This window comes from Ovis canadensis, chromosome 1 (genome assembly GCF_042477335.2).
Source record: "Ovis canadensis isolate MfBH-ARS-UI-01 breed Bighorn chromosome 1, ARS-UI_OviCan_v2, whole genome shotgun sequence".
NCBI lineage: Eukaryota > Metazoa > Chordata > Mammalia > Artiodactyla > Bovidae > Ovis > Ovis canadensis.
This window is the reverse complement of record NC_091245.1, coordinates 214,264,723-214,336,811: the sequence shown is the minus strand read 5'-3', so window position 1 is coordinate 214,336,811 and position 72,089 is coordinate 214,264,723. Positions and strand designations below refer to the sequence as shown.

Sequence of the window (72,089 nt, the reverse complement as noted above, 5' to 3'; positions counted from 1 at the left end):
GGGCTGATCTTCTTCAGAATGGACTGGTTGGATCTCCTTGCAGTCCAATATATAGTACGGAATATTTCTCAACCACTAAAAAGAAATAAATAATATCATCTTCAACAACATAGAAGGACCTGGAGATTATCATACTAAGTGATGTAAGTCAGACAGAGAAAGACAAAAATGATATACTTTTATGCAGAATCTAAAAAAAAATTATATAAATGAACTTATTTACAAAACAGAAAGTCTCACAGACTTTGAAAATGAACTTGTGGTTACCAGTGGGGAAAAGTCGAGGTGAGGAATAGATTGGGAGTTTTCAACTGACATGTACAAATTGCTATATTTAAAATAGATAACCAACAAAAGTCTACTGTAGAGCACAAGGAACTCTGCTCAATGTTATGTAATAACCCAAATGGGAAAAGAATTTGAAAAAGAATAGATAAATATATATGTATAACTGAATGAATTCCTATACATCTGAAACCAACATAACATTGTCAATCAACAATGTTCCAATATAAAATAAAATTAAAAACATGCAAATAAACTGAAGGAATTCCTAATAAGGGCAATAAAAAACAAATAGGTTTATGAAGAGTCCATTGAGTTAATTTTCAAAGAATCTGTACCTTCAAAATAATGGAAACTATTCATTAAAGGCATAGTCTTCATGAAAGTGGTAAAAACTGAGGAAAGAACAGACAGAAATGAGTTATACTTTATAGCATGTCTTATAAGATGTTGTACTGTAATAGTTGGATGAAGAAAAGTTTTGTAACTTTTTAAATTTTTTGGAGTCTCATTTAGGAAGCAGAAATTTAGCTTCCTTAATAATAATGAACCATTTCATTAGAAAAACTGTTAATTTGTCAAACAGAAGGTAGGATTTACAACTCATTTGCTTTAAGAATCAAGAAATGGATGATTCACTTTGTATCATCTTAAAATTAACTTAATCATGGTAGTGATTATTAGCACTGTGATACTACTTATCATTTTTAGTATCAAATAATTACTTTGAGAATTCTAAAATTACCTGTGTAGAGCATTTTTGATATTAATCATATTTTTGTATTATGGATACAAAAAGGATCTGAGTTTTTCATCAGGGTTGGTTCACACTTTTGTTTAGCATGCAATCTGAGTTAAGAATAATGAGCACAACTGTAAATCAACTGTAATAAATAATTTTTTTTAAAAAAAGAAGGAAAGCAAGTAGAACAAAACTCACCAAAAAATGCTAAATAAAAAGCCCCAAATTGATGATAGGAATAAAGCATATATACTTAAAATCACAATAAATATAAAGAGATAAAAACTACAAGTAGAGATGAAAATTGTCAAAAAGGATTTAAAATAGTGCTACATCCTGTTTATAAGTGTGATACCTAATTCGCAGGGGTAAAAAAATTATGTAAGAAACTGACATAAGTGGGAAATATGCAAAGTAGAGTTAACCAAATGACAGTTGTCGCCATGTTAATATCAGGCAAAATGAATTTTATGGGTAAAACATTGTATGACATTAAAGGCATAAATATATAATGATAAAAGCTTTGGATCAGAATGATATATAAGCAGAAATAAACTTTTTGTAGTCTAAGGAAAAATTAACAAGACTGTAAGGAAATAATCAGAAATTTACCATCATATTAACAGATTTAATTTAATGAAAATATGAAAATATAAAAGATATAAATCTATATCTATGTATATATAAACATACACATATATATTATACATGTACATTTATAAATATACATACAATATGTGATATATATGGTGATAAACATATACAATATATAGTTGTAAGTATATAGTTATAAAATGTCTCATTAAACTTTAAAAAATTTGTTACATAAAAATTTCATTTGATTAGCATATAATTAGGTTAAAAATGAATAATGAAAAGAAAACAAGAAAAAATCATCCACTTAGGGGAAAAACACTTTTAGATAATTTATGGGTCAAACAAGAAATAATAATCAAGATTAGAAAAATATTTAGAACTGGAGACCATAACAAAATTGCTATACTGAAAAGTATCTGATTTATGCCTTCAGCTATCGTTTTTTCCAGCTTCATTTCACACAGTAGTCAGTTCTTTCAGACTACATTGTTGTCAGAGTATTCCCCTAAACCCCAAATTCCTACATGTACAGTGCTTTGCTTTCTCTACCATTTTATTAAACACTTCAAGTAGCCATGAAAAATGTATATACAAACACACACATACACCAACCCATATAGAGTATCCTCTAGTGGAGAGAGATACCATACTGTACATATATATTATGCTATAGTTGAATACGTTTGTAGGGCTTCCCAGGTGCCTCTAGTGGTAAAGAATCTGCCTGCAAATGCGGGACATGTAAGAGATGCTGATTCAATCCCTGGGTTAGGAAGATCCCCTGGAAGAGGAAATGGCAACCCACTCCAGTGCTCTTGCCTAGAAAATCCCATGGACAGAGGAGCCTGGTGGGCTACAGTCCACAAGACATCAGGCTTGACTGAAGCGATTTAGCACACACACACATATATGTATTATATATTATAGCTTATATATTACCATGTATTATGATCATATATTATTTATTGTATATTATACACAACTATACATTGTATACATGTGTACATGTTCAGTTATATAAGTATGTTACATTTTCTGTATTTTACATCATATACATATATCATGTATCAGATATTTTTCAATTAAACAACATTTCAAATAAACAACATTTTAATAATAAGAACTACTTTGTTTAGTTGTTTAGTCACTAAGTTGTGTCCAACTGTTTTGCAACCCCATGGACTGCCATGTACCAGGCTTCTCTGTCCATGAGATTTCCCAGGCAAGAATGCTGGAGTGGATTGCTGTTTCCTTCAATGGGGGATCTTCCTGACCCAAGGATTGAACCTGTGTCTCCTGCTTGGCAGATGAATTCTTTATCACTGAGCTACCTGGGAATCCCCGTAAGAACTTTTTTTTATGTGTCATTAATAAGTAAGGTATATTTGTAATTCCTTAGAACTTCTTCTCACCTCAATTACTATAATAGTAATTAAGTTTTCATTGGTGGTCTGCAATCATGGTTATCATCTCTCTTTCACTCCCTGTTTTCTATCTTCCATAAAAGTTATGTCATTATTTATAAAAAATAAGTGTAATACTAAAGGATAAACTAAATTAAAAAAAAAGGATCTGAGTAATGGATGGAACATAGATAAGCCATGGGCAAACAATGTGCGAAAATGTTTTCATAATGCTTAACAGTAGAATGCCCGAGTTTGATCACAAATTCCTATCTTTTCTTTGCTTACACATTGCAAAAGCAAACAGAGGAAACCAGTGTTCATAAGATAGAAACAAATTCGTTCAGGGAAAGCACAGGTATCCCCTAATTTTAAGAACAGAAAAAAAAAATCTACTAATTCTATTATGATATGCTCACAATACAATAATTATATTCACAGCTCAGTCTAATGTGACAGCTAATCAACTATGTTTGTGTTTTATGCAGAGGATAGGCTATAAGAGTGGCTCCCATAAAATCATGGCTATTTCTAAGAGTGATATTCCCGGGTACTTAAGGCTGTGATACAGGAAGAAAGCACAGTCCACCTTCTCCCCAAGTGCTTTGCAGATTATTGGCCCACACAGTGTGATGGATAAAATTCAGGAGGACAATATTATTTATGTAGAAATCTAAAAATTCTAAATTTAGGTAAATGTTAGACTTTGCTAATGTTTAGGATAAGGACTATCAGTGACCCTCTAACACTAATCATATTTTATGTGGATATGCTGCTAAGTCACTTCAGTCGTGTCCGACCCTGTGCGACCCCATAAGACAGCAGCCTACCAGGCTCCCCCATCCCTGGGATTCTCCAGGCATGAACACTGGAGTGGGTTGCCATTTCCTTCTCCAATGCATGAAAGTGAAAAGTGAAAGTGAAGTCACTGATATATATATATACATATATACATATATACTTATGGACTATAGCCTGCCAGGCTCCTCTGTTTATGGAACTTTCCAGGTAAGAATACTGGAGTTCAGTCCAGTTCAGTCACTCAGTTGTGTCCGACTCTTTGCAAATCCATGAACCGCAGCACACCAGGCCTCCCTGTCCATCATCAACTCCTGGAGTCCACCCAAACCCATGTCCATTGAGTTGCTGATGCCATCCAACCATCTCATCCTCTGTCGTCCCCTTCTCCTCTTACCCTTAATCTTTCCCAGCATCAGGGTCTTTTCTAATGAGTCAGATCTTCACATCAGGTGGCCAAAAGTATTGGAGTTTCAGCTTCAGCATCAGTCCTTCCAATGAACACCCAGGACTGGTCTCCTTTAGGATGGACTGGTTGGATCTCCTTGAAGTCCAGGGGACTCTCAAGAGTCTTCTCCAACACCACAGTTCAAAAGCATCTCAATACTGTCAGCTAAAACATAAACTATCTTTCTCAGCTTTGTGATATCTGAAATATCTACTAGCAAGGTTATTATCCAAGTTGGAAATATATATTGATAGGTCAAAACTGAGGACATATTGTATAGTGCACAGTGAAAGTCACTTTCTAGTCAGCCATCTGTCCATTATTTAGCACTACTTGAATGCAGGCATTAGGCAATTACAAATTTACCTAATAACATGCTCATTCTACCACATTTACCCATGTTATTCAGAAGTATGAAAGGAGGTAATCTGGTAATTATGTTTCTAGATGCCACATTCAGAAGCTTAAAGACTAGTTACTGTAATTAAGTAGAAGAGGACAACATGATTATATTGTTGGGAAAATTTAGATAATTAACTTGAAAAACTATTGCAGACAATGGTGTGAAGAGTATCATCTTGTATGAAAAGTTCAGATCAGTAATAATGATATAGTATATAGTGTTAAAGAATTAGCTCTCTTATCCTACCTAAAATCTCTGTAATATAATCTTTTCCTATTTATATCTGCATAGTACCTCATATATTTTATTCAACAAACATTTTGTCTCATATGTTCCTTTTATTCCCAATAAAAGAACTGTTTTAGGATGACTGACCTGCACACAAAACTATACTTTCTTTACACTTTTAAGAAGATTGGTCAGTAATCTTTTTGACTCTGTCACATTACAAAATTATTTCTCCATTAGAGAACTTGACTGACAGAAGTTATGTGTGTGTTTCATGGCTCTCCAGTTCTCTCCTCTTCCCAATTTTGTATAGTGAAATTGCAGGCTTTCTTAAGCACTCAACCTCATACCCTTTGAGAATCTTATCCTTGGAATCATAGAAATGTTTCTTTTAAAAATGCCTGTTACTCTAGAGCACACAGATAATATTTTGCAGAGGATCACCAGAAGCAGTGTGCTGTAGTTAAATGCAGCAAGTTCACATCATCTTTCTTACATTATCAAGTATCTCTTCTAGGGTAGTTAATTGCATCTTTCAGCCAAGAGACTAGGTTACAAACATGTTAGTCTATGCCAGAGCAGGAGATAGTGGAATCAATTTGCCTGGTTGAACGTTCTGTTTTTAAAGCTGCTATTTCAGACATCCATAAAATTATTGTTTCCCTACTCATTCTCATTTTAGATCTTGATGCTATTTCAACTTCATCAAAGTGAATGCACTTTTTTTTTTTTTTTCTGTTTGGGAACGCATGTATACCCGTGGTGGATTCATGTCAATATATGGCAAAACCAATACAGTATTGTAAAGTAAAATAAAGTAAAAATAAAAATTAAAAAAAATAAAATAAAATAAAGTTAAAGAAAGTGCATTGTTCATAAAATCTCTGATGTGCTAGAGAAATTGGTATGTTGTATTGTGGGGAATAGATAAAGCTTAAGTAAATGTTCTATGTTTGGCATGCTTTTGGTTTCATTTAAATAAAAGAGAATAAATTCAATAAAGTTATTATCCTCTGCAAATTCAGGATCTCTTAGGAGTGAAGTTTGTTTACACATCACTTTTATTAGGTAGTATGTTTCTTTGTGCTATCTGTATATTTAGTACCAGGAAATACCAGGATGCACAATCATTATTTAAAACCATAAAAATAACAGAGAAGTAAGTATCTTAGTTGTAATGATGAAGGAAAAAATGGTAACTAATCTATATTAATGAGATAAATAATAATTCATCTATGGAAAAGAATGAATTTTCATTGCCAGCAAATGAGGATATACCTACTGAGGAAACAAACAACAAAAATCAAATATCCAATATTGAATGTGAAGAATATTTGTTTTTATCAGATAATGAACTAGATCTTGGTGATAAGAATAATGATGACTCTATTACTGATGTAAGGAAAACAAAAGTAGAGTTGAAAAATGGGCCCATCAAATGACTTCTCTGTGAAAGGAGGAATCTATAAACTCTCAAGGAGAAAAATAAGAAAATCTAAGGGTAAAGTAAATGAATGGAACCTATAAAAATATCCTGAGAAAAAGATTAATATTTTGAAAAGTATTAGCACTATTATTGGTATCAGATATAGAACTAGCATGATTGAGGAATTTCTTTTCAATTTTATTTCAAATCTGTAATACTAATCTCAAATACACACTATAGTAATAAATCATAAGAGTTTCAAAAAAGCTTATTAAGTGAACCAATTGCTAATATTTTTTCTTCAATGCACCTACTAATTTTCTTGAAAAATTTATTGGCTATATGTCTAATTTACCTAAACTGACTATTCTTAAATCTAAGAAAGTATTCTAAGTTAACACATTTTAAAGTGAACATATGGTATCTAAAAAGAAAATACAAATTCTAAACAAGAATGTATGTATAAATATGAACAAAAACAAATGTCAAGTATGTGCAGATATAGAAAAGACACATCAATTTTCCTTGTCTCCTTGAGAAAAATAGGAGAAATGATCTCTATTCATATGCACTGAAATTATTTTTTTGTTTACCTTTTTGTTTATGAAGAATAGCTACTGAGATTTTATTCATTTTTATGGCTGAGTAGATGGGGAAACAGTGGAAACTGTCAGACTTTATTTTGGGGGGCTCCAAAATCACTGCAGATAGTGATTGCAGCTGTAAAATTAAAAGGCACTTACTCCTTGGAAGAAAAGTTATGACCAACCTAGATAGCATATTCAAAAGCAGAGCCATTACTTTGCTGGTCTAAGGTCTGACTAAGGCTATGGTTTTTCCTGTGCTCATGTATGGATGTGAGAGTTGGACTATGAAGAAGGCTGAGCACCAAAGAATTGATGCTTTTGAACTGTGGTGTTGGAGAAGACTCTTGAGAGTCCCCTGGACTGCAAGGAGATCCAACCAGTCCATTCTGAAGGAGATCAACCCTGGGATTTCTTTGGAAGGAATGATGCTAAAACTGAAGCTCCAGTACTTTGGCCACCTCATGCGAAGAGCTGACTCATTGGAAAAGACTCTGATGCTGGGAGGGATTGGGGGCAGGAGGAGAAGGGGATGACAGAGAATGAGACAGCTGAATGGCATCACTGACTCGATGGACGTGAGTCTGAGTGAACTCCGGGAGATGGTGATGGACAGGGAGGCTTGGCGTGCTGCGATTCATGGGGTCGCGAAGAGTCGGACACGACTGAGCGACTGAACTGAACTGAGCTGAGTGTTCCATTACAGATACGAGCCATATCTTCTTTATCCATTTGTCCATTGACAGACACTGAAGTTTCTCCATAACTTTAATACTGTAAAAACTGCTGTAATAAACATACAAGTGTATACATATCTTTTCAAATTATTGTTTTTATTTTATTAGAATAAATTCTTAGAAGTAAAATTGCTGGATCATATGATAGTTCTATTATTATATTTGTTAGGAACTTTCTGTAGTGGCTGCACTAATTTACATCCTACCAGCAGTTCATGAGGGTACCTCTTTATCTGCGTTCTTGCGAGCACTTGTTATTTCTTGTCTCTTTTATTAAAATAAAATAGCCATTCTAAATATATGAAGTGATTTCTTATTGTGGTTTAATTTTGAAATCTTGTCATTTTGAGTACATAAATAGACCTTGAGAATATCATGCAAAGAAAAAGACAAATACCACATGATATCACTTATTTGTGGAATCTAAAAACAAAATCAAAATAAACAAGTAAAACAAAATCAAAATAAACAAGTAAAACAAAATAAAATAAACCCAGAGATTAAGAGAACAAATTGATGGTTGCCAGAGAAGAGGGGGGCTGGTGGACGGGCAAAAGTGGATGAGGGTGGTCAAAGGGTTCAGACTTCAAGTTATTGAATAAATAAATCAAAAAGAGGTATACCATGGTGAATATAGTCAATAACTTTGTACTGCATACTGGAAAGTTGCTAAAACAGTAAATATTAAAAGTTCTCATCACAAGAAAAAATTTTGTAACTTTATATGGTGACAGATGGTATCTAGACTTATTGTGGTGATCATTTCTCAGTGTATACAAACATGGAATGCCTAAATCTAATATAAATGTCAATTATGCCTCTATAAAAAGAGCTACAGAGAAAATAAACCAAACATTGTCCTAAATTTTAAGAAGGTGGATACTAAAAAAGTTCAGCAAAGAGTTAGGTAATATTTAAAGGTTGATGTCATACTCAGAATATTGAAGGGTATATGAAGATCAAAACTAGTCCTACAGGGCTCAATTTTGATTAGTTCTGGAACAGCTTTCAGTCCCAGTGCAACTATTACCCTATTTTAGAAAAGGCAGAGGAAGCAGAGATCAAATTGCCAACATCCGCTGGATCATGGGAAAAGCAAGAGAGTCCCAGAAAAACATCTATTTCTGCTTTATTGACTATGCCAAAGCCTTTGACTGTGTGGATCACAATAAATTATGGAAAATTCTGAAAGAGATGGGAATCCCAGACCACCTGACCTGCCTCTTGAGAAACCTGTATGCAGGTCAGGAAGCAACAGTTAGAACTGGACATGGAACAACAGACTAGTTCCAAATAGGAAAAGGAGTATGTCAAGGCTGTATATTGTTACCCTGGTTATTTAACTTCTATGCAGAGTACATCATGAGAAATGCTGGGCTGGAAGAAGCACAAGCTGCAATCAAGACTGCTGGGAGAAATATCAATAACCTCAGATAAGCAGATGACACCACCCTTATGGCAGAAAGCAAAGAAGAACTAAAGAGCCTCTTGATGAAAGTGAAAGAGGAGAGTGAAAAAGTTGGCTTAAAGCTCAACATTCAAAAAAATTAAGATCATGACGTCTGGTCCCATCACTTCATGGGAAATAGGTGGGGAAACAATAGAAAAAGTGTCAGACTTTATTTTTTGGGCTCCAAAATCACTGCAAATGGTGATTGCAGCCATGAAATTAAAAGAGGCTTACTCCTTGGAAGGAAAGTTACGACCAACCTAGATAGCATATTAAAAAGCAGAGAGATATTACTTTGCCAACAAAGGTCCATCTAGTCAAGGCTGTGGTTTTTCCAGTGGTCACATATGGATGTGAGAATTGGACTATAAATAAAGCTGAGGGCAGAAAAATTGATGCTTTTAAATATTTAAATTAATGTTGTCAGTAAGTTAATTCTTTTAGAAATTAAAAATATTGATGAATTGAAAAACCAAAAAGAAAGCCCGAAAGATGAAATTGAGACAGTCTCCAGATGACAGATTAAAAAGAAAACAAACTAAAAATATAAGAATTAAAGATTCAGAGGCATAGAGGATGTATTCAGAGGGTATTTAAATTTTATGCAAAGTACATCATGAGAAATGCCAGGCTGGATGAAGCACAAACTGGGATTGAGATTGCTGGGAGAAATATCAATAAGGTCAGATATGCAGATGACACCACCCTTATGGCAAAAAGTGAAGAGGAAATAAAGAGCCTCTTGAGGAAAGTGAAAGAGGAGAGTGAAAGAGTTGGCTTAAATCTCAACATTCAAAAGCCTAAGAACATGGCACCTGGTCTCGTCACTCATGCAAATAGACAGGGAAACAATGGAAACACTGAGAGACTTTATCTTCTCGGGCTCCAAAATCATTGAAGATGGTGACTGCAGCCATGAATTACAAGTCGCTTGCACATTTGGAAGAAAAGCTGTGACTAACTTAGATAGCACATTAAAAAACAGAGGCATTACTTTACCAACAAAGGTCTGTCTAGTTAAAGCCACCCAACCCAGGGACTGAGCTAGTGTCTCTTATGTCTCCTGCATTGGAAAGAAGGTTCCTTACCACTAGTGCCACCAAATTCTGGCAAACTTGAGAATGCATGATTGTTGCCTTTGAATCAGGGGAACTTAGAAAGGTGTACATTTCTTTAGTATTTTCTATTTTGCCTTAAAATTTCTTAAACAATGCTTCAACAACAATGTATATTTCTTGTTCCTTTCTGTTTCTCACTTGACTAATGACAAGATTCTTTATTCCTGAAGTTCAGTTTAATTTCATTAAGATACATCTTATATTTGGTTACTATGTGAATCTTTTTGCCCCTCAAATTTAAGTATTTCAGGAAATGTTTCATTTATTCCATTTAAGTATAGATTTTATTGTCATTTAAGTATAGATTTTGTTGTTTAATTTTTCTATTTTCTTTTTCAGGAACATAATTGTGCATGTGTTAGAATCCAGTTGCCTATCTTTCACAGTTATCATTGTCTGCTTTTAAAAAAATCTGTGTCTTTGTCTTTTAATACTTTGATGATTTCCTCAGGCTGATTCTTCATTTCTCTAATATTTGCATTATTTTGTGTAGTTTTGTTGCTTTTATTATTATCATTATATTTTGGGGGGCTGCACCTCTCAGCTTGGAGGATCATAGTTTCCCAAACAGGGATTGAACCTGGGCCTCAGCATTGAATGCTGTCTTAACCACTGGACCTCCAGAGAATTGCCATAGTTATTTTTTCATTCCTTGTTCGAACTACTGAGCCCTACCAGCTTATTTTCCACCTTTTTTATCTTTTATGTCTTATTCAGCTGTTTTTTTTCTATTCTTTTAGTATCTCTGATATTTTGAAGAATTTTTTGTATTTCTTTTCTATTTTTTACCACTGTTGTTCAGTCACTAAGTCATGTCCACTCTTTGTGACCATATGAACTGCAATACGCCAGGCTTCCCTGTCCTTCATCTCCCTGAGTTTGCTCAAACTCATGTCCATTGAGCCAGTGATGTCATCCAACCATCTCATCCTCTGCCATCCCCGTCTCCTCCTGCCTTCGATATTTCCCAGCATCAGGGTCTTTTCCAATGAGTCATGTCTTTGCATAAGGTGGCCAAAGTATCGGAGCTTCAGCTTCAGCATCAGTCCTTTCAATGTATATTCAGGACTGATTTCCTTTAGAATTGAGTGGTCTGATCTCCTTGCTGTCCAAGGGACTCACAAGAGTCTTCTCTAGTACCACAGTTCAAATGAATCAATTATTCAATGCTCAGCCTTCTTTATGCTCCAACTCTAACATCCATACATGACTACTGGAAAAACCAAAGCTTTGAGATGGACCTTTGTCCACAAAGTGATGTCACTGCTTTTTAGTATGCTGTCTAATTTTGTCATAGCTTTTCTTCTAAGGAGTAAGCGTCTTTTAATTTTGTAGCTGCAGTCACTGTCTGCATTGATTTTGGAGCCCAAGTATATGAAATTTGGCACTGTTTCCACTTTTCCCCCATCTATTTGCCATGAAGTGATAGGACTGGATGCCATGACATTCGTTTTTGAATGTTGAGTTTTAAGCCAGTTTTTTATTCTCCTCTTTCACCTTCATCAAGAGGCTCTTTAGTTCCTCTTCACTTTCTGCCATTGAAGTGGTATCATTTGCACATCTGAGGTTGTTGATATTTCTCCTGGCAATCTTGATTCCAGCTTGTGAGTCACTCAGCCTAGCACTTCATGTGATGTACTCTGCATATAAGTTAAAGTTGGGTGACAATATACAGCCTTGACATACTCTTTTCCCAATTTTGAACTAGTCTATTGTTCCATGTCCAGTTCTACCTATTGCTTCTTACCCCATATATACATGTTTCTTAGGAGGCAGATAAGGTGATCTGGTATTCCCATATCTTTAAGAATATTCCACAGTTTGCTGTGATACACAAAGTCAAAGGCAAGAATACGTAATGGGCTGCCTTTCTCTTCTCTAAGAGATCTTCCCAACACAGGGATTGAACCCAATGTCCTGTGTTGCAGGCAGATTCTTTACCATCTAAGCCACCAGGGAAGCCTCTCCTATTTTCTATGGTAGTAAATAATTCACATTTATTGAACTCTCATGATGTTCCAGAAACAGTGACGTTCAAATCACTTCATATTCATTTTGTAGTTAATATTCAGAATACACTTATGAAAGTAGATGCTATTATTAACTATTTTTACAGATAAGTAAACAGAAATAGTTCATAGTTTATAGTTATGAAGGCATTTCTATTGAATGAAGCACTTGCTTAAGGACATTAAGGAAAGAAAAGAATAGAGTTAGCATAGGTCAGAGCTTTGATTTAGGCACAGTGACGCAAACATTCTTTCATCAACTATCATTTGCCCTGAAGGTATATCTCTAGTTTTCCTTTTTAGTATCTAAAAGTGAACACATAGAGACTCCCAATGTTCCTGCTTGGTGACTGTTCCTTCTTATTTCTTCATCCCAACTTTGTTGTTTTCATACAACAGTATAAAAATAAAAACAAAGTGTCAACTTGGTTCAAAGATACAAAGCAAAATCAGTAAAACTAAAAGACATGAGGGACAAATTTCACATGAAATCAGACTGAAGCTTCTAAAAGTGCTGTCCCAGTGACTCACATGAGACATGCTTAATTCCTCCAGCAATGAACGTAAGAACATGTGTGGACTATTGTTACCAGAGATGCTAATTAAAGACTAATTGCCTAGGGTTTTTATTGGCAATTGGTCACATAAGCACCCTTGGCCTAGCATATACTGAATTTCCAGCTTCCCGGAAGGAAAGCAGGTGGTCAGCATAAACCATATTTTTTACACAAATGGTTTAAGCACAGTGAACTACTATATAGTTCTAGGAATGGTAGGAGCACTCCCAAAATCCATCTTCCCCGATGCCAGCCACACAAGCAGTTTCCTGAAGTCAGCAGTCTCACCTCTACCCTGTTAACTCTTTCCTTCATGGTGAAAAATAATATGTGTGTGTATTACCTTATTACAATGATCACAATTAATCCAATGATTTGAATTCCATATGTTACCTTCCTTTCTTGAATATAATGTGTTTGAATGCATTGTTGAGTTGTAAACAATTTCTATCATAGTGACATATTTGGTAGAGATCCAATAAGATTTTGTTGAGTAAGTGAATAAATAAATAAGAAAATTAACTGATTAATATTAGTGTTAAGATAGGTTTGCATTTTTGAGTTTTAAAAGGAAGAGTTGATTTTTTTTTTTTAAGAGACTAGACTTGTTCTGTATGGCTACCCTCAAAACATAAGCTCAATTGAAAGGGTCAAACACTTAATATAAATGAAGATTTTCTAAAATTTATAGCTGTCTGCAGACAGAAACCTGTTCTTTGGATACTGTGAGTTCAAATACAGTTATGAGTGATGAAATGTATGTTCTAGTTTATGCATTGGTTAGTTAACTGGTAGGCTGGATTAGTTTGCCCTTTAAGGTTATTCTGATGCTATAAGTCTATGACAACGTCTTGAATTCTCTCCAGTTCATCAGCAGTACAGATGTGTTTGAGGCAGGACAAGCAAATGTCCTATTACCTTATGTATATGCAAGCTAAATCTCCTGCTAGAGAGTTTCTTTATACACAGAATGTAGAAAATAATTCTGAAAAAAAATTCTGGACAAGCATTCGGTCAGCTAATTTATTTATCAAAATTCAGAATAAGTAATTAGAGAATGGTAGAAATCAGTGGAAGGAATGCCTTCTTGAAGATGACATTGTTTATTACTACATGAAAAGTTGCCCATGAGTTTAGCAGTTTAAAACAGTTAACATTTACGATCTCATAGTTAATATGGTTAAAAAATGTGTGAGTGGCTTAGTGAACTGGTTCTTAGCTACAGATCTCTTGCGAAATTGCAGTTAAGATGCCCTTAGGTCGCCGTCATCTGTAGGTTTGACTGAGGCTGGATCATCCACTTGTAGAATGGTTCACTCATGTAGCTGTTAGTGAGAAGCTTCATTTCTCTATTGGCTACTGGCAGGAAGCAGCGGTTCTGTACTATGTGGCTCTCTCCATAGGCCTGATTGAGTATCCTTATGACAATGCACGTGGATCCACTCAGAAGTAACAATCTAAGAGAAAGAGCAATGGGGTAGCCACAGTGCTTTTTAGAACCTGGTCTCAGAAATCACATACTGTCAGTTATGATAGATTAAGTTTATTAGAACTGGGGCACAAAATCCAACCCATTCTTGAGGAAAAGAGACTCTTTTTTAATTCTGATAAAAATTACAATAATTCTATTTACAATTCCTGTGAAAATACCCAGATTTAATAGAAGAAATGTAGTTTAAAACCTAATTATCTACCAGTTTTGAAATAATCTAATTCTTAATTACTTTCAGATTTGAGGAATTTATATCCCTTCAAAGACTTAATAGTATTTATTATTTAAATATTTTCTATATTGAATTCAAATAAAATGTGACAAAATGTACCATTTACCAAGGTAAAATGTATAACAACATTTATTTTTATTTAAAAGGTGCTGTTACTCTAAGAAGCCTCTGGAGTGCAAATCTAAAGTGAAATTGATTCAATTTACCTAAATCCAAATTCGTTATTCTTGACTTTCAAAGGTAGGAATTCATTGAAGGTAACTAGCATAGCCTGACCAAGACCTTTAAAAACAATCCCACAAGGAAAGGAGACTGTAAACCAGTGATTAGGCTAATGTATTACCCTAACATTCTGTTGAGAGAGGCTTGCTGCTGCTGCTGCTGCTAAGTCACTTCAGTTGTGTACGACTCTGTGCGACCCCAGAGACGGCAGCCCACCAGGCTTCCCCACCCCTGGGATTCTCCAGGCAAGAAGGCTGGAGTGGGTTGCCATTTCCTTCTCCAATGCATGGAAGTGAAAAGTGAAAGTGAAGTCGCTCAGTCGTGTTGGACTCCTAGCGACCCCATGGACTGCTTAGGTCTTCCAAACTCCACCTACCTCGCACTGTGTCTGTAAATCATAAACTAAGAGAATTGTGAGTGCAATCCCAAATCTGGGGCACCCTTGAGCTTAGGCACTGAAGTCAATCATCAACAGATTATGAAAATGCTCATCACAGATTATGAAAATGCCCGAAGAATGAGGCTGTTCCAAATTAATACCATCTCACTGTGAGATCATGAGAAAAAAACATAAGCAGTGAACTTTTGCTGGTTTTTAGAAGCAGGATTCTGCCTTCTTGTTTTTTGTTTAAGCTTCAGATTCTTAAACATTCATGGGAGGGGTGGATAACATCAACAATGGACATTTTTCAAATAATGCCAGTGGGCTATTCTAAGAATGAAAGAAATGTGAGCATACATATAATCTAAACTTATATAGTAGATAGCTATAAAATTATATTTTAACAGTTTTGTCAGGTAATGTGATGTGTAAAATCTAGGATGAGTACTGTTTTAAAATGTGTGAAAAACATTTTTTCAAGATAGAAATAAAAATTTACAAAAAACGTATGAGAAAAACAGGGCTTTAGGGAGCACAGCTGATTTTATTTTCTCATGTATTGTCCTTATTTGTATTTTAGGTGAGGAAGAGATTTAACATCTGCTTTCTTCTTTATATTTTCTTCAAGGGCAGCATGAGACCTGTCATGAAGAATTTAAGGAAGGTAGTCAGTTATAATTTAAGACTCAAGTATAATGGAAAGTGGAGAAATTACAATTAAGAAAATCACTTCAAGTTCACTATGGAGCCTGCTCCTAATGACTATATAACTAGTGTAACCTCTGGATTCCCTTATTTATTTTTTTTCCAGGTTATTGTAGGAGATCTACAACATTAGGAAAACCTGCACCTGAGTGAAACTACTGAATCAGTTATGCTGTTTTAATAGAACATCTAGTGAACTGAACAACTGCCAAGACACAGTAGTTCCAAACAAAAACCATAAATATTTATCTTAGACTGAGTCTTTGCACACAGACTAAATTGGAGGATTTAAGTCATTATCTGGTATTTCAGACCAGAGGCAAATTAATTATAATTTTTCATCTGTGATGTCCAGATAGTATAAACCAAAAGATATGTTTTCTCTTGAAATATATTCGTATTTTTTAATAATTTATTTCAAATGCATGTCAGTTCAACAAATATATCTATTGTACAAGGCACTTAACTATATATTGTTGAGATGTGGAAATAAATCATATTCAGTCATTGCACAGGAAAATATAGGGGCAGAGTTGGAATGGAAATGACTACCTTTTCTTGGGCACACACTACACATCTGTTGCTGTATGAGTCATTTTTTAGCCTGTTAACCAATGCCTACTGCTGGCTAAAAGTCCACAAGCATTTATTTTCCTATTGTCAACAGCAGAAATCTGAGAACATGAGAATTTATGTAACTTAACAGGACTGGAAAAGGTCAGTTTTCATTCCAATCCCAAAGAAAGGCACTGCCAAAGAATGTTCAAACTACTGCACAATTGCACTCAGCTCACATGCTAGTAAAGTAATGCTCAAAATTCTCTCCAAGCTAGGCTTCACCAGTATGTGAACTGAGAACTTTCAGATGTTCAGTCTGGATTTAGAAAAGACAGAGGAACCAGAAATCAAATTACCAACACCTGTTGAATCATAGAAAAAGGAGAATAATTCCAGGGAAAAAAATTTAATTCTGCTTCATTGACTCCACTAAAGCCTTTGACTCTGTGGATCACAGTGTGGAATATTTGACTGTGTGGAAAATTCTTAAAGAGATGGGAATACCTGCCTCCTGGCAAGTCTGTATGCAGGTCAAGAAGCAACAGTTAGAACCAGATATGGAACAACAGCCTGGTTCCATGTTGGGAAAGGAGAACATCAAGGCTGTATATTGTCATCCTGCTTATTTAACTTATACACAGAGTACATCATGCAAAACCCCAGGCTGGATGAAGCACAAGCTGAAGTCAAGATTGCCAGGAGAAATATCAATAACCTCAGATATGCAGAAGAAACCATCCTGTGATAGAAAGTGAAGAGGAGCTAAGGAGCCTCTTAATGAAAGTGAAAAGAGGAGAGAGAAAAAGTCAGCTTAAAACTCACCATTCAAAAAACTAAGGTCATGGAATCCAGTTGCTTCACTTCATAGCAAATAGATAGGGAAACAATGGAAAACAGTGAGAAACTTTATAAGGCTCCAAAATCACTGCAGATGGTGACTGCAGCCATGAAATTAAAACATGCTTGCTCCCTGAAATAAAAGTTATGACAAATCTAGACAGCATATTAAAAAGCAGTGATATTACTTTGCTGACGAAGTTCTGTCTAGTCAAAGCTATGGTTTTTCCAGTAGTCATGTAGGGATGAGAGAGCTGGACAATAAAGAAAGCTGAGCACTGAAGAACTGATGCTTTTGAACTGTGGTGTTGTAAAAGACACTTGAGAGTCCCTTCTACCGTAAGGAAATCAAACCAGTTAATCCTAAAGGAAATCATTCCTGAATATTCATTGGAAGGACTGTTGCTAAAGCTGAAGCTCCAATACTTTGGCCACCTGAGGCAAAGACCTGACTCATTTGAAAAGACCCTGATGCTGGTAAAGACTGAAGGCAGGAGGAGAAGGGGGCGGCAGAGGATGAGATGGTTGGATGGCATCACTGACTCAATGAACATGAGTTTAAGCAAGCTCCGGTTGTTGATGATGGACAGGGAAGCCTAGTGTGCTGCAGCCCATGGGGGTTGCATAGAGTCGGACATGACTGAACTGAACTTAACTAAGAAACTCACATAACATATAAGTGACTCAGTTTGGATTCAAATTCAAATCACTCAGATTCCAGAATTTTGAACAGTTAATATCCGTAGATGAACAAGTCAGTCAAACATGAATGCACCTTTAAGAATCAACATTCATTGGACAAATATTTATTTAGAATTCATCATCCCAGATCTAATTTATAAAATCTATGAGCAATGTAGACAATAATCAACCATTTTATGACAGCATTGTTGATACTCTTTATATTTCAAAGATACATCTTCTGTAGAAGTAATGTATAATCCCAGAATTATATAGAATTCCATGATTATGATATGCACTTTGATGTACCCATTTCTCTTGTGTACCGTATGGATATTGAACAATGTAAAAAATAAAATCAGTTATTTTTGATAAGGAAATTTTAGAGAATTTAAAGTAGGGCTTATGGGCCAAATGACAAATTCTGGAGCCTCCTATCTGAGTTATATTTCAAATGTTTGTTCCAGCTGATAAATATATATGAAGGAATGAGTCAAATGGATCTAACTGCATTTTTATCTTCTGCCATTGTGTAACTGTATATAACACAACAAGCAACAGCATTTGTGCTGGAAGTTTTAGATCAATTTGTTACAGTTATAGAAGTCAAATGCAAATAATTGTCTAACTTTGAACTTCTTAATTATAATTATATTTTATTGTAAAATCAAGGCATCATATAGAATCACTGTTACAAAATAATAAAGGTATGACTAAAACAGTCTTCTGATTTTGATTCCTGATGGGTCTTAATCCAGGTGTAGACAACCTACCTCACCACGATTACCACTGAACTTTTTCTTGCAACCATCATGAAAGGATTCCCCATCTTGTAGTCTGTAACTCAAAAACTCTGATGTTACTAAAAGTACAAACACTTGAATACCTTTATTATCTACCTCAATTCAAAAGGCTCTGACTATATAATAAGTATATGTTCTTTGTATGTGTGCACCTTTATTAAGATTAAAAAAGTCAACCACTTCATGTCTGCCTGCCACATCAACTGACTGGAAGTTATAGAACAACTTTGGCAAACACAATATTTTTTATTCTCATAAGTTGCAATAGGAAACAAATAGCACCAGTACAACAACTATATGTAAGTAAGAAAATAGTATTAGACAAACACACTGTAAAACATTAGCATTATATATTTATTCAACGTAAAGTAGTGCAAATGATTTTGGCAGTATAAGTCTTCCATCTACATTTTCTGTGTGACCTGGTGGGACCTGCAGGTGTTCACCAAAGTCCAGCTTCCCTGTTACCATAGTGCCCAAACTGTCCCTAGGGCTGCTCGCATAGAATGCACTCTGTAGTCTCATCTGCAGTCAAGTATGACTCTGATTAACTTACCCACAGACTACGAGTGGCTGCGTCATGTGTCCCTTTGGATCTTGGCTTTTAGGTGTAGAATGCTTCTGCCACTTCTCTTTCCTTTTTCCTGTCGGTAGATGTGCCAAGGCAGTGTCTCGGCCTTTGTCATGCACAATATGAAAATACTATAGGAGAGTTGAGAGCAACAAAGAAAAAAAAGTCTGGCTCTCTGACAAGCAGAGCAGAGATTCCCTGATGATCTCGGCCTTTCACATAAGGGCTTCTACAGAAAAGAGAGAAGAAAAAGTGATGTTTTTATAGTTCCTGTATTTTTGAATCTCTATCACAATAGCTTATCTGTCAGCTTAACCAAGGTACATAGGAAAGACCCCTCTTTAAGCTCTGGTTCATCATTGACAAAGTATATGGGACTGAGAGTCTCTAAACTCTTATCCAAATCCAGTATTCTGTGAAATTGACCATTTTATTCTATGACAAGTTCTTGTTAAGAAGTTAGAAAATAAAACCTAGAATACATTCATATTAATGAAGAAATTGCTATACAAATATAATGAAAAGCAATTACAATTTTAAAAATCCAATTTAGATTAAGATTTGTATGGTGTTGACAGACTCCAGTCTATTTACATTTCTTTAACTGAACAGAAAAAGAAAAAAAAAAAAAAGAACTCTATAGAGATTCCACAGGGAGACAGGCTTCAAATATGGCTAATCACCACCCTTCTCCCTATTGCTATAGGAAACTGAACATGAAACACGTGGTGCTATATGGAACTGACTGGACAGAAGTACAGAAATAAGAATGAAGAGTTCATGCAATAAGAATGTGAAGCTCTGGGGCTGTGAGGAAGAGAGAAGTGCCTTGTGCTTTTGGGCCAGGCAGCCCCTATCGGCCCACCAAAGTCAATGATGTTAATGACACTTACCGGTTGTTACGTAATCTTGAGAAAGTCACTCCACCCTTCCATTTTTCAGTTCCTTCATTGTAAGATAATGTGAAAATAGGATCTATTTCAGAATATTATATGGATTTTAAAAGACAATGAATGTAAAAGTTCTACAGTTGCAAGGATAAGAATTTAATGAATGCTAGCTATTTTTGTTATGATAATAACTACTGCTTCTGTTATTTGTAGGGTACTATTTTAAATAATCAAGGATGTTGTGTGGCCAAACATTGTATAATGCCAACCAGCTAACAGATGGATTATCTTCGAGGGGGTTGCAATTGCCTTGATGAAACAAGACTCACTAAAATAAATGAATTCATGATTAAGTAACAGATTGTATGCCACCACATAGAAATCCAGCAAGTATTCATCAGAAGGAAAGGGCAGTGTAAAAAAGTGTAGACTTTGGTGAAAAGAACAATGAAAGCCTGTACTAAGGGTAATAAAGGCTTGAAGCTTGCTATGTATAAATGCTTTATGTATTAGCTCATGTAATCCTTACAATAATATTATGAGTATATACTTTGCTCATTTCTGTTTTATAGATAAAAAATTGAAGGATAGAAACTCAAGTAACTTACTCAAAGTTACAGGTGGTGCACAATGGAAGCTGTATGCAAACTGACAAACTAAAATCAAACCAGGGCCAGAGCAGAAGCATAATGTGATGAAATTCTTAAAAAGATAAACTGATGAATGAAAATGCAATGTCATTTCAAGTAGGGAAGACAATAAAGGCAATCAAGGAAGCAGAGTTTGAATATGACTTATATCTGAATCAGAGAGGAAACAGATTTTAATTAGAGCAGTGGCTAAAATAATTTTAACTATGTGCTTACTGTGCTCAGTTGCTCAGCTGTGTGTGACTCTTTGCAACCCCATGAGATACTGCTCACCAGGCTCCTCTGTCCATGGGATTTTCCAGGCAAGAATACTGGAATAGTTATTTCCTTCTCCAGGGGATATGCTTATTAAATCCTACGAATTTGCATATAGAAATGTTATTTAAATAAGAAGGAATAGGATTTATATAGAAGGCCTGAAATTATATTGCAGTAATTAGCCATTTTTTTTGTTTAGGTAATTACATAAAGTCTAATCTTTGGCAGACCTTATTAGGAGAGGACTAATGTAGTCCTCTCTTAGAGTTCTGAGACTTTCTGAATGTGTAAAGAATCAGGTCAGGAAACTGATAAGCATCTTTCTATGCCTTAATAGAAATGACATTAAAATATTTCCCTCTTTCAATGCATTTTAAAAGACATTTTCTACACAGATACCATGACTGAAAAATGTAAGAATTTTACCTGAAGCATTGATAAGTGCAAAAAGTATTACACAAGTTTGATGTGAAGTATCTGCTTGTCTAATGAAATTCTGGCAAAAATATGCCTCACTTTTAACTCAATTTAATTTTATAAATCAAACATACTCACAAGAGAAGGGAAATAGCACTGTGTCATTTTCTGGCAATCGTTTTAAAGCTGAATATTTAAACAGTGAATCTTGGCACCCATAAAAGAGTTTAAACATCAACACTATTCTTAAAAAAGCTGACTAAATGGCAGTTGAGCTGTGGAAATTCTGCTGACTTTTCATGTAAGAAACATCCTGAACAGACAGAGATTTACATCCCTTTATGCCCTTTATATGCTCCATTAATAATTGGAAAGATATATCTTATATAAAAATTTTCTGAAAGACTAAGTCTGCTTAGTGGAAAAATGTAAATTAGTATTTGGTAACCAGATTAAAAGTGCAGTCATTTTGAAAGTACTTCTGTAGTATAGTCTGATGACAGGTAGCCTGATTCCTCTAGCTCTGTTCTTTCTCAAGATTGCTTTGGTTATTCGGGGTACATGGAACAACAGACTGGTTTCAAATAGGAAAAGGGGTACATCAAGGCTGTATATTGTCACCCTGCTTAGCTGGACTGGAAGAAATACAAGCTGGAATCAAGATTGCCGGGAGAAATATCAATAACCTCAAATATGCAGATGACACCACCCTTATATCAGAAAGTGAAGAGGAACTAAAAAGCCTCTTGAGGAAAGTGAAAAAGGAGAGTGAAAAAGTTGGCTTAAAGCTCAACATTCAGAAAATGAAGATCATGGCATCCGGTCCCATCACTTCATGGCAAATAGATGGGGAAACAGTGGAAATAGTGTCAGACTTTATTTTTTGGGGCTCCAAAATCACTGCAGATGGTGACTGCAGCCATGAAATTAAAAGACGCTTACTCCTTGGAAGAAAAGTTATGACCAACATAGATAGCATATTCAAAAGCAGAGACATTACTTTGCCGACTAAGGTCTGTCTAGTCAAGGCTATGGTTTTTCCAGTGGTCATGTATGGATATGAAAGTTGGACTGTGAACAAGGCTGAGCACCAAAGAATTGATGCTTTTAAACTGTGGGGTTGGAGAATACTCTTGAGAGTCCCATGGACTGCAAGGAGATCCAACCAGTCCCTTCTGAAGGAGATCAGCCCTTGGATTTCTTTGGAAGGAATGATGCTAAAGCTGAAACTCTAGTACTTTGGCCACCTCATGCGAACAGCTGACTCATTGGAAAAGACTTTGATGCTGGGAGGGATTGGGGGCAGGAGGAGAAGGGGACGACAGAGAATGAGATGGCTGGATGGCATCACTGACTCGATGGACATGAATCTGAGTGAACTCCGGGAGTTGGTGATGGGCAGGAAGGCCTGGTGTGCTGCAATTCATGGGGTCGCAAAGAGTTGGACATGATTGAGCGACTGAACTGAACTGAACTGAAAGCTATAGTAATCAAAACAGTTTGGTAATGGCACAAAAATATAAATATAGATCAATGAACCAGGACAGAAAGCCCAGAGATAAATCCATGCAATTATGATCAACTAATCTACGACAAAGGAGGCAAGAACATAAAATGGAGAAAAGACAGTTTTTTCAGTAAATGGTGCTGGGAAAACTGAACAGCTACCTGAAAAGAATGAAATTAAAACACTCTTGAACACCATACACACACATAAGAAAAAAAAAAGAAGAAGACATTTTCTGTGGTGACCTAAATGAGAAGGAAATCTGAAAAAGAGTGGATATATATATATATAACTGATTCACTTTACTGTACACCTGAAACTAACACATCATATATCAACTATACTCCAATTTATTTTAAAGGCGAAAAAATTAATTTTGGCTCTGTTGGTATGATAGAAGTCTTTTATTTTATAAACATATAAGAAGTATACTCAATCATATTTTCAGAGTAGATCTTATTCTATAATAGCAAACTTCTGCTAAACTAAAATAACCACAAAATAGTGAAAGGTTGAAACTAATAATGCTTATTTTCCTGCTGGATTCATTTTCACAAACATTAAACTGAGATATCAACATTCCTCTGTTTTCCAAGTTTAAATGAACATATCTATTTGTTCTTTACTCCTATTATTGCATTTAAATTTAAGTTTTCAAGGGAATATTATTATAATACTACCATTCTGTTATTTAACAAGCAAATCTATATTTTCAATAAAGATGGATTCATCCATTCAGGAATTGGTTGATCTCTAGTCCATAAAGCTGAACAAGACAGCTATGATCCCTTCCCAAATGAAGTTTCCAGTTGACTATGAAGTATTCTTTTAACAAAAATAATTTTAAAAATCAGTAACCTAAAAAGACTGAATGTGTAGCAAATGGTGTATTTTGAAAAGCTTTAATAGTAATTCTTCTAAATCAATTTTATAGTGACACTTTGAAGAGTTTAATAGGAAACTATGGTTGGGACTTATTTCTTCATGTTTATTTATTTATTTTTTTAAGTTTTGGATCAGAACATTAGGGTTTTTAATCTCTTACTCTGATTTCTTTTTATGTAAAGTACCTAAATACAAAGGTGCCTAGAGAGACAGACATGGTGAGGGGGCTTCTATCTGAGTTCAGCACAGAATTCTTTAAACTTACTGAGATTTATGAAATGCACATATAGATGCTGAATTCATAACCAAGTGTAAGAGCTCAAAAAGTGTTTAGCTCTTAGAAAAGATGTCAATCATGTGCTTTGTAGCTTATAGACACGTTTCTATACACATTATTCCAACAATGGAGAAACAGAGACAAACTGAACTTAAGCTGTGAGCAAATTTCAATAATTCTGGGATGTTCTAGTCCAAACTGTATATGCCTTCCTATAAACACCTATTTGTTTAATTCAAATTTAATCCAGCTTTTTGGATATATCAAAAATAATGTCTTATTTCTTCTTCCAGATATACTATTTAAGACGACTAATTTTATTCATGCAAAAAGTTTATTTACTCTCTGCATCAAAGAAAGGATGGCTGATACTTTTCAAGATATAAGAAATTCAAAGGAGGCATCAAGAGTGGGAAGGAAAATATTAGCTATGCACTTTCCCTGATTACTTACGCAGTTATTGGTAAAACCTCCTAACAGAAGACATTCTGCTTTCCTTGTCCCAGGCTTCACATTTTCTTGCGGTGCTGTCTTTCCCTCATTCTATATGTCATCCACATAGCCATCCTAAAATTTAATGACCTTTATCATTCTCCAATTAAGTTATGTGAGATGAGACTCTAGCTCAATTAACATATATCATGTGGAGAACACTTTATATATTTCAAATACTGCTAGCATGCTCCAGTTCCAAGTTGATTCATAGCAGAGAAGTCAGCAAGGCTTAAGGACTATTCTCCTGAGATCTATCTATCTTTTTTCTCTCTTTTTAAAATCAAAGATGCTACAATTTTTTTTTCACTTGCCTACTTAAACTATAAAACTATAGTATATTTACTTTACAAAAACTGCTTCTGTATAAAGAAACAGAGGGGGTTTTTGGTTAGTATCTGGTCTTCCTGATTTGGGGAGAATATATAGATTTTAGAAGAATTTAACAAGCTTTTCTCCTTAACCTGATCATAAAAATCTTAATTATTAGAATGAGGAAATATATTTCATATGTAGGTAAAAATATTGAACTTTAAATATCCTCAAATACAAAATATTAGAACTCAATGGATGAACTAGTGAAAATAAATAGATAAAAATAAAGAGACGAGAATTTAATTCTTATGGCATTGAATTCCTTAGTTGCTAAATGATCATGATGAAAAGTAACTCTTGTTCAGGTTTATCTGCTATAATGTACTTCAGTATTGGCAATAAATGACTTAATAAATCGTAATAACTTCAAGATGTAAAGAGTACTAGAACAATTCTGTTTACAACTTAAAGGCCAAAAAGAAATTTCTGAATTAAATAAAATTAAATATATCACTTTTCAAAGGAATCTTGAAAGTATAAGAAAGCAATTTTTCTAGTTTTAGAATTGTTGTCTTAACTTGTTTTTCTTGGTAAGGATTCTTTTCTATAAACAGATTTGTAATTGTTATGTAACTCCAGGGGTGCCATTTAAGTGCTGTTCATTTAATGTACTATATGAATGGCACCTCACAGCTGAACCTGAACGTAGGCCCTGCTGTCTTCACCTGGATCTCATTTGGTTATTATGAGGTAGGTGGACACAGAACCTGCTGTTTCCCATGAGATGACTTTAGGTGTTATTCAAATAATTACTGAGGCCTGATACACGATTTCTAGTGACCATTGCCAATGTAAATGTTATGCTCATTAAAAAAAAAAGAAAAGAAAAGATAATTTTGCCTTTCTTATATGGTTTCTTTATTTATGTCATATGTTTTCCAATTTTTCTATTTCATATCACCACCATTTCCTCCTGGGGACAGAGAAATCCATAAGTGTAGACTCTTACAGGTGTTCAGGGTGTTGTCCTAAAACTTGTTGAGCCAGACTTCAAGCATTCCTGTCTCTGGGCCCAACCCTGGCCAGGATGTAGTAGAACCATGGATGCTGGGCAGAAACAGGAAGCAGGTGGTCCAAAATTCAAACCAGAAATTCGAAGATTGGTTTGGCTCAAAAGTTTGGCTTTAATGATCCCTGTCCCATTTCTGTATGATTCTCCTCACTCTGTTCCTCTTCATATCCTTTCATGTCAGTCAGTTACAGTTATTATAGTAACTCCAGGTCTTAAATTTGGTTAAAACAAAATTCAGAAGAACAAAGTTCTCTATGATCCATACACTAGGTAATTCCAGAACAGAAAATTCCCTTTTAGAAGGAAACCTTTTCAGTTGCATTAACCTAAATTGAATCAATGTTCATTTTTTAATCAATTATTGTCTAAAAAGACAAGTGATTTTAAGCCTATTAGAATGATCTTATTTTAGTTCTGATTAGATCTGATAGACAGAGTGACTAAAGAAATATGGACAGAGGTTTGTGACATTGTACAGAGGCAGTGATCAACACCATCCCCAAGAAAAAGAAATGCAAAAAGGCAAAATGGTTGTCTGAGGAGTCCATACAAATAGCTGAGAAAAGAAAAGATGTGAAAGGAAAAGGAGAAAGGAAAGATATACCCATTTAAATGCAGAGTTTCAAAGAATAGCAAGGAGAGATGAGAAAGCCTTTCTCAGTGATCAATGCAAAGAAACAGTGGGACAAAATAGAAAGGGAAAGACTAGAGATGTCTTTATGAAAATTAGAGATACCAAGAGAACATTTCATGCAAAGTTGGGCACAATAAAGGAATGAAATTGTATGCACCTCGACTTCACTTTCACTTTTCACTTTCATGCATTGGAGAAGGAAATGGCAACCCACTCCAGTATTCTTGCCTGGAGAATCCCAGGGATGGGGGAGCCTGGTGGGCTGCCGTCTATGGGGTTGCAGAGTCAGACACGACTGAAGTGACTTAGCAGCAGCAGCACCAGCAACAAAAGCAGAAGAAATTAAGAAGAGATGGCAAGAATACACAAAAGAATTATATAAAAAAGACCTTCGTGACCCAGATAATCATGATGGTGTGATCATTCACCTAGAGCCAGACATCCTGGAATGCAAAGTCAAGTGGGCCTCAGGAAGCATCACTACAAGCAAATCTAGTGGAGATGATGGAATTCTAGTTGAGCTTTTTCAAATTCTAAAAGATGATTCTGTAAAAGTGCTGCACCCATTATGTCAGGAAATCTGGAAAACTCAGCAGTGGCCACAGGATTGGAAAAGATCAGTTCATTACAATCCTAAAGAAGGGCAATGCCAAAGAATGTTAAAACTACTACACAGCTGTACTCATTTCACATGCTAGGAAGGTAATGCTGAAAATTCTCCAAGTCAGGCTTCAACAGTACATGAACCAAGAACTTCCAGATGTTCAAGCTGGATTTAAAAAAGGCAGAGGAACAAGAGATCAAATTGCCAACATCCACTGGATCATCAAAAAGGCCAGAGAGTTCCAGAAAAATATCTGCTTTATTGGCTATACCAAAGCCTTTGACCATGTGGATCACAACAAACTGTGGAAAATTCTTCAAGCAATGAGAATACCAGACCACCTGCCCTGCCTCCTGAGAAATCTGTATGCAGGTCAAGAAGCAACAGTTAGAACTGCATATGGAACAACAGATTGGTTCCAAATTGGTAAAGGAGTATATCGAGGCTGTATATTGTCACTTTGTTTATTTCACCTATATACAGAGGGCATCATGAGAAATGTTGGGCTGAGTGAAGCACAAGCTGAAATCAAGATTGCTGGGAGAAATATTAATAACCTCATATATGCAGATGACACCACCCTTACGGCAGAAAGTGAAGAAGAATTAAAAAGCCTCTTGAGGAAAGTGAAAGAGGAGAGTGAAAAAGTTGACTTAAAACTCAACATTCAGAAAATGAAGAACATGGCAACTGGTCCCATCACTTCATGGCAAATAGATGGGGAAACAATGGAAAGAGTGACTGACTTTATTTTGGGGGGCTCCAAAATCACTGCAGATGGTGACTACAGCCATGAAATTAAAAGATGCTTGCCCCTCAGAAGAAAAGTTATGACCAACCTAGATATCATATTAAAATGCAGAGACATTCCTTTGCTAACAAATGTCCACCTAGTCAAAGCTATGGTTTTGCCGGTAGTCATGTATGGATGTGAGAGTTGGACTATAAAGAAATCTGAGTGCAAAGAACTGATGCTTTTGAACTATGGTGTTGGAGAGACTCTTGAGAGTCCCTTGGACTGCAAGGAGATCCAACCAGTCCATCATAAAGAAATCATTCCTGAATATAAATTGGAAGGACTGATGCTGAAGCTGAAACTCCAATACTTTGGCTATGTGATGTGAAGAACTGACTCATTGGTAAAGATGCCAGGAAAGATTGAAGGCGGGAGGAGAAGGGGATGACAGAGGATGAAATGGTTGGATGGCATACCGACTCTATGGACTTGAGTTTGAGTAAGCTCTGGGAGTTGCTGACGGACAGGGAAGTTTGGTGTGTTGTAGCCCATTGGGTCACAAAGATTCGGACATGACTGAGAGACTGAACTGAACTGAAGAATGACCTTTGGAAGTGGGAGTGAGAGCAGTACATGAGCTCTATTGAATATTGTGAATCTTAAAGGAAATCCGGTTTTGTTAAGAAAATTCCTATTATGAAAGTGGAAATGATACAATGTAGAAAGGTCATCTAATAATATTGAACAGATTTTGGGGATAAACAGAGAAGACTCAGTGAAATGAGCTCTGATGACATCTGCAGTGGCAGGTTATGTAGGCACAGCCAAGCCAGACAAGCACAATTTTCATGCAAGACTGGTCTTCCTAACAAGGCTATTAGGGCCTCTTATGATTTTGATTCCTGAAAATATTTTTTGCTACTGCAGGAGAGGCAATATCTTACCCTTAATCTCTTCGAGTGTTTTTTATTTTTTTTTTCTTGATGGAGTCTGAGAATTAAACTGATATAAGCCATCAACAGAAGAAAGGCATACTCATTTATTTAATGTAGGTTTATATGATATGGGATCCTTCACAAGAAATGAACACCCCAAAGAAATGGTGAAACCTGGGTGATTTTATATTAGGTTGAACAGAGGCAATTGTGGAAAAGTAAGTAAACCATGCTTTTTATTGTTCAGTCACAGTCATGTCTGACTTTTTGTGACCCCATGGACTATGTAGCCTGCCAGGCTCCTCTGTCCTTGGGATTTTCCAGTCAAGAATACTGGAGTGGGTTGCCATTTCTTTTTTCAGGGTATCTTCCTAACCCAGGGATTGAATTTGTGTCTCCTGCATTGGACCACTTGGGAAGCCCAAGAAAACTGTATGGGGAGGCTAAAGGAAGATAAGAATGGAATTATTTTAACAAAGTCTGGTCTGTATAAAAGTCTCTTTGTCTCAACTTCTCCTTCTTAATGATAAGAATGTTACTTTTCTAGTATAGGGAGGACATCTTTCACACAGGAATTCCATCTCGTGCTTTTCAAAATAGGAAAAGATGAAAATGGTTTTCTTATATTTGTTTTTTCTCAATTGCCTTTAAATCAAAACAGTCAATCTGCCAGAGCAGCTTATCTTGTGATGTATTCAGAACGCTTTTGCTACATGCCCAGCAAACAAAGGAATCATCCCCAAAGAAACTCTTGAAATGGGCCAAATGTGTGATGTTTTATTACCTTATTTTGCATCTCAAGTTCGTAGTATTTACTGAACACTTAATACATTAAATACATTAAATTAACTAAGGACAAAAGCATTACTAGGGCTAAAAATCATCATTCAGTTCAGTTCAGTTCAGTTCAGTCGCTCAGTCGTGTCCAACTCTTTGTGACCCCATGAATCGCAGCACGCCAGGCCTCCCTGTCCATCACCATCTCCCGGAGTTCACTCAGACTCATGTCCATTGAGTCCGTGATGCCATCCAGCCATCTCATCCTGGGTCGTCCCCTTCTCCTCCTGCCCCCAATCCCTCCCAGCATCAGAGTCTTTTCCCATGAGTCAACTCTTCGCATGAGGTGGCCAAAGTACTGGAGTTTCAGCTATAGCATCATTCCTTCCAAAGAAATCCCAGGGCTGATCTCCATTACATTTTGACAAATTCAAGAAAATACAATCATTTCAAACTCAGATGAATCTATTAAATTAGCTAATATATATAAAGAAAATTTGATAAAAGATCACAGAGAAGTTAACATATCTATCATAGTGACAATAAAGCCTCCCAAAATCTATCTATAAATTCAATGTAAATCAAATAAAATTTTCTGAAATATTTTTCTACGCATGACAAAGCAACATGCTAAGAATAGACAAGGTAATCTTGAAAAAGAGCAAGATGAGATTACTGTCCCTACCCAGTGTCCATAACATCAACATTTACCTTCATCTGAGGAGGAAAATGACAGAAAAAATATCCAACATAATTTATTAGAAGGGCTTTGAGGTGGTACAGTAGTAAAAGTATCCTCCTGCCAATGAAGGAGATGCTAGAGACAGGGTTTGATCTTAAGGTGGGGTAAGTCCCCTGGAGGAGGAAATGGCAACTCACTCCAATACTTTTCCATGCAAAATTCCACGGACAGAGGAGTTTGGTGGGCTACAGTCCATAGGGCCACAAAGAGTCAGACACAGTTGAGTGACTGAACACACACGATTTATTAGAATCTTGAGATTCAAAAAGGATGATTTTAAAAATTCCTGGGGATGGCATAAATCATTTTGTTAAACAATACTGAAATAATTCATATCTACATGGAAAAATAAAATAAAATTAAATGCTCACACATCTACTTCTACTTTATTGACTATGCTAAAACATTTGACTTTGTGGATCACAAAAATTCTTAAAGAGATACCAGACCACCTTACCTGTCTCCTGAGAGCCCTATATGCAGGTCAAGAAGTAACAGTTAGAACCAGACATGGAACAACAGACTGGTTAAAAAGTAGGGAAGGAGTACATCAAGGCTATATATTGTCACACTGCTTATTTAACTTATATGCAGAGTACACCATGAAACATGTCAGGCTGGATGAAACACAAGCTGGAATCAAGATTGCTGGGAGAAATATCAATAACCTCAGATATGCAGATGACACCACCCTTATGGCAGAAAGCAAAGAAGAACTAAAGAGCCTCTTCATGAAGGTGAAAGAGGAGAATGAAAAAGCTGCCTTAAAACCCAGCATTCAAAAAACTAAGATCATGGCATCTGGTCCCATCACTTCATGGCAAATAGATGGGGAAACAGTGGAAACAACAACAGACATCATTTTCTTGAGTTCTAAAATCGCTGCAGATGGTGACTGCAGCCATAATATTAAAAGATACTTGCTCCTTGGAAGAAAAGATATGGCAAACCAAATATTACTTTGCCAGTAAAAGTCCATATAGAAAAAGCTATGGGTTTTCAGTAGTCATACATGGATGTGAGAGTTGGACTATAAAGAAGGCACCAAAGAATTGATGCCTTTGAACTATGGTATTTGAAAAGACTCTGAGAGTCCTTTGGACTGCAAGGAGATCAAACCAGTCCATCCTAAAGGAAATCAATGCTGAATATTCATTGGAAGGACTGATGCTGAAGCTGAAACTCCAATACTTTGGCCACTTGATATGAAGAGCTGACTCATTAGAAAAGACCCTGATGCTGGGAAAGAGTGAAGGCAGGAGGAGAAGGGGAGAGAGAATGAGAAGGGGAGAGAGAACGAGATGGTTGGATGGCATCACTGACTCAATGGACATGAGTTCAAGCAATCTCCAGGAGATTGTGAAGTACAGGGCAGCCTGGTGTGCTATAGTCCATGAGGTTGCAATGAGTCAGACATGACTGAGCAACTGAACAAAACAAATCTGCATATAAAAATCTATTCCAGATGGAATAAGGACATTGAGACAAAACTTTGAAATATTTAAACAAATGAATAAAAGAATATCTTTATAACTTGAATTGGTAAGGATTTCCTTAACAACTTACAAAGAAACCTATCCTAAAAATGTGACCAATTTGTCTACTTAAAAATTAAGAACTTCTGTTTACCAAAAGACTTCTTAAAAAAATTAGAATATATTTTCAAAAAAGAATTGTTACTTAGAAATGAAAAAGGGACTCTCACAAATCAACATTAAGAAGACAATAGGAAAAGAGGGTTAAGACAGAAATACAGTTTTCAAAAACAAAAAAAAATGAGTAATGAGTAAGCATAAAAAGGTTGTCCAACCTTACCCATAATTAAAAACTGAAAACTGAAATTTACTAATATTTTTCAACCTTAGATGAAAGATGTTTACAGCTTGGCATTACCAAAATTTGTAGAGGATGCTGATCAACTATTATGTGCTACTGATTGAAATTAAGTTGTCTTAGCCACAGGTAAAGTATTTTAATATGAAAAAAATATTAGTATTTTATGTTGTATTATAAAACAGAATATTTTGACAATGGTTCCACAAATTTCACAAATAAGGATGTTTATCCTTATTAGAATATAAACTCCATGAGGATCAGGGAACTGTGTTTATGCATGTTTTCTACTGAAAGAGTAGCTAGCAGCTAGTAGGTGTTCAGTAAATATGTACTAAATGAAAGAAGAAAGAATTAGGAAAACCACCAAAATATATTTGCTCAGAAGGCAAGATAAAATATTTCAAAAACAAAATATATTTCAAAGTAAGAAGTAATATACTATAGATAGTATTGTGTTCAAAAAATAATTTGACTGAAAACAGGACTCAGAAAATTACATATAGTGTATTAGTTTTCTGGAAGTAAAAGCAAGAAAAATAACTTTTAGGGATATAAGGATCTATTATAAGACTATTTTTAAAACAACAGAAAGATAAACATGGAGGAGTCAAGGCAAAGGGCTAGGGGTGGGGGACACATATGAGAATGAACGAGCATTTGAAATGCTCTAGTTATTGAGTTAGGGGTATTTAAGGAAATTAATAATAATATTATAATTATGTATTTTAAAAATAAATGATATATTTCCTTTGTATGCATTAATTTTATTAGAATAAATAAATACAATTTTAAAAATAAATGAAAATGCTTTAAAAATATATAGATAATTCTGCATTTAGAATATTTAGGTAAAAGCTATAAAGAATGTTTGAAATTGTACAGTGAGCCAACTGCAGATTTGGCACAGGGACGAAGTTTCCCATGAGCTAATTTGGTACATTTTGCAAAAGTACATACCTGCTAATTTGTTGGATTAATAATTAGAACCTTGTGAGGTTTTTTTTTTTAACAGAATTAAACATTTTAAGAGTTTAGAGCCCACTAATATGGATTTGGCAATAATTCAGAGTGAATAAGGCTAATGTTTACCTTTGCACTATTTCAAAGAAGTGGTAGTTTAAGTAAATTAACTGTTTAAGATTGAAAGTTTAAAAGAGGATTATCTTTTTAATTGTCCACATTTTTCATGAATATAAAAAATACTGACTGAATTCAACATAATCACTCTTCTAATTCCAAAGGAATGAGGCTTAGCTATTCATTTGAGTAGGATCTGAGAACTTTGTCTTTAAGAGATGATTTTTCTCCAGAAACTTAAATGTATGAAACCCTTCTTGCTAATAAAATAGTCACAAGTTTTATTTTGCAAAAATTCTAGTCCTCTTTCTTCATGGTAGGAAAATGAGTGTTTTTTATGCACAATTCTCCTTTTAAAATATTAGGAATTTATGTATATGTGTGTGTGTGTGTGTGTGTGTATATATATATATATATATATATATATATATATATGTATGTATGTATGTATGTATGTATGTGTATTCTTGGCTATTCAGAAGACAAACACAAAACATTGCCTTACCCTAAATTCTACAAGCTGTCCTGACTGGGATTCAATATGCTTTGTGTTGACCTAACCCAAAATTTGCTATAGAAAGGACAATTGGAAATGTTCCAGAAGAATAAGACTGGTAGTAAGAGGGGAGTAATTAGGCTAATATGTTTAATGTTCTGAGAAGAAAACACATGGAGAAGGATCCCTCCTATTCCCAGGACCATGAGAAACCTCAATGTTAAAAAATTATTGAAAGAAATGGTGAATAATCTAACTCAGTGAATAAAATATATCATTTAATGTTTAAGGTACTTAAAGGACAGAGTACTAAATGAAGTGTATTTAGAGTATATTGATTACAGCCATAAATTTATATACCTCTTGTGTAGAGAAATTCATTAACGTGATCCATTCTGAATTACCATTTTAGATGGTATGGCTCTACGTAGAATGCTGGCAAACTCGAGTGAAATTGATTTATTCAAGAGAATTATTCATTTAATTTCTACCAGTTAGTATTTATGTTCCCTTTTCATTCATTTATTCATTTCATCTTTATTCATTTATGCATTTATCAAATATTCATTTAAATGAGTTTCATTCTAACTACAGAAACTGTAAGGATGAGATTTGCGGTAAATTTATTCTTTTAATAGGTTTATTCTTGCAAAATCCTCTGAGCAGATAAAGACTGCTTGACCCATTATGTTCACACCTCTTTAAATTTTTTATGACTTCTCCTTTACCATTTCCTTTCTTAATTTGGATGCTTTCCTTGAATTTCTCTGAATTTCCTGGAATCAACCTCACTAATCTATTTAATATTTGACATACTCAATATTTTTATTCAATGAATGCACTATATATTATGCTGTAGATTTTATATAGTAGTCATTGAAGAAACTTTACTATTCAACAGTCAAACATTTCACACTAGGTAATAAAATTATGCTTTGAGACTAGTTTAAAACTTGTTTAAAACTATTTATACATCACAACATTGTTCATGGACATTTGAGACATTTTTGGCTTCATGATTTTTGTTGTTGTTATTTCACTGAAATTAACTTGCTATTTACAAAGGGCTTCCCCAGTGGCTCACCTGGTAAAGAATCTACTTGCTAAAGCAGGAGATGCAGAGACATAGGTTTGATCCCGGAGTCAGGAAATCCCCCGGAGAAGGAAATGGCAACCCACTCCAGTATTATTACCTGGAAAATTCCATGGACAGAGGAGCCTGGTGAACTATAGTCCATGGGGTCACAAAGAGTTGGATACAACTGAGCGCACACAAACTAAATTTTACATTGCTAGTAGAACTGGTTTATTTGATGATGATTGTATATCTAGTCCTGCTAGTCCAGTGGAGCCTGAAATCCCATTTTCTCCGAGCTTTGACTAGGTCACATGGTGAAGCGCATCTGCCCACATATACCCAATCTGGAACAGGGATAGAGCCACAGACAGAGATGTACAGAGAATGGAGCAATTTTTCTTAACTTTTCATATTTGAATTAGATGCTCAGTTTTTTAAAGTTTTTTTACTTGATAGATAACTCTTTTTTTTCTTTCTTTATCCCCCAATTTTATCATTGTTGAATTCCCATTCTTCCTATTTATTTGTTCCCAACCACTTTATTTTGGTTTAGTTATTCATTTCTGCTCCCTTCTATGAGTTACTAATTTTGGCTTCTAATCTGGCTTTAGAATTTCATGCTTAGTTTCATTGTCTCTGTAAACTTAAGATCAGAATCCTTCACTCAGACAATTCTAGTCCTAGAGAATAATGAACAGGCGGTCTACTTTCAGCCCAGCCTAATTCCTTTTCCCAACTCCTTTTGTAATAATGTCAGATAATCGTGCAATAGAATATGTTTGAAATTATTATATGGAATTGTTTCCTGATTCAAATTGGTGACAATGGAGAGTGAATGAATGCGCTTCCCTGGTGACTCAGACGGTAAAGAATCTGCTTGCAATGCAGGAGACCTGGGTTTGATCCCTGGGTTGGGAAGATCCCCTGGAGGAGGGCTTGGCAACCCACTCCAGTATTCTTGACTGGAAAATCCCAGGAACAAAGGAGTCTCGTGGGCTACAGTTCATGGGGTCACAGAGTCAGACACAGCTGAGCGACTAAACACACGGAAAGTGAATGAGTTAACTATCATCCTAGCTAGCCTAGATTTTGAACACCAGAAAGTAGGAGCACCAATATATACTATTTAATTATTTAAACAATTACCTTCCTTTAAGTTTTTTGTTTGTGTGTTCTATTGGTTGTTTGCTTGGTTGACTTTTTACGTATTATATTTCTTGATAAAGGGTGGCAGAAAAAAAGGTTACAATTGTCTTTCAGTTTTAATTTGTTAAGTAAGCATGGATATATAGATAAATGCTATAATATTAATAGGAACAAGTAAGAACATCATGGAAAAAAATGAATATCAATACAGTGGTCAGCTGATAAAGAATTGAGCACAAAGTTCCATTTGCCATAAATTGTTCTACAGAAAAGTAGCTTAGAAAAGCATTGCTAAGGGGTACGCAGTTTCAAAACTCATAGAATTTAGAGAAAAAGGTAAAGACAAACTCCACCTTACATGCATTGTTGTGGTTATCCTAAGTCATATTCAAAACAAGAGTGCTTGGGTCAAAGAAGATGCCTTAAAAGTGCCTTGCCCATTGTTTGTTTAAATTGCTTCTGCTGGAATTATAACCATGTTCAACCATTTCTCTCTAGGAATATTTTGAGACTTTGATACCTGTTTGTTTGTTTGTTTGTTTGTTTTTTTAATTACAAGTATGGTTTTAGTAACAAGACCTGTTTTTATAAAAATAATAATAATGTGAACTTCCCTGGTGGTGCAGTGGATGATACATGTGGCCTGCTAATGTAGGGAGCATGGGTTTGATCTCTGGTCTGGAAAGATCCCACACACCACAGGCAACTAAAGCCTGTGCATTATAACTGCTGGAGCCAGTGCACTCTAGTGTCTTCTAGCCACAACTTATGAGCCCCTATGCCACAACTGCTGTAACCCAAGTGCTGCCACTACTGAAGCCTGTGTGCCCAGAGCCTGTGCTCCAAGACAGGAGAAGTTACCACAATGAGAAGCCTGTGCACCACAACAAAGCGTAGCCCCTACTCAACTGCAACTAAAGAAAACCTGTATGTAGCAATGAAGACCCAGCATAGCCAAAAATAAATATATAAAGTAATTATTTTAAAAATTACTTAAAAATAATAATTATGTGATATAAGTATTAAACAGTAGCATTACATGAATTCAAATCTCTGTGATGTCAGTATTCACAGTATGGATAAAATGTCTCATGAAGGCCATCTACCCTAGGTGCCATATACTGATGAGAACTCTATTTTTATTTTTTATTTAAAATTAATTTTTATATTACACTGAAGAATAGTTGGGTTTCTCTGGTGGCTCAATGGTAAAGAATCTGCCTGCAATGCAGCAGACATGAGTTCAATCTCTGGGTCAGGAAGATCCCCTGGAGAAGGAAATGGATATCCACTCCAGTATTCTTGCCTGGGAAATGTCATGGACAGAGTCTGGCCAGCTACAGTCCATGGGACTGCAAAAGAGTCGGACACAACTTAGCAACTAAACAACAAGAACAGTAGTTGGTTTATACCATCATGTTAGTTTCAGGTGTACAGCAAAGTGATTCAGTTATACATAAACATATGTCTACTCTTTTTCAGATTCTTTGCCCATATAGGTTATTACAGACTACTGAGTCGAGTTCCTGCGCTATACAGTTGGTCTATGTTGATTATTTATTTTACTTATTGTAGTGTGTTTATGTTAATCCCAAACCCCTAATTCATCCCTCCTCCCGCTGTGGTATCCATAAATTTGTTTTCAAAGTATCTGAGTCTATTTTTGATTTGGAAATAAGTTCACCTACCCTAGGTGCTGTGTACTGATGAGAACTTTAATTAGCAACAGAGAGAGCTTAGAGAGATTTGAATTGGCCTCTTGAGAAATTGTGGTTTGCTATTTTTGTTTTATCTACAAGTGATCAAGCATCGCATATAAGCTATCAAGTATGTAAACACACATCCCTTGTGTTTTATTCTTGATTCAGTTAAAGTCTCCTAAGTAAATTCCTGCTACTATCTCTTACCTCCTATGGGCCATCTTTCTAGTGAATCCTTCATTTTAAAAGACTTCATTTTTTGTCAGTTATAAATTCCATGCACAGCCCTGAGTACTGTCCTTCACAAGGGCAAGACCTGTCCCCAGATTTATCAGTGTCCTGAACATATATCCTCTACTTCCGTAACTGAATCTGAACAGATGACATTCTTTTCAATGTCTCTATGCCTTTATACCTGTTGTTCCTTTGCCTAGAAGGCCCCACCGTCCATGTCTGGCAAATTCCTCATTTTCTGGAGTGACTCATGTTACCTCATTCATAAGGCTGTTGTTTATAGAGTTAATTCCTAAAGATAAATACTCCCATATGTTTTTCCAACATGATTTTATTCATATCTTTAATAGTTTTATGTAATATATAGAGAGTACACCATAGTGGTTAAGATCATGCCTTTGACTCAGTAATTCTCAGAGCATGACCTTGGGCAAGTTATGTGAGCTCTTTAATTTCACCACCTGTAAAAAGGGGGTGATAATATGAGGTCAAAGGTAGTCCATGCCTTCCTGTTTCAACTTTGACATGTAAAGAGCTGAGTCCACATGCCTGTCCTCACAACTAGAAAAAGTTAAACAGAGTGAAAAGTGATTACTTTTCTTGTATCCATCATGGATCTAAAGTTGCAGGGCAAACCACTGTACTAAAATTTGGAGAGACAGATTCATCTGGAGAGCCAGAAATCAGAGCTGCTTACCTGGAGCAAAAGTCATTGAGGCAAACAACTGAGAGGAACACTTAAATGATACTGTGGATGAATTAGTGGCTGCGTATGCACTAGTATGAGAACTGAGAAACTCCTAGGATCACCAGTCACAGGAGAAGGCTATACTTTTATAGGTTTTCCTTCCAGGTAAAGTACAGAGGAGTCAAATTAAAGAAGAGCTCCAAATTCCCAGAGCTAGAACAATTTGAGTAACAAAATAAAGTAGGATTAGGTTTTAACATAAAGTATAAAGTAAATATAAAGTTATGGCAAACCGAGACAGTGTATTAAAAAGCAGAGACATCACTTTGCCAACAAAGATCCAGCTAGTCAAAGCTATAGTTTTTCCAGTAGTCATGTACAGATGTGAGAGTTGGACCATAAAGAAGGCTGAGTGCTAAAGAATTGATGCTTTTGAATTGTGCTGCTGCTCTTGAGAGTCCTTTGGACAGCAAGGAGATCAAACCAGTCAATTATAAAGGAAATCAACTCTGAATATTCATTGGAAGGATCAATACTGAAACTAAAGTTCCAATACTTTGGCCACCTGATGTGAAGAGCTGACTCACTGGAAAAGACTCATGCTAGGAAAGACAGGGGAAGTGGGCAACAGAGGATGAGATGTTTGAATGGCATCCCTGACTCAATGGACATGAGTTTGAGCAAAATACAGGAGATGGTAAAGGACAGGGAAGCCTGGCATGCTACAGTCCTTGGGGTTGCAAAGAGTCAAACACAACTTAGTGATGAAACAAGATAAAGTAATAACATTAGTCCATAAGTGACATAAATAAATGATTGAATTAATAAATGAATGGTGGAGAATAGGCAACTCTTTCATGTAGAAGAATCTCAAATACTTTATGTAACTACTATGACCTGTTGACTTGCAAATTTTCTTCAAAAAGAAACCTGAAAACACTCTATCTCAGCCAGGTGATCAACAGTGGTAAGTCATTTTAATATATTGTACCTTTCATATGATGAATGAATGACACTTTAATTCTGTGATCTTCCTCTCAACAAACCATAATCTCAGTTTAGTAATGAAAAAAGTAGGAAAAAAATTCCAAGAGTAGGGTATAAAATAGAACACCTGACCAGTACTCCTCAAAATTGTCAAGTTCATTAAAAATGAGGTAAGTCAGAGATACTGTTGAAGCCGAGGGAAACCTAAGGAGATATAGTAAGTAATGTAATGTGGTATCCTGGATTGGATTTTGGAATTGGAAAAAGAACACTAGGTAAAACTAGGAAAATCTGAGTCAAGTATAAACTTTCAGTTATTTCAGTCATTCAGTCATGTCCGACTCTTTGCGACCCCATGGACTGCAGCATGCCAGGCTGCCCTGTCCTTCACCAACCCCTGGAGCTTGCTCAAACTCATGTCCATTGAGTTAGTGATCCATACAACCATCTCATCCTCCATCGTCCCCTTCTCCTCCTGCCTTCAGTATTTCCAGCATCAGGGTCTTTTCCAAAGAGTCCTTCGTGTCAGGCAGCCAAAGTACTGGAGCTTCAGCTTCAGCATCAGTCCTTCCAATTAGTATTCAGGACTGGTTTCCTTTAGGATTGACTTGTTTGATCTCCTTGCAGTCCAGGGGACTCTCAAGAGTCTTCTCCAATATCACAATATTATTAATATATCAGTGTTGGTTCATTGAATGTGAAAAACGTAACATTTATGTGATGTAACTACTATGACCTGCTGACTTACATGTAAAATTTCTGTGATGGTTAATTTTATGTGTCAACTTGACTGGAACACAAGGTGTCTAGAAATTTGGTTAAATGCTATTCTGTGTATGTTGGTGAGGTTGTTTCTGGATAAGATTTACATACAAATCAATAGTGAGTAAAGCAGATGGTCCTTCCCAACACCAGTGGGCCCCATCCAATTCTCAGAGGTCTGAGTAAAATAAAAGGCAGAGTAAGAGAGAATTTGCTCTCTACCCAATTGTTTTTGAAGTAGGATATGGCTCTTTTCCTGCACTTAGATTGGAATTTGCACCAGTAGCTCTTCTGGGTCTTGAGCTTGCAGATGGCAGTTGATGGGACTCCTCCGTCCTCAGAATCACACAAGCCAATTCTTCATAATAGATAAATACATAAACATATAGATACATATATTGCATGTATATATGTACCCTATTGATCTGTTTCCCTGGAGAACCCTGACTAATACACATACTGAAGTAAAATGTTAGTATTAAGACAAATTTGGTGTGAGATATGTGAGAAATCTGTACTCATTTTCTATTTTTCTGTAACTCTAAGACTATTCAAAAACAAAAGTTTATTGAAAAAAAAGTTGAATATTGGTAATTCAATATAGTAATTGATAATTCAACCATAATAATGGTTTTCTTTATTCTTTACATGATTGTAACATAGATTTAAAGGGGTTAATCAGTGTAAAATTCTTAGAATAATGCCAGGCACAAAGTAAAGGTCAATAAATGCTAACTATTATTATTAATGCATCATACAGGTTTATTTTATCATGTTTTCATTATTTTTCAATCTTCTCCCTGAGTCTTATTATTATTTATTTAGGTAATCACTGGAGATTGATTTTATCACTTCTATATATGGAAGCCTTTGGAAATTTAATAAGAATGACTAGTATAATACATTTAATGAAGGTTTATGGAAGCTATCTTTTGCATTTTATACTAGTCTACCTATTATAGAAATAGACAAAGGAATAGGAAATGATTTTAAGGAAACTACAGCTTATCTGGAATGATTTAATGTTTTATCTTTTTATCATTTATCTTGATATTATCTACATTGAACTATTTTTAACTCAGTCTTTCTCCAAAATGGAGCTAAGGCAATAAATATATGAGTTAACTTAGGAATAAGTAGTGGAGAAAGCAATGGCACCCCACTCCAGTACTCTTGCCTGGAAAATCCCATGGACTGAGGAGTCTGGTGGGCTGTAGTCCATGGGGTCGCTAAGAGTTGGACACGACTGAGAGACTTCACTTTCACTTTTCACTTTCATGCATTGGAGAAGGAAATGGCAACCTACTCCAGTGTTCTTGCCTGGAGAATCCCAGGGATGGGGGAGCCTGGTGGGCTGCCGTCTATGGGATCACACAGAGTCAGACACAACTGAAGCAACTTTGTAGCAGCGGCAGCAGGAATAAGTAGAAATATATGGAAGTAATAACATAATATTTATCATGTAAATAACTCCCCCAATTACACACACAAATTCCCTCCAGCCACACATGTTGAAGAACTGAGTGATCCAAAGTCAAACAGACATTAATTTGATTTCAGGCCCTTGCAAACTGCATGCTTTTAGCGTGTCTTAACCTCTTTATTTCAGTCTGTCCTATGAATGTGTGTGTGTTCAGTTGCTTAGTTGTGTCTGACTCTTTGAGACTACAGCCCACAAGGCTTCTCTGTCCATGAGATTTCCTAAGCAAGAATAATGGAGTAGGTTGCCATTTCCTTCTCCAGGGATCTTCTGGACCCAAAGATCTAACCAATGTCTCCTACTTTGGCAAGCAGATTCTTTACCACTGAGCTATCAGGGAAGCAAGTAATGTATGCTCAGTAAACAACCACTATAATCCCTGGTGGCTCAGATGGTAGAGAATCTGATTTCAATGTGGGAGACCAGGGTTTGATCCCTGGGTCGGGAAGATAGCTCCCCTGGAGAAGGAACTGGCAACCCACTCCAGTATTTTTGCCTGGAGAATCCCATGGATAGGGGAGCCTGGCAGACCATGGGGTTGCAAAAAGTTGGACATGACTGGGCAACTACATGATGTGATGATGATAATTTATACAGTAATTTCAGCAAGGAAAATGTCTTTTTATTTCTTAATCTTGAAGCTTGCAGAAAAGTGATGGGCTGACATCTATGGGGTCGCACAGAGTCGGACACGACTGAAGCAACTTGGCAGCATTACTATATACATATATGCTAGACTTGTTATCTTTCTTTGCCAACTCTTTTTTATTTGCAGACTACATATTACTTTCTTCCACAGGTCTGATGACTTGCTTAAGCACACAAATAATTTTCTGTGTCTCTTGTCCACATTCCTGAAAGCATACAACTTTTGTATTATTGCTGGGCCTCTTGCTCACCATTTTCTTTCTCTCTTATTCCAATACTGATGATAAAACGTCCCCTTACAACCTTAGTTGCCATTGAACTTATACTATCTTTCCTTCTTACCTGATAATTTTTTGGTAAAATTATTATAAAAAACATTGCAATTTTATTTATAGAAGAGTACTGATATTAAACTGCAAGTACCAACAGCAAGTTACTATGCTCTTAAAGGAACAACTCTATTTTATTGCATGAATCAGTGTCAAGAAATTTTTGGTCTCCAATAAGCCCATTCACAAAGAGTCAGAGACAACTTAGTGGCTGAACAACAAAAAAATCCATTTCTCACTTTGAAGATGATCACCTATCAGATCCTATACATATATACCCAGTTTCTCTTCGTGTGGCTTCAGTTGCCTGCAATCAACTACAGTCTGAAAATATTAAATGGAAAATTCTAGAAATAAACCAATCATAAATGTTAAATTGTGTATACCACCATTCTAAGTAGAGTGATGAAATCTCCCACTGTGCTACTCCATTCTGCCTGGAATCCTCAGCCTTCAACATCCTCTGTTACTAACATCCAACCATCAACATCATCATGCTGGGTGATCCAGAACCACCCCAAGCAGATGATCCCCCTTCAGATGTACGATCAGACAGTCAACAGTAGCCTAACACTGCATCCCAATGCCTATGCCATTCACTTGATTTCATCTCACCATGCAGGCATCTCACAAAAAGAAGAAAAGTGAGTGCAACCCTATAATAATATTTTGAGAGAAAGAAAGGTAACATTCATATCATTCTTACTATAGTTTATTGTTGTAACTGCTCTGTTTTTATTATCAGTTTTGCTGTTAATCTTGGACCGTATTCCCTGTGGAAAAGGGGGAACTACTGTAATAAAGTCTGTGATACCTTTACATTCTTTGGATGGAGTTGAAATGACTTAAAATAATGATTATTTGCCTTGCTGTGGGAATGAAGATTCAAGTGTTAAGACTGTTTCCTCACACACTGTTAACAAGAAGTTGCAGGCAGAGTACTTTACAGGGGATTCTCCAGTAGTTCAGTAACACATGAAAACTCAGCAAACAATAAAAATACCTCCAGTTCACTTCTGAGTGGAAAAGAAAATGGATGCTCTTTTACGGGTTAGAAAGGCACTTATCACGTTGAAAGTACCAATTTCTCACTGAAGATTGCTAATGGGTGCTGTGAGATGAGTCACAGTTTATAAGCATTGTTGGCAGAGGTTGAAGGTTTTATAGTTTAGAGAACTGGGGGCTGCGAGGGTTGTGTCTTAACTTAAGTGGAACTAGCAACGATTTAACATCATTCCACTTTCCTTGTCAAAAAGCAAAGTTTTACTTTTTTCCCCATGGAGTGTTGTGTGTGTGTGTCTAGCTCAGTTTGGTGACATCAAAAATTCCAGATGCCTCGCAAATGTCCCTGAGGTGGGTACCTGCCCTGAGGGAGCCAATGTTGATCTCGTATGTGTCATGGAGTTGAACCCATCCTGACATGGTGTTGCTGAGGTCCAGTCCGCCGCAGGTCTCATGTGGCTCCTCAAACTCCAGGGAAAAGAAACCTAGTCTTCACTGAAGACATTCTGAGAGGCTTTGGAATTCTAAATTGAGATCTTTTATTCCTCTGTTCTCTTCCTCTTAACTGGAACTTTAAAAGTTTATACAGTTTCCTGCCGTTACAACATACAATTTAAAAAGCTACTATTGATTGTCTGCTGTGAGTTAGGGACTCTTTCTGATGTTTTACCATCATCCTTCTATTTATTCTAGTAGGGAATGTTGTGTTTATTTTATGGATGGTGTAGGCAAGGCTTTCACAGGTCAACTGTGTAACTGAGAGGACTCATTTAGTAAGCAGCAGAGACTGGATTTGAGTCCATATTCCAATTCAAAAGCTTAGATCCTTAGCCAGGTTTTCAATTTATTACTAAAATACAAATTCAGAATAGTTAGGTCTGCTCAAAATTGTATGGCTCTCTGTTATGCAGAGTAATGTAAGTCAGAAAGAGGAAAATATCATATATTAATTCATATATATGGAATCCAGGAAAATGGTACTCATGAACCTATTTCCATGGAAGGTAGGGGGACTTAGATATAGAGAATGGACTTGTGGACACATTGGCAGAAGAAGAGAGTGGGACAAATGGAGAAAGTAGCATTGACATATGTACACTATCATGTGTAAAAGTGATAGCTGGTGAGAAGTTGCTTTTAAACACAGGGAGCCCAGCCTAGTGCTCTGTGATGACCTAAAGGGGTAGGGTGAGGGGAGGGGAGGGAGGTTCAAGAGGGAGGTGATATATGTATAATTATGGCTGAGCTGCATTGTTGTATGGCAGAAACCAACACAACATTGTAAAGCAATTTCCCCCCAATCAAAAATAAATTAAAAAAAGATTTTTTTAAAAGTTCTTATATAAACTATTACATATAGAATGCATAAACAACAAGGTCTTACTATATTGCACTGGAAATATATTCAACATCTTGTGATAAAATATAATAAAAAAGAATTTGAAAAAGTATCTATATATCTATATATATATATATACATAGATATGTATAACTAAATCATTTTGTTATACAACAAAAATTAACACAGCATTGCGTTACATTGGTGCAAAAGTAATTGTGCTTTTGCATTGTTGAACTTTGCCACTGGATATTGGGATACATTCTTAAATAAATGTGATTATGCTATATATCATTTTAATATGCATTCTCATTTTATGTATTGTTGCTAATGACTATTAGTTGCTTGGATATTTTATATTTACTTTAGACTATGGAAATGATGTTAGACAAAAAGCATATTTATTCGAGTTCAAAACCAGCCGTAAAATAGTGGAGACAACTCGCAACATCAACACATTTGGCTCAGGAACTGCTAAGGAACATAAGGAACTTGGTGGTTCAGGAAGTTTTGCAAAGGAGATGAGAGCCTTGAAGATGAGGAGTGTAGTGACCAGCCATCAGAAGTTGACAGTGAAAACTGAGAGCCATCATCAAAACTGATCTTCTTACAGCTACATGAGAAGTTGGCAAAGAACTCAATGTCAACCATTTGCTTCAAATGTAGGCATTTGAAGCAAATTGGAAAGGTGAAAAAGCTTGATAAATGGGTGCCTCATGAGATGACCAGAAAATAAAAGAAAAATTGGTGTTTTGAAGTATCATCTTTTCTTATTGTATGCAATGACAACAGACCATTTCTCAGATTGCCATGAAAAGTGAATTTTATATGACAACTGGCGATGACCAGCTCAGTGATTGGAGCAAAAAGAAGCTTCAAGCATTTTCCAAAGCCAAACTTGCACAAAAAAAGATCATGGTCACTGTTTGGTGGTCTGCTGCCAGTCTGATCCACTACAACTCTCTGAATTTCAGTGAGACCATTACACCTGAAATGTATGCTAAGCAAATGGATGAGACGAACCAAAAACTGTGATGCCTGAAGCTGGCATTGATTAACAGAATGGGCCCAATTTTTTCCGTGACAACACCCAACTGCCCATCGCATAACCAATGTTTCAAACATTGAATGAGTGGACCTATAAACTTTTGCCTCATCTGCTATGTCCACCTGGCCTCTTGCCAACTCATTACTACTTCTTCAAGCATCTCAACAACTTTTTGCAGGGAAAATGCTTCCACAACAAGCAGGAGGCAGAAAATGCTTTCCAAGAGTTCATCCACAGATTTTTATGCTACAGGAATAAATACATTTATTTATTGTTGGCAAAATTTTGTTGATTGTGATGGTTCCTGTTTTGCTTAATAAAGATGTGTTTGAGCCTAGTTATAATGATTTAAAATTCATGGCCTGAAACTGCAGTTATGTTTGCACCAACCTAATAAATCAATTATACTTCAATAAAATATCTTTTTTAAAAGCCCATGGCTCTTAAACTTTAGCCCCTATAGCATATTTTTTTTAAATTCTCTTTACATGCCAAAATATTCTCCAGTAAGACTTAAATGGGAGAATCATTCTTCTTCCTGATTCTCTTTGCCTTGCAGAAACAGTTGTACAATCTAAGAAATCAACATGGTCACTGCCTCACACACAGTTGTTCAGAAAAAAACTGAGACCATCAGAAATGTATTTCATCATGCCCTTCAGAGCCTGTGACAGAGTCCTATAACATATACAGGTTTGGATTTCTGGCTCTACTGAGCAATACCCCAAGTAGATAAATTCATATTTATTTTTTTTCTTGGATTTAATAACATTCTGCATCCACTCTGAAGCACATACTGAAGACGAGTACAAACAGGATGCAGTCATTGTTTTTTTCTTAAAAAAAAAAAAATATCTGACTTTATCCTTCTCCTGTTTATAATCCACATCTGCTTAAGATACAATGGAACACCTGCAAATTATTACTAAAAACATCTTTTCTCTATCCTGCCCCAGCCTTTGAGTCATGTTTCTCACCCCTACCTGTCTCAGCTGTTTCTTTCTCACTTAAAGGTCATACTTCCCTTCCTTCCTCTTGCTGCCTCCTTGAAGGATCCTAACCTCTGTTAGTGATTCCTGTATTCTCAAGCAGAGACTGAAGATTTTCAACAGCTTTAGAAAGTGATCTGTATAGTTGAAACAAATAGAGACTATTGTAGAGAGAAAACAGGTTCAATGCTGGAACTCACCATCAGCTCATCATCAAGGACAAGAGTGAAGCCTTGTGGATAAACTAAACAACATGGAGTAGCTCTGAAGGTGGGGAACGTAGAAGGTCTATGTTGAAAGAGTGTGGTAACTTGGTCAGTGAGGGGCTTGTTGTTGCGTCAGGAAGCCTGGGCTTAAAGCCAGCTCTACACTGTCTGATGTGATGTTTTCTTATTTATAAAATGATGATCAAATACCTGCACCCATCAGTTGTTTTGAGCACTGAGTGTATTAATCATCATAAACAATGAACAGTGTGAAGTGCCTCATAGTCATAGATATACGGAGTTAGTAAAGATCCCTGTGAAAACACATGCTTCGTAATTTACTGATCTGTGTACCTGGCACATAGTTGGAACTCAGGAGATGTTGGCTTAATGATGGAATCATGCATTTAGCAGAATGAAACAAGGAATAGAAATAGGAGATAAGACACAAAAAATCAGCTGGGTGTGAAGAACATGTAAAAAGCAAAATCTAATTCTTTGGTGGTTTTACCTCAGGTGTGAAAATGAGATCACCTCTATCCATTAATTGCTAATTGTAATTTTGTTGCCCCAAACAGCCTGCACATTCTTTGAGATTTTTCTCCGAGCTCGTAGGAATGATTTGGTATCTGAGTGAACTTCATGTTAGGCTCAAGTGATTTCAGTGGGAACAGCCTGGATTTCTCTAATTCATTATACTACTTACGATGTCTACTAAATGACTTTGCCCTATGAAAATGGATATTTTTAACTTTGGTGCACTTTTAAGCTGTCTCATTGGATATTTAAGATACCCCATAGCAGAAAGTATTGATATTTTCAGGGTAGAAGGAACAGGCCAATTTCTACTGTTGGCTCAACTGCTAATATCTGGGAACTAAAATTTTTGTTTTTAAAAATGAGCTCTTACACAGGGTACTTTTCATAGGCAGTGCTGCTTCTGAGGGAAGATAAGTTTTAGGTCTTATCTTGCTCACAACGACAGTGAACGTTGGATTGCATTTCAAGTATTGCATCAATTCAACCAAAAACTCCAGATAATTTCAGGTATGAATTACTGTTCTCTAATTATGAGTCTAATTATCTTTTTATATTCTGGGTCAGTTCATTAAAGCTGTGCTACTTAGTGACCACTCTTTTATCTTCTTCGGTACATCGGTTGTCACAATGCTCGTTTTCACTTACTAAATTGAGGTTTGCCTACAGCCAGCAGTTGGCTCTTTTATACATTTTGATGTCTCTGTAGCCTAAGTGCATTTGCTGTAGTTTGGGAAATCTTTAAAGTCTTTACGAAAATAATTGGTAAGCTACTACTAGCAATACAAAATTGTATTCTAACACTATCAAAAAATATAAATCTTCATGGACTAAAAGCTTTCCCTTTTTTTACTAAAGAGAAAACTACATGGCTTTGGATATTTATCTATCCTAAAGTAATTTTGAAGGTAAGAAATACCATGAGTAGGTCTGTTTGGTCTTGATATATACATAAAAGTAGAAACAAGAAAAGAGAAGGTGCAAAGTAATAAAGTGATTTTGAAAAAAGAATGTCTACTTTGATCATTAGTGGTTGGTTTGAATTGTGGTTTTCAAAAGCCACATCCTAGGCTTTTAGGTTAGCTGAAAGCTGTAACCTAACCTGGGCTTCCCAGGTGGTTCAGATGGTAAAGCGTGTGCCTACAATGCAGGAGACCCAAGTTCGATCCCTGGGTCAGGAAGATTCCCCTAGAGGAGGGCCTGGCAACCCACTCCAGTATTCTTGCCTGGAGAATTTCATTGACAGAGGTGCCTGAGGGGTTACAGTCTGTGGACTCGCAAAGAGTCAGACACGACTGAGCGACTAATGACACTTTCACACATGAACGCACATCCTAACGTAGGGCTTAGGTATACATCATAACCCCTAGAACCAGCAAACATGGTCTTATTTGGAATGAAATTCTTACTGGCCATATTCTTCTCTTGAAGGATAACTTCATTTCATATAAGCTCAATTAAAATATGATTTTCAATATTTGAAAGTGAATAGTGTTTGGAAAAGTCTTTAAAGAATGAACTATTAATTTTAGTCTTTTGCATTATGTCATCCACCTCCATGAGACATATTTTTGGTCTAAAGAGAAAATAATGAATAAGCTATTTCAGAAAATTACATTCATAGCTGTTGAAGAATATACCACTATCACTCATTTGTTCAATGTTTTTTATCTTAAAAAGAACATTGTTTTATCTGGAAAGAAAGCTCAGGCATAAATCATTCTATGTTACTGATGTTGAAACTGAGATTTTTCATTTATGCAGTGATTAAATATTTACTGAGTACCTACTGTGTACTATTTTACGTGGTAGAGAGACAATAGGGAATACATAAACAATCCTCATTAATCTTACATTCTATTGCAGGTAAAGGAAGGACTTTCAATAAACATGTAAAATACAATATTTTTTTTGTTAGAACATATATTGTTAGTTTAAGGAGCACAAAGCACTGTGTTAGAAGGGCTGAAAATTAAAATGGAATGGCCATATCTCTGATAAGTTTTTTAGGAAGGTGATGAAAGGAGTCATGAAGATACATGGGAGAAATCCTTTTGAAAAGTAATAAGCAGTTAGTCTTAAGACCTGTGCCTGATACATTCAAGGAACAGCAAGAAGGCTAATGAGATCAAAGAGAGTACAGTAGCTGATGAAGTCAAAGAGATAGTAAGTTGAGAATAAATATGGTTTTTATGCCATTTGATGATTTCTGATTTTTTTCTAAATGAAATCTAAAACTATTGAAAGATTTAATTAAAAGTGATACAATCTAACTTATAACTTAAAAAGAAATGATTTCTGTACAGTGTAGAAACAGGTGGTAGGTATGAAAGGCAGGCTCAGGAAAATCAGGAGACTCTTGGCATAATGTAAGTTCTGGTAATTTCCACTAGAATAGTAGGCGGTAAAAAATGGTAAAATCAAACATGATTTGCTGATGAGTAGGAATTGGGGTGCGAGAAAAAGAGAAGATTCAAACATGACTTCAAGTTTTTCGACTTGTCTAACTGGAAATATGAAGCTGATAATAACTGGAATCATAATGGCGCTAGATAAAGTGGGCTTGGAGGAGTAAGATAATGGACATGCTAGATTTCAGATATCTATTTGATATCTAAAATATTAGATAGGCAGTCAGTGATATACTGGACTGAAATTCAAAGGAAAGGTCCTGGCCAGAGATATATCTTTGGGAATTATTAGCATATGGATAATATTTAAGTACATACAGCTGAATGAGAACATCTATAGAGAGATGTAAATATAGAAAAGAAGAGCCTGAAGGATTGAATATAGGGCACCCCAAAGTTTGACTTCAGGAGTAATACTGGATGAAAACCATAATTTCGTAGTTTTAGGAAGCCAGTCCAAAAAAAGAAAAAAGTTCTTAAGGGTGAAGGTAAATTGACTTGATTTCTAACAGGTCAAGTATTACAATAGCTATTAATTGAGTATTGGATTTAGCAATGTAGAGGTTACTGCTGACATGACAAGAAGTTTAATGGAGTGTTAGGTGCAAAATCAATATTGGAGTGGATTCAATGGACAATGGGCAGAGGAAAGGAAAAATATTGACAACACTTTCAAAGGATTTAGCTGTAAAGTGGAGCAGAAAAATAGACGAGTGACTGTGTCAACATGATTTTTTTAAGGCAAATCAGCAAGACAATGTCTTGTAACAAGGATGCAGCGGAGAGAGAAAACGATGATACAGGAATGAAATGGAAAAGCTGTAATGATGCACTAGAGAGGGAAGAAGAAATGAATTTTATACTATGAGAGAAACATTTGGCATTAAATGGGATCATAATCAGTCCAACTTTAGTAACAAAAAAGCAGCCACTGTATGAGACCAGATGATAGCAGGTGCCAAGGTGAAACACTGGGAGTTTCTTTCTGGTTACTTTGTTTTCCTAGTGTGCTAAGTCGCTTCAGTCAAGTCTGACTCTTTGCAGCCCTATGGACTGTCGCCCACCAGGCTCCTCTGTTCAAGGGATTCTCCAGGTAAGAATACTGGAGTGGGTTGCCACGCCCTCCTCTAGGGAATCTTCCCGACCCAAGGATCAAACCTGAGTCACTTACATCTCTTGCACTGGAAGGTGGGTTCTTTACCACTTGAACCAGCTGGGACAAGATGATAAAATGAGAATAAAGAGAAAGAGGAAGTAGAGTAGTTTAGATGAGGAGAGAATAAAGTGAAATGTTCATTGAGGCGGGTGAGAGAGTAAATGAATGAAGGAACATGGTATTCGAAGTACACCAGAGTTTCCCGGTCTTAAATCTTAGAAGGAGGCTTGTCAGAGTACTTCTTCAGTCAGGTTCAGCCCTGTGGGAGCACATACCAAGAATGTGAAGAGGCTCCAATGCAGCATCCCACCTTGCCTTTAGCTGTCATGTCCTGTTAGTCTCCTATGGTCTGCCTCAGTTTGCTTGTTTGTCTTATACACCTTTGATGCTACTGGACATTTATTTTGTACAAGGTCTCTGAATTTGAATCTGTCTGGTGTTTTCTAAGGATTAGATTAAGGTTATGTATTTTTGCCAAAAATACCATATGAATGAAGTTGCACCCTTTTCAGGCCATCATATGAGGGGGTATATGATATCAACATCACTTACTAGTTGTGACACTGACTTTAATTTCTTGTTTTAACTGGTGTCTGCCAGATTTCTCCACTATAGAATTGTTATTTCCATCCTTGCAGAAAGAACCATGTGTGGGGATATTTTGAGTCTAAGCATAGATCCCATATCCTATCATAATTTTGCCCACTAACTTTAGCATGATCTTTCAATGATTCTTGCCTCTAATTCTCACATTTATTTAGTCAATTATTTATATCTGAAGGATATAAGTATATAGAATGCACATAATATATAAAATAAATAGCATATAGAATACATTCTATGGAATACAATGATGCTTTTGAACTGTGGTGTTGGAGAAGACTCTTGAGAGTCCCGTGGACTGCAAGGAGATCCAACCAGTCCATCCTAAAGGAGATCATTCCTGGGTGTTCATCGAAAGGACTGATGTTGAAGCTGAAACTCCAATACTTTGGCCACCTGATGCAAAGAGCTGACTTATCTGATGCTGGGAAAGATTGAAGATGGGAAGAGAAGGGGACAACAGAGGATGAGAAGGCTGGATGGCATCACTGACTCAATGGACATGAGTTTGGGTAAACTCCGGGAATTGGTGATGGACAGGAAGGTCTGGCGTGTTACAGTCCATGGGGTCTCAAAGAGTCAGACATGACTGAGCAACTGAACTGAACAGAATACAATGAAATATTATATTAATGAAATAATATATCTACACTGCTGATCAAACTGTTCCATTTTTGGCTATTGGCTCCTTCAGGTTATCCCAACATGCCTCAATCCTTTCTTGAGCACTTACTCACTTTTTGGAATCACAACATATTTCAAACTCATGTATTTTCCCTGCTTCAACTCTGGAATCAGTCATTTTTCCAATGATCCCTTCTTCCTTTTATTAATAAATGATATTTAGAAACCAAAATCTGGTTGTTAGTTGTACACATTACTTGAAGGCCCTGTCAATGGAGAGAGTTAGGAAGCTTATCATTTATTTCTATATCATATGTCTTTATATATGTATACAGCCATGAGTTCATACCGACACCTCTGTTTCTGATTTAATGCTCCAGGTTTTATTTTAGCATTCTCCCTTTCAATATGTGTCACTTATTTCCCCCATAGTGAAAAATTTACCCCTCATTGTTCAAAATGGATTTACTTAATCTTTTTAAGTCATGAAGTAGTTTCAGAATTGCTATTCCACATCCCCTATGGTTGGGGGGTTACTAACTAGAGCATATTTTTATATAGTACCCTTGTATTTAGCTTGACACTGTACGGCTGAAATTCTGTTTTCCAAAGTTAGTTTAATTGTTTTCTTCCCACCTACTTAGTTTTGCTTATGTTACTCATTTATGATACAAATAAACTGACATGCTCTTCTTTGTAGCGCACTTTAGGTTTCTCCCACCTCCTAGTTGACTTAGAATATTTATTATTGTGAAGTGTGAACCATTTCAATGGCTCTAAATGTCAGAGTGATAAACCAGTATAGAAGATCCATTCTCCCTTCATCCTTATTGAAAGATTATCATTTCCTCAATACTTTCTAACCTATACCCACCTACATCTTCAGATAATCAATCTAATTAGTTCTGGCTTATCAGTCTCACATTTCTTTTGCACAGGTAAGTGAATGAATGAATAATTTCTTATATTCCTTTTTTTCTTATATAAAAGGTACTCTACAGTAGATATACTTTAGTATTTTCTTTTCACAATATACAGTTTGCTTTGTTTTTACAATATATGAAGTGATTTCAGATATATCAGTTCATAGATATGCTCCTCATTCTTTCTAAAGCTTCTTAACACTCCTTTATTAGAAGGAATCATAGTTCATCAATCATTGTATGTATGAAAATTTAGAGACGAATTAATTTTTAGTTAGTGTTACAATTTTTCTAGGTAAGATAATTTATGTGGCTCACACTTTTGTGGTTATATATTTGTTCCCCTTCCTAGTAGAAGGATTATATTTCCTTGCCCCTTTGATATAAGGAGAGGTGTTGTGGTACTTTGGTTAATGACATGTATGTAAAGTAAAATGCGTGATTTCTGAGTAGAAGTTTTAGGAGCCAGCTCATGGTCCACCCTTCCTTTTTATTCCTTTGCCACAACATGGGCTTGTTAGGGTTTACTCTGTCAGCCTGGATTCTAGAATAAAGATAGTGTGGAGCAAAGCTGCATCCTAGACATGGCAGTTGTAAAAAGTGACAGAAAAATAAACCATTGAGGCTATATCCCACTGAGATTTGAGGACCATACATTACTACAATGTAAACTTGTACATTAAATGTTCACATGAGCATTTTAAATAATGGGAAAAAATGAAAACTATGCAAATGTCTATCAATGGTGAATGGAATGGACAAAATATGATGCATCCACACAAGAGAATATAATTCATCAGTAAAACAGAAAGGCTACTGAAACATAATGTAACATGAATGAATTTCAAAATGTTATGCTAAGTGAAAGAAGCCAGACATAAAGGTAACATATATGATAACATATATGATATGATTGCATTTATATGAAATGTTCATATAAAAATAGTTAAGTTTGTCCAGTTCTAAAATAGACAAACAGCTTACACAACTCAATAATAAAAAAATCAAGCAACCAAATCAAAAATGGACAGAAGACCTAAACAGGTATTTCTCCAAAGAAGACATGCAGATAATCAATAATGCATGAAGAGATAGATACTCAATATCACTAATTAGTAGAGAAATGAAAATCAAAACTCTAGTGAGGTACCACCTCACATCAGTCAGAATGGCTATCATCAAAAAGTCTATAAATAACATATGCTGGAGAGGGTATGGAGGAAAGGGAACTCTCATACACTGTTGACGGGAATGTACATTGGTGTTGCCACTACAGAAAACAGTGTGGCGCGTCCTCAAAAAACTAAAAGAGTTACCGTATGATCCTGCAATCCCACCCTTGGACATATATCTAGACAAAACTATGATTCAAAGTTACAAGCACCTCTATGTTCACAGCAGCACTAGTCACAATGGACAAGACGTGGAAACAATCCAAATGTCCACTGACAGATGAGTAGATGAAGAAGTGGTAAATACATAGAGCGGAGCACTACTCACCCATAAAAAGGAATGAAACAATGCCACTTGCAGCCACATCAATGCAAATAGAGATCATCATGCTAAGTGAAGCAAGTCGGAAAGAGAAAGACAAATACCATACAATTTCACTTATATGTGGAATCTAAAGTATGACACAAATGAACTTGTCTATGAAACCTGAATAGGCGTACAGATGTAGAGAACAGACTTGTCGCCAAGGGAGAGGTGAGTAGAATAGGTTGGGAGTATGGTACTAGCAGATACAAACTATTATATATAGAATAAGTAAATAACAAGGTCCTGCTTATAGCATGGGGAACTCTATTCAATATCCTGATATAAACCATAACAGAAAAGAACATGAAAAAGAATATATAATACACATATACAACTGAATCACTTTGCTATACTGCAGAAATTAAAACAACATTGTAAACTTCATTGTATACTTCAATCAAATAAATTTTAAAAATATATATCTAAATCTATAGTGAAAGAAGTAGATTAGTATTTGATAGTGTTTGGCACTGGAGGCAGGGAAAAAGAATAACTGCAAACTGGCATACAGTTTCTTCTTGGAGTAAAGGAAATGTTCTAATGAAATTGTGATTATTGTTATACAACTCAAATTTACTAAAAATCATGGACTTTCACACTCAAAATGAGTTAATCATATAATAAGCAAATCATATTCCATGTGGTAGATAAAATAATGACTCTCATAGATATCCAGATTTTAAGCCCTGGAAACTGTGAATATTATCATGTATGACAAGTGGACTCACATGACAAGTGGAACTTTGCAAAGAAGTTCACTGTCTTGAGATGGGAAGATTCTCCTGAGTTACTCAAGTGGTCTCTAAATGTAAGCACAAGTATCTTAACAAGATGAATATAGAGAAAATTTTGATGACAGAAGCACAGAGAGCAAGGTGACAAAATGCAGAGACTGGAGTACTGCGGCCACAAACCAAGGAATGCTAGTAGCCACCAGAAGTTGAAAGAAGTGAGAGACACACCCTCCCCTGGACCCTCTGGAAGAAGCCAGCCCTGCAGAAGCCTTGACTTTGTGGTATTGGTAGAGAACTAGATATACAGATCAAGAGAACACAGAGTACCCAGAAACAGACCTCCATAAACATTCAAATGGTTTTTACAAAGTTAAAAGCAATTCAGTGAAGGAAAGATCACTTTTTCAACACAAGATACTGAAGCAGCTGGACATCCATAGGGGAAGAAATATCATTCCCTGAACAAAAAGACCTTGGACTTAAATTTATAACATAAAACTATAAAACTTTTGGGAAAAAGAAGGAATATCTTTAAAATTTAGGACTAGGCAGAGTCCTTGGAATTGGTACCAAAGCATCATTCATATGTAGAAATACTAATAAGCTGCCCCTTGTCAAAACTGTAAAATTTTGCTCTGCAATAGATCCTATTAATAGGATGAGAAAGTAGCTTTAGAATGGGAAAACACATTGTCAAACCACATACCTGATTAGGACCAATATCTCAAATATAAAAATTCTCAAAACTCAAGAGTGAAATATATATATATATATATACACATTAAAAATGAGCAAAATATATGAAGAGGTATTTTACTAAAGGTATTAATAGCACACAAAGGTTAAATACATTAAAATGTGCTCAAAATTATTAGCCATTAGGGAAATGCAAATTAAAACCATAATTAGATATTATTATATATCTATCAGAAAGACTAGAGAATATTGACCAAATATACAATGTTAGCAAGGATGTAGATAAACTAGATCACTCATGCATTGTTGTAGGAATGCAAAATGTAAAACAATATTTAGCCACACTGGAAAATTATTTAGCAATTTCCTAAAAAATACTAAATGTGAAGCTACACACAATGCAGTAGTTCACCCTGGGTATTTATCTCAGAGAAATGAGTACTTACTATCCCCTCAAACAAACAAAACCTGTATAGGGGTACAAATATTAGCTTTGTTTTCAATATCTCCAAACAAAACAACCACAGATGTCTTTCAATGGGCAAATGATTTAAAAAACAAAACTGTGGTACAAATATACCATGAAATGCCACTCAGCAATAAAAGTAAGTGAACTATTGGCACTTGAATGACTTCTCTGGTGGCTCAGACGGTAAAGCGTCTGTCTACAATGTGGTTCAATCCCTGGGTCGGGAAGATCCGCTGGAGAAGGAAATGGCAATCCACTCCAGTACTATTGCCTGGAAAATCCCATGGACAGAGGAGCCTGGTAGGCTACAGCCCATGGGGTCACAAAGAATCGGACATGACTGAGCGACTTCACTCACTTTACTCACTTGGCACCTAAATGAATATTCAGAAAAATGTACCATACGAAAAAGGCCAAACTCAAAATATTACATGATGTATGATCCAACTTTCAGAACATTCTTGAAATGACAAAATTATAAAAATGGAGAAAAGATTAGTTGTTGTCCTTAGTTAAAGAGGGGCTAGAGGGAGGGGAAGTGGGTGTGGCTATATAAGGAAAACATGAAAGATCTTTGTGACAATGGAAATGTTCTGTATTTTGATTGTATCTATGCTAATATCCAGATGTGTTATTATTCTATAGTTCTTCAAAGCATTACCAAAGGGGAAACAGTATGGAGTACACGGCTGCTACTGCTACTAAGTCGCGTCAGTCGTGTCCAACTCTGTGCGACCCCATAGACGGCAACCCATCAGGCTCCCCCGTCCCTGGGATTCTCCAGGCAAGAACACTGGAGCGGGTTGCCATGTCCTTCTCCAATGCATGAAAGTGGAAAGTGAAAGTGAAGCCGCTCAGTCTTGTCCGACTCTTAGCGACCCCATGGACTGCAGCCTTCCAGGCTCCTCCGTCCATGGGATTTTCCAGGCAAGAGTACTGGAGTGGGGTGCCATTGCCTTCTCCTGAGTACATGGGATACTGTATTATTTCTTAGAACTTCATGGGGATATGTACAATTATTTCAAAATAAAAAGCTTGAATTAAAAAGCTATTACAAAGAAGAGAATAAAGAAACTAGTCAGAAAATAAGAGAAGCTACTTGCAGTTTTTGTATCTGATGATGTTTTCTGCCAGGAATAAACAACAAACTCTTACCCATTAGTGAAGAAAGACTGTCAGTTAAGTACAAAACTAGGGGACAAACTTAAACACATCCTCCACCATAAGTATATCCACATAGTTAATAAAACTATGAAAAAGTTCTTAACATCATGGATAAGAAGGAAAAAGCAAATGAAGCCCACAGTTTTATACATCTACATACCACTACAATGGCTAATTAAAATTAAGATTGACAATATTGATATTGTCGAGGATAAGGAGCAAGAGGAACGCAAACAGTGCTATGAGAACAAAAATAACTATTTTGTAAAGCTGTTTGAGATAATCAACTATAATTGGACATTTGTCACCTAGAAAGTTCACTTCTAAATATTAATTTAAAAGGATGAATGCACATGAGTACCAAAATACGCATATAAGATTATGTAGAAGATCACTTTTGTAATCATTCTAAGCTGGAGAAAAAACCAAACATCCATCTATGCTAGAAAGGATAATAAACCGGGATATATTCCAACAGCAAAACCCTATATATTTCAATAGTAATAATGAACAAGCTAAAATAGCATAAAATAGCATGGATTAATCTTACTAATATAATAAATATGAGGGAATAATCATTAAGAAAGACATACTGTCTCCTTCTTTTAATATAAAGGTCAAAGTCAGGCAAAACTAAATTATGATATAGAAGCCAGGTTAATAGTTACCTCTGGCATTTAGGGTGGAGATTTGAGGTAGCTCAAAGGGAACCTCTGGATTGTTGCCTTGAGCTGTATTGTTACATATCACCCAGGAGCCCTTCAAGCCTTGTAGTTACCCAGCCTCAAGACAGAAGAAAGAGCCTAGACAATGAGACATCAATGACTTACTGTAAAGGGGGAATCTTACGCAAAGTGTCCTGGAGCAACACCATACCATGTAGGGCAGACAGTGAGCAGGACATGGCAGCAGTCTTTACTACTGGGCGAGAAAGAAGCTACCATTTACAGGAGGAAGTGATGGTCAGGTTTACTTGTCAGTTTCCAGGGAAATCAGCAGCTGCAGCAGAGGGCAAAGGCCTGTGGGCAGTTACTGATTGAGCCCTGTAATTAAGAAGACTGGATAATCAGGTGAGTGAAGCTGGAACTCATCGAGCAGGGGAAGTACAGAGAGCAAGAGGAATAGCCATCTGAAATGGCTGACCATTCAGTATTAATAATTTGTGCATTTTCATATATATACTGTACCTCAATGAAAATTTGACAAAGTAAAAGTCAATCATGTATTTGGATTAAAAAATGTATCTTACCAAGCCAAAAAAATTAAAAAGACCATTATATAACTTTTATTTTCTGATGATAGTCAAGTACAATTAAATATAACTTCTGAGCTACTGGAAATGAAGCATTTCATCACATGCAATTTAGATTAAAATAGAAATAAAGATTATAATCCTTTGAAAGAAATGAAAATTGTCATTTATGATACCATAATTGTCGTTCACAGTGAAATTTGTACTCATGGGAAAAAAAAGATTTATTTCACTTATTTTAAAAAAAAAGGAAAGGAAAATATATACACAAAGCTGAAACTAATAAGGTAGGAAAAAAATTCATACAAAATTTGGTTAATGTAATGTTTTTTAAAAAGATAAAGAAACAAATAAATCACAAATGATCTCATGATGAAAGGAAGGGGAGAGAAACTATACAGTCATACAAATGAAGATGCACCATAAACTACACTAAGCTTAACTCTCTCAATACAAATTTGAAAGTCCAAAGAAAAGGAGTGGCTTTCTAGGTAAATTTAAATTACTAAAATAAACTCAAGAAGATGTAAAAACTACTCAAAAAGGCCTTAACAAATGAGAAAATGACTAAAGATCAACCTTAAAATAGGCATGGGCACCTGACAGTTTCACAACTGAATCCTATCTCATATTTAATTGATTTGTAGATCTTTAACTACTGTTTAAGCTATATTCAACAGTAGAAAAGATGGAAATCTGATTAATTTCAATTTTATGGGACTAGAAAAGAAATAATATGATCTCACATATGTAAACATAGATATAGAAATAGCATAGTTTTTAAGTATGATTTTTGCAAACAGGAACCTCCAAACCTTCAGAATAAAAATATAGGAGAACATTGTAATATGGATTAATTAATAATTAATATTAAAAAACAGTATATTTGTTTTGTGCTGATAATAAACTCTAGGAATGAAATTTGGAAAAGATGGTATTTTAATCAAAAGGGTAAATAAAAAATAATTAGTAAAACATTAAAGTTGTAAGGTAATCCTGCAAATTAAACACATTATCAACATTTATAATACATCAATCTACAAATATTTGAAAGACATAGGGAAATTACCAGGCATCCAAAAGGAGTTTTTGAGTTAGATGAACAATACATTCCGTATAGACTATCACAGCAGATGCCATAAAAAAGGGGGTAATATTTTGAGTCAACACATTTCTTGTTTTTAGAGTAAGAAAGAAATGCGTCCGGTCTGGCATTGAATTTCGGTGGGAACCTACTGAATGAGTCTATGTTGTATAATTATTGAAGAACATTAATATTGTTAGGTAGGTAGAACGGGGAAAAGGAGTCCAAAATGGCGGTGGCTACAAGACAAGTAAGGGAAAAGCCCGCGAAAATGGAATAAAAGAAGGTCCAAGGACCGGAGTGAGGACCTCAGGTAAAACAAACAGCACTCCTGGCTGGCCCAATTTACATAGGACATGCCTAATGTCTTAAATGTTTAAAACTTAAAACCAATTTTGGTTCTTATATTTATAATGATAGTTATACCAACTTTTAGAAATGGAAATTTTCTATTGATGTGAAAGAAATCTGATTAAATATGAGTCTGTTTGCTTCTTAATGTTGATTCCTAAATTCCTAAATTGTTACCTAATCCTGGTTTGTGCTGAGTATTTTTTCTATTCTGAAAAATCTTTAGATTACCTTTAAGGTTCCTTCCTTTTATTCTTGCAATTTTACCTTTAATTATTTGTTAATATTCAATATCATGGTTTACTATCTGAATTCTTAAATTCAGTCACTAAAATATGCACTACTAAATACTTTATTAATATTCAATGTAACTTCAGACCTATTTTGTATTTGACAAAATATACAAAACCTTTCCAAAGTTTGATTTTTTTTTAAATTCAGTAACAGACTTAAAACCTGTCTTTTTCCCTGGCAGTTATTGACCTTTCTTGTAAGAGATTATTAGTTAAAGGTCATCACCTTTTTATTTTGTTACCTTAAAGCTAAAGAATTTATTATCTCATCCTTAATACTATGGCAGATCATTTTCTTCATGGGCTGTGTAGTACATAAATAATGCAGGATTTAAAGTCTTAGAATTCCTTTATCAGCAGAAAGCAAAGTACTCTAAAAAATCCTTTTCTGGCTTAAGGTAATGGTCTACTTTTATGCTGAATCCACCTGAGGACTGGTGAACTGCTTATGTGTAAGAGACAAACCATAGATACTGGACAGGTCTGAGCATCAGCCTACCACAGATTGAATCCACCCTCCTTAAAATCACAAGAAAAATGAATTGATGGAAATGCAATGATCACTTTTTAGAATTATAATTTGGATGAACTAACTTCTTTTATTTCCTTTCCTGGTTTTCTGGCATGACTACCAGAACAGGAAAAAAAGAAATTTAAAAAATGGAAATGAAACTATTCAGTAAGAATGAAAAAAGTAGCTGCATAACCATGGTAGAAATGTTTTTGTAATTGGAAACAGAATGGCCACATTTATTTTCCTTAGTAGAGTTGAAATAAAATAGAGACAGGAAGGTCCTGACTGACAGAAATGTAACACATTTCTCAAATGCTACCAGTTCTATTACCACCCAGAGGAGGAGATATAAGAGTCAATTTTACACTTTTCCAAAATGCATATACAGAAATACTGCCAAATAATTACATGGCAAATTTTGACCTGCTTCAAGACACTTATCAACAAACAGTTCAAAAGATCAGCAGTTCTGCCTCTAGAAATTCAGAGGCCTAATTAAACTTATTTATAAATTCTAAAAAAGAACCTTTTATTTTTAAAGCACTATTGAAAATTGGTTTATGCATTTAATTCCTAAGCCTCTCTAATTGTAACAGATGTTACTGTAACTCAGAAAAAAAACAAAAGACATAGAAATCTTCAAGTGACTGGATCATTTTCTATGTTAAATGTTTGAATGCCAAAATAATTCCATTAGCTGATATTGAAAAATAATAAGAGGAATAAAATTTTAGTGTAAAATAGTACAAATGAAATTTCCTATGTATATAGTATAATGATTTAGGTGTTCAAATACAAATAAATACTTTTACTATGAAAAATGTTAAGAAACATTTTTCTGGCCTTATCTTTATTTCATGTCTTATTATGGATGCAACTCATAACACAATAAAGAGAACTGCTGATATATTTCAAAAACCTTCAACAGATTTTAAAAAGCAAACAGTAAAACTTTTCAGTGAACTATGATTGAAAGAAAAAAATTCAGCAAGCAAAATACACTGTGTTATGTGGCCCTTTCCTAAAGCTTTATAGAACATATGGAGTCACTAAAATCCCATCTGAAATAAAGAATAATTTACATCTTTCAACCAGTCAAACTAATTTAACATTCTCATTTAAAAATAAAAGAAAGTAAAATCTTCTCTCTCCCTATTTATTATCACCTGCAACAACAAAAATTGTAGTTCTACATTTCCTACCACAAAGTGTCAGGTTGGCATTTTGAATAATTTAATACAAGAAAATTAAATTGATATTATGGGGACAATATTTGGTAATTTACTAAAAGCATTTTAATTTAACAAAAAGATATAGTAAATAATTATTTATCATTTAGTGTAGGAAGATAGGGCCTGGCAAACAAATAATGCAGATGTCGGATTAAAGAAACAATCCAATGGCGACAGACAAAGAAATATCTATAACATAAATCACAATTAAATATTAGATAAATAAACATAAAAATAATGTCCCAAAAGGATTTGTAAGAAAGACAATTTGATGGACACAGGCAGGGGTATATATGAATGCTTAAATGGTTTCATGAATATTGATTAGCTGGATTTTTTTAGTGTGTGAGTGAAAGAGTAGTATGCTGAGGGACAAAAGTGATGGACCCAAATCTGGGTTTCATGGTTTCTCAGATAAATATGCATTTTTTTGTTTATTTACACAGGGAGATATTGTCCTACTAGTATGATATCTCCACCACGCCCATTAAAACTTACTGTGCTAACCTCTGTTTCGCACATTAACGACAAACAGGACATAACTCTTCTGCATGAAAGGAAACACATACTGAGAGTTGTTTGAAAAAAAAAAAGGAAGAAGGAAAAACCTGATGTTTTATAAATATTCTCTTAAGCATTTTGAAGAAACAGATCATTGACTTGGTGTAAAAGCTTTTTAAGTCTATCATGTAAACACGTATTTAACAATTTTGTCAATTTCATATCAATGGTCCAATAGACTAAAAAGTCTTAGAGCTTTTATAGTGTATCATGTAAATGCATATTTAGGAAACTTAAAAATTATAGATTATTGAATTTTGATGCAAAGTAGCCATTACAGTTTATCAGGTAATTAAATATACTATTATGTGCTTAGTCACTCAGTTGTGCCTGACTGTTTGCAACCCCATGGATTGCAGCCCATCAGGCTCCTCAATTCATGGGGCCTCTCCAGGCAAGAATACTGGAGCCGGTTGCCATGCCCTTCTCCAGGGAATCTTTCCAACCCAGGTATCAAACCCAGGTCTCCACCATTGCTGGTGGATTCTTTACCAACTGAGCTACCAGGGAAGCCCAAATATCCTATTATAAAAAGCATTAATACATTAATAGGATGTAGTCATAATTTATGACCAGAATTAAATGTAACATTATTTTCAAAACTGATGGGTTAATTTTGGTATTCTTTTTTGGTGCATTTTCTTCTCCTCTTCCCCATTATACATGTTTCTTTATGCGCAGGGAAGGAAATTTTTTTCTCAATCCTTTTTGTGCCAAATTAACAGAAGAAAAACATACAAACTTATTTAGCGTAAGTTTTACATGACCCAGGAGCCTTCATGAGGAAATGAAACTCTCTATAGAAACAGTTAGACCTGTGTATTTTTATGCTGTTTGATGACGAGTGAAAGTGAAAGTGTTTCTCACTGTCAGGCTCCTCTTCCATGGAATTCTTCAGGCAAGAAGACTGGAGTGGGTAGCCGCTTCCTTCTCCAGGGATTTTCCTGACCCAACAATCAAACTTCCGTCTCCTGTATTGTAGGCAGCTTCTCCGCCATCTGAGCCACCAGGGAAACCCCTGATGAAGAGCTGGCAGTAGTAAATATGGCAGGTTAAGAGGTAAGAAGTAAGTGCAGTAAACTAGGGGAAACTTACAAAGTCCTGTTTGTTAGGATCCTCCTCTCTGTCTGTCTTCAGAGACAAGGATGCTCCTTTCCTTGGTATAGGGAGGCTTTCTCTCATAGGAGAGTTTTATGACCTGTTTCATTGAAAAAGGGTACATGGGGAGGAGGTCAAAACCTGCTTGCTGCTTCTCAAACTCCTTCAACTTTAAATTCAATATGGGAAAGCGCCATATATGGGGGTAACATGGCTTGAGCTCCATCAGATGTATAAATATGCCTGACTCTAATAACTTTGTAGATATTTGCAAATGTTTGGAAATTTTCCAATAAACTACAAAATTGAATACTGTCAAAATTTTTCATCACATGTGATTTTGTATATATTCCTTTAATATGGAATAGTTTAAAATCTTTCTTCAAAAGACATTCCTATATTAAAGTGTATTTCCTCTCTATTGGTTAAGATTTTGGTATATTTTTATTTTTATGTCACTGATGACTTTAACTTTTATTTAACTCTAGATGGACTCATTTTTTCAGCGATAGTTTTGCAATTACTTATGTTAAAACAGATATATTACTTGGACAAAAAAAATAGTCATTTAATTAAAAACCACATTATTTACCAGAAAGCCTATACTAGTAAAAGTAAAATCAAGGTATAATGTTCTTCTAAAATATCTTTTTAGGATGATACTTGCCCTAGGTGTCAGTTTTCTTTTGTATCCACATTTAGCTTTAAGACAAGAATATACAAGCTCTGAATCAGACCATGTTTAATATATTTGTTGTTCAAACAACTACAACAAACAATTTCAGTGAAAAATTTGGCTTACATATGATACATAAAAATGTTTCATATTATTTAAATAACTGCACAAAAGGAAAATCTTGTCATTTCCAAATAGAGAACATTTTAAACATACTTATTAAACTACCTTCTTAAGCTCTACAAGACATACTCAATATTTCCACAAATTCTTCTTAGGTCAATACTTGATAGATAAGTGATCCTCTTATTTTTTTCACACTTGAGGTATAAAATCTTTCTATCAAAATGAGATAACTGAAGTGTTTTGTTGCCTTTTGTTATTTTCAGGAAGAACCTCAAGTCTTAATAGAGGTTGTGGTCATCTGAATTACTTCACACCTAGTTTCCAACTTACCTTTCCTGTCTAATCTCTTTACAGGCTCCATAAAACCTACACAGAACCAGCAGGTCCTTTACTCTCTCTCGGCAACATGTGTCTGCCTGGAGCATTCTTTATTCTGTTTTTCAGGAAAAAGCTCTTCTCAGGTGTGCTAGCCACTGATAATGCAAAATGTATGAGAAACAATGTCCCTTCTTAAAGGGCTTCAGTGTTCTTTCAGGGCTCTGTTCACTCATGAAATCATCCTTCACATCTCAAGATAAAGTTAAGTACAGTTTTTGAATGCTACATCTTCTTCCCCACACCTCCATTGTAAGGTAAACTCTGTTATTCTGTAATGCAACAATCTATTTATATTGTATCTATCCATTCTTTTGTGAGTTCCTTAAAGAAAAGAATTCATTTTTCCTTCTATATCTTAGTCTGGCTCATTGTACTTACTTAAGTTTTGACAAATGGCTCATAAATGATAAATTTAAAGCTTAAAAGCTGAAACAAGTTCTAAAATGGAAAATATATAGCAGGTCTGTTTATAAAACATTTTTTCCTGTATTTACTGAGAGATGACTTAAAATTCTTCAATTTGTGTGTTTATCTATTTCCCCTTATGGTTATTTTGATTCTTGCATTATGTATTTTGAGACTATAATAGTAGTAACACATAAATTAAAAATTGTTAAATGTTGTTAGTGGACTGATCATTTTGTTACTAGAAAATGTTCTCTTTGTCTCCAGTAATACTTTCTGCTTGAAAGCTTACCTTACCTGATGGACCTCCCCGGTGAGTCAGACAGTAAAGAATCTGCCTGCAATGCAGGAAACCCCAGTTGGATCCCTGGGTCAGGAATATCACATGGGGAAGGGAATGGCTACCCACTCCAGTATTCTTGCCTAAAGAATTCCATGGACAGGAGCCTGGCGTGCTACAGTCCATGGGGGTCACAGAGAGTTGGGCACAACTGACCAACTGACACTTTTCACTTACTTGATACCACTACAGTGAAACCAGTTATTTTTTGGTTAGTGCTGGCTTACATATATGTCTATTTTCAATTTTCACATTTCCTTAGTATTTTTTTCTTTTAAAGCAACAAATAGGTTTTTTTTTTAATTCATCTGTTATAATCTTTATCTTTCAGTTGGAATATTTAAAATGTTTACATTTAGTGTAATTACTGAAATGTTTAACTCTACAGACTTGCTTCTGATTTTTATTTGTCCCAAATATTCAAGATTACTCTTTGATTCCTTTTATTCTTTCTTTTGGGTTAAGTATTATTATAACTTTTGGATTTTTTGTTTTATTATCTTCTTAGTGAAACATTTTACTTTCATTGTAGGAAAACCAAAGATAAAACAAAATGTTATACAGAACTATTAAAGACTTAAAAATTATACTTTTACCATTTCCATGATAACATAAGACTTTTGAATACTTTACTTTCAATAACTACCATCCATCTTTATGCTAATGCAATATATACATATATGTATATATTATTTAAAAACCAAAATTATCATTACTACTATTTTAGACAGTCATTATTTATTTGGTGGTTCAGATGGTAAGGAATCTATCTGCAATGAAGGAGACTGGGTTTGATCCCTGGTTGGGAAGATCCTCTGAAGAAGGGAATGGCTACCCACTCCAGTATGCTTTCCTGAAGAATTCCAAGGACAGAGGAGTCTGGAAGGCTATAGTCCATGTGGTTGTAAAGAGTAGGACATGACTGAGCAACTAATACATATATTTGACCTTTCTTTGTTCTTTTTAAATAATATCTTCTTGCTTTTAATCTATGATGACTTGTCTGTTACTGTATACCCTTCAAATAATATCTGCTGATGACAACTTCTTTCCATTTTTATTTATCTTAATGTCTGTGTGTCTGTGTGTTAGTCACCCAGTTGTGTCTGACTCTTTGCAACCCCACAGACTATAGCCTGCCAGGCTTCACTGTCCTTGGAATTCTCCAGGCAAGAAGACTGGAGTGGATTGTCATTCCCTTCTCCAGAGGTACTTCCCAACCCAGGGATCAAACCCTAGTCTCCTGCATTGTAGGTAAGTTCTTTACCATTTGAGCTACAGGGAAGTCCATGTCTTAATGTCTACATATGATTATTTAACTGTATATAAATATATGTATAAACTGAAACTCCAATACTTTGGCCACCTGATGCAAAGAACTGACTCATTTGAAAAGACCCTGATGCTGGGAAAGATTGAAGGCAGGAGGGGAAGGGGATGACAGAGGATCAGATGGTTAGATGGTATCACTGATGCAAAACTCAATGGACATGAGTTTGCGTGAACTCTGGGAGTTGGTGATGGATAGGGTAGCCTGGCATGCTGCAATTCGTGGGGTTGCAAAAAGTTGAACATGAATGAGCAACTGAATTGAACTGAACTGTATAAAACTATGCACACACACATATGTAACATTCCAAGTGGATTCTTGCCGAGCCAACAGGAAAGCCTCCACATATATAACGGTATATGCTGCCACTGCTGCTAAGTCGCTTCAGTTGTGTCCAACTCTGTGAAACCCCATGTGTGGCAGCCCACCAGTCTCCTCGGTCCCTGGGATTCTCCAGGCAAGGATACTGGAGTGGGTTGCCATTTCCTTCTCCAATAACAGTATATAAATATTAATAACTCTTTTCAATTATAGTTTCTGAGTTGCTTAGTATAGCATTACCACTTCTATAGACAGATTAATGATATATATTAAAACCACAATCCAAAGTACATTTTCACTCCTAATTATTAAGAATAATTTACTTTCCCCAGTATGGACCTGCTTCTTCAACAACCTTGTTTTTTTTGTTTGTTTTTAATGGTAAATAATTTTATCTTGTGTATTGAGAATTTTAACTAAATTTGCAGTATTTTTCACAATATTGTCAGCTCTTATAGTTGAAAAATTAATTTCTAGAAATTTTATTTTGATTCTTTATTACTTGATGGAAAAATATCAAACTCTTCTCAGAATTTATTTGTCTTTTTAAAATATCTGATGACACTTAACAAAAGTAAAAATGATATAATTTGACTTTTTAAAAGTTCTTTCTGATAATGGAACCAAACTGTTAAAAACAATTGCTTCACTTTTCTAGGTTCAAAAGAAAGCTTGGAAGAGAAATTGATTAAATGTATTTCCCAAATCAGAAACCATGGTTTAATGTAAATGACATTTTCCACAGGACTGGAAAAGGTCAGTATTCTTTCCAATCCCAAAGAAAGGCAATGGCAAAGAATATTTAAACTGCTGCACAAATGCACTCATCTCACACGCTAGCAAAGTAATGCTCAAAATTCTCCAAGCCAGGCTTAAATAATACGGGAACCGTGAACTTCCAAATATTCAAGCTGTATTTAGAAAAGGCAGAGGATCAAGAGATCAAGTTGCCAGCATCCATTGGATCATCGAAAAAAGCAAGAGAGTTCCAGAAAAATATCTACTTCTGCTTTATTGACTATACCAAAGCCTTTGACTGTGTAGATTGCAACAAACTGGAAAATTCTTCAAGAGTTGGGCATACCAGACCACCTGATCTGCCTCCTGAGAAACCTGTGTGCAGGCAGGTCAAGGAACAACAGTGAGATCTGGACATGGAACAACAGACTGGCTCCAAACAGGGAAAGGAGTACGTCAAGGTTGTATATTGTCACCCTGCTTATTTAACTTACATGCAGAGTATATCATGTGAAATGCCGGGATGGATGAAGCACAAGGTGGAAATCAAGATTGCTGGGAGGAACATCAATAACCTCAGATATGCAGATGACATCACCCTTATGGAAAAGAGCAAAGAAAGACTAAACAGCCTCTTGATGAAAGTGAAAGAAGAGAGTGAAAAAGTTGGCTTAAAACTCAACATTCAGAAAACTAAGATCATGGCATCCAGTTCCATCACTTCATGGCAAATAGACGGGGAAACAGTGGAAACAGTGACAGATTTTATTTTGGGCTGCTCCAAAATCACTGCAGATGGTGACTACAGTCACAAAATTAAAAGGCACTTGCTCCTTGGAAGAAAAGCTATGACCAACCTAGGCAGCTTATTAAAAAGCAGAGATAATACTTTGCCAACAAAGGTGCATCTAGTCAAAGCTATTGTTTATCCAGTAGTCATGTATGGATGTGAGAATTAGATTATAAAGAAAGCTGGGCACCAAAGAACTGATGCTTTTGAACTGTGGTGTTGAAGAAGACTCTTGAGAATCCCTTGGACTGCAAGAAGATTAAACCAGTAAATCCTAAAGAAAATCAGTTCTAAATATTCATTGGAAGGAGTGATGCTGAAGCTGAAACTCCAATACTTTGCCCACCTGATGCGAAGAACAGACTCATTGGAAAAGACCCTGATGCTGGGAAAGATTGAAAGCAGGAGGAGAAGGAGATGACAGAGGATGAAACGGTTGGATGGCATCACTGACTCAATAAACATGAGTTTTGGCAAGTTCTGGGAGTTGGTAATGGACAGGGAAGCCTGGCATGCTGCAGTCCATGGAGTCACAAAGAGTCGTACATGTATGAGTGATTGAACTGAATTGAATGTAAATGAAAAATCATGCTTCATAAACAAATATGTAAATACAATTTTTAAAGCTACAGGTATTAAACTGTTATTTCAGTTATCATTTTAATATGTTTTGTATAGAATATAATGATAGTTTTTAACCCAATTTTCTTCTGCTGTTACAGTTTGTATAGAATCACTAATAATATGAAAAGAAACTGAAGGTTTTAGTTGCTTGGTTGTGTCTGACTGTTGACCACCAGGCTCCTCTGTCCATGGAATTCTCCAGGCAAAATAGTAGAGTGGGCAGCCATTCCCTTTTCTAGGAGATCTTGCCAACCTGGGGATCGAAACTGCATCTCCTGAGGCTGCTTCATTGGAGGCAGATTCTTTACTGTCTGAGCTACCAAGGAAGATATAAAATCATCCTGATAAATGTAAAACTCTGACATCTAGTTTTTGTTAAACATTCATCATCAAATTTGCAAAATGAAAACCTGGTACTTTTTTTCAGTGCAACATGTATTTTCATTTTTTAAAAATGAGTTTCTACCAAAAGGGTTTATTGCAATTTAAAAAATGTATTCATAAAAGATGAGGTTTTAAATTACAGTTTACAATATGCACTGTATAATTAATAGCACATCTATTATTAAACAGCATTCTGACTATTCTCCCTAAAGACTAGTTTTTTACCCTTTCTATCTCTCATTTTATGTACATCTATTCACATTTTCCTCTGACTTCATCAGTTAACAGCCTAGCAACTTTGTATCTGGCAATATTTGCCCAGAATTCCAGAATGACTTTTGACCAGTGATTGATTGCTGTTATCTCTCTCATATTCTTTTTCACTTTCAAACCTCCTGATCAACAGAAACCTTACACAATCCTGAATTTTAAAATGATGGATGAAGCTCTGGCGATGGGTGAACATATTCTACATGTGGAAAGAATGAGAATAATTATGCTGGAGTGTGAATTGTGGTAGATTGCAAAAACAATTCCCAATTCTTCCCCCTTCCCTATACCCATGAACTCTGTCATATAACTTTATAGTGATCTTCCATTTGACTTACAGCTTGTGAAGCACTGGCATGTAAAACTCTTTCTCATCTGCCTTCGCCATTCAGCTAGCCTGCCAGAGATAACGGAGAAGAGCATGGAACAGAACTCTGCTGTTTCTGCCTATAGTCAGATGCCCCCGCCTTATAGTCATCTGATTCTCAGACAGGTGAGCAAGCCTAATTGAAACCTGAAACACCTACCTGACATCTCTGAACTTCAGACTCATTATCTTAATAAATCATTGTTGTATGCCACTAAGGTTCTGTGGTTGTTTACCATGTAGTACAACTATGACAACAGACCACTGATCTTGAAATAAGGAATGCCTCACAGAATTTTTCATATCAAGAAGCATGTACGAGATTTTTCCAATCTGTCTAATGTATAAGAGGCAGGACTGGGAATAAATTAACATGTTCTTACCCCCAGAATAGTGCTTTCATCATTACTTGTGTAAGCAATCTCTTAAAATCTTTTCTGTATTTCAAATGGTTAATTATTTCTTAGATATTCTAAAGGTAAATTTTCTAGTTCAGTTCAGTTCAGTTCAATAGCTGTCATGTCCGAGTCTTTACGACCCCATGAACTGCAGCACGCCAGGCCTCCCTATCCATCACCAACTCCTGGAGTTCACT

General features: G+C 35.6%; 1 long non-coding RNA gene across 1 annotated transcript; it reads right to left on the bottom strand.

Moving 5' to 3' along the window:
• Positions 1 to 13,794: 13,794 nt before the first annotated feature.
• Positions 13,795 to 59,452, bottom strand: LOC138423621 (uncharacterized). Its single transcript, XR_011250330.1, has 5 exons — positions 59,191 to 59,452; positions 21,025 to 21,163; positions 19,254 to 19,497; positions 18,668 to 18,731; positions 13,795 to 14,242 (listed from the first exon to the last, which is right to left on the bottom strand). It is a non-coding gene; the product is annotated as an uncharacterized lncRNA (long non-coding RNA).
• Positions 59,453 to 72,089: the final 12,637 nt, after the last annotated feature.